Genomic DNA, 72,089 nt, shown 5'->3' with positions numbered 1-72,089 from the left:
CCTGTTGAAGCCACTGGTGTGTAATCGTTTCACTTCCTCGGTTCCTCGGCCTCGTCCGGTCCGAGTGGGCAATCGTGAGGAGTATGAGGTGAGCAATATCCTGGACTCACGCCTGGTCCGCGGCCGGGTGCAGTTTTTGGTTCATTGGCGTGGTTATGGTCCAGAGGAGCGTTCCTGGGTTCCCTCCGCAGATGTCCATGCTCCTGCCTTGCTCCGAGCCTTCCACGCACGTTTCCCTCAGAAACCGTTCTTTACTCCGCGGAGGAGGGGCCCTTGAGGGGGAGGTACTGTCATGGTCTTACCTTCTTGCTGTTCTCCTTCGTTTGACATGTGCTGGCGGCCATCTTGGTTTCTGGGTTTCTTGTAGCCTCCCACCCTGCGGCTCCTCCTTCCCACTGGGAGGAGCTGGATGCCTAGCTCATATATATAGGAGGTCTGTGGTTTCAGTTCCCTGCTTGGTCCTCCTGTGTTCACATGCTTCTAGACTGCTGCTGCTTCTGGTTCCTGTTCCTGGCTTCGTCTGACTACCCTGCTGGTTCCTGATCCTGGCTTCGTCTGACTACCCTGCTGGTTCCTGATCCTGGCTTCGTCTAACTACCCTGCTGGTTCCTGACCCCTGGCTTCGCTAAAGACTCTGCATCAGTTTCGCCATCCGTTTGGACTTTTGCTTTACAGCTTGTTTTTCAATAAAGCTTTCTATTTTCACTTATCTGTTGTTGTACGTCTGGTTCATGGTTCCGTGACACCGTCCCATCATATATGAGCATGTGACGCTATCTTGCCAAAGCCTCTCCAACAGAGCGGCGACTTGTCAGGGAACATTGTATGTTGGAGTATTATACCATCAAGCTAGAACTTTATAGTTCTTTTCTTCCATTATAGAAGATATAGAGAAGACACGAGAGAGTAGAAGTACAGTATCTTTTTTATCTTCTAATATTTACTCATGTAAATCTATTTCTAAATGTGAAAGGAAGCTAGGGTAGGATGAGTCCTAATTGCAAAAGAGATTTATTAAATTGAGATATGCTCCTAATTGGAAGCTCAAGAGATGCCAGAATATGTTCAGTAGTGTTCAGCTCTTTCATGGTATGTTTCAGCTTTGATCAAATTATTTGAAAGGCCCAGGCTATGGTATAGCTAGTAGTGTTACATTCAGTTGGACTTATTCTGTAATGCTGAAGTAATTTTTCTTCATAGGTGGGGCATTCATCTCTTTTCAGAACAATGGAATGAGAGATTTAGCAGTGTTCAATAAGTAGGGGGTAATGGACCATTTGTATCGACATGCTGGTTCATCTCTACAATGAAGCAAGGTAGTCCAGAGGTAGACATTAACCCTAAAACCCTAATTTCTGTGATCAATTTGAACACTTACCACCAAAAGGAATGAGTGATTGGACAGTCCCACCATATATGTGCATGTGACAGTATCTTGTCAAAGCCTCTCCAACAAAGCAGTGACATGTCAGGGAACATTGTATGTTGGGGTATTATGCCATCAAGCTAGAAGTTTATAGTTAATTTCTTCAATTATAGAACATATGGAGAAGACATGAGAGAGTAGAAGTACAGTATCTTTTTTATATTCTAATATTTGCTCATGTAAATCTATTTTTAAATGTAAAAATGAATCTAGGGTAGGATGAGTCCTAATTGCAAAAGAGAGTTATTAAATTGAGATACGCTCTTAATTGGAAGCTCAAGAGATGCCAGAATATGTTCAGTAGTGTTCAGCTCTTTCATGGTATGTATCAGCTTTGATCAAATTATTTGAAAGGCCCAGGCTATGGTATAGCTAGTAGTGTTACATTCAGTTGGACTTATTCTGTAATGCTGAAGTAATTTTACTTCATAGGTGGGACATTCGTCTCTTTTCAAAACAATGGAATGAGAGATTTATCAGTGTTCAATAAGTAGGGGGGACCATTTGTATCAACCTTCTGGTTCATCTCTACAATGGAGCAAGGTAGTCCAGAGGTTGTCATCATTAACCCTAAAGCCCTAAGTTTCTTTGATCAATTTGAACAATTATTACCAAAAGTAATGAATGATTGGACAGTTCCATCATATATAAGAATGTGACGCTATCTTGCCAAAGCCTCTCCAACAGAGGTGACGTGTCAGGGAACATTGTATGTTGGAGTATTATACCCTCAAGCTAGAACTTTATAGTTCTTTTCTTCAATTATAGAACACATGGAGAAGACATGAGAGAGTAGAAGTACAGTATCTTTTTTATCTTCTAATATTTGCTCATGTAAATCTATTTCTAAATGTAAAAATGAATCTAGGGTAGGATGAGTCCTAATTGCAAAAGAGAGTTATTAAATTGAGATACGCTCTTAATTGGAAGCTCAAGAGATACCAGAATATGTTCAGTAGTGTTCAGCTCTTTCATGGTATGTATCAGCTTTGATCAAATTATTTGAAAGGCCCAGGCTATGGTATAGCTAGTAGTGTTACATTCAGTTGGACTTATTCTGTAATGCTGAAGTAATTTTTCTTCATAGGTGGGGCATTCATCTCTTTTCAGAACAATGGAATGAGAGATTTAGAAGTGTTCAATAAGTAGGGGGTAATGGACCATTTGTATCGACATGCTGGTTCATCTCTACAATGAAGCAAGGTAGTCCAGAGGTAGACATTAACCATAAAGCCCTAATTTCTTTGATCAATTTGAACACTTACCACCAAAAGGAATGAATGATTGGACAGTGCCGCCATATATGTGCATGTGACAGTATCTTGTCAAAGCCTCTCCAACAGAGCAGCGACGTGTCAGGGAACATTGTATGTTGGGATATTATGCCATCAAGCTAGAAGTGTATAGTTCTTTTCTTCCATTATAGAACATATGGAGAAGACATGAGAGAGTAGAAGTAAAGTATCTTTTTCATCTTCTGATATATGCTCATGTAAATCTATTCTAATTATGAAAGGAAGCTAGGGTAGGATGAGTCTTAATTGCAAATGAGATTTATTAAATTGAGATACGCTCCTAATTAGAAGTTCAAGAGATGCCAGAATACGTTCCATAGTGTTCAGCTCTTTCATGGTATGTATCAGCTTTGATCATATGAATTGAAATAGCTGAGCATATCCTCATTTATCCACTGCTGATATTAGAGAAGGATTCCTCAGTTCCTCTTGGTTTTAATCACTGAATTTCCAACCATGTGGTGTAGAAGAAGAGGATTGTCTGGTGAACAAGTGTGAAACTGACGGTCCATAAGGCCTGGAAGGCACGCTCGATCAGTAGCAGTAAGGATGAATTATAATACCATTTATTCTAGGCTTGAAGTGCATCCCATATTGCCAGAGATGAAGTGGTCAGTGGTGAAGTATGGGGTGATTGGGGGATCCAAGGCAGATTATGAAGAGTAGCTTAACTCAAGACATAATCTAGGTTAACCCACAACGTGGAGTGGTTGGCATGCTTTCAGTTCTAGTCAAAACTACCACTTAGAGACAACTCTTAAAGTCAGCCAGAGCTAGACCACCCAGCTGTCAAGGTCTCCATAATATAGTATAAAAGTTCCTTGTTTTCTTTCAGCCCCATAATTATTTAGCGGTCAAGGAGTGTAATCATTTGAAACAAAGATAGCAGCCTTTGGGGAGGATGTTCATTTTGCCTCACTGAAGATCTCATCAGATTCGATTTAGTAGTAGTAAATAATTAGTTTGGAACAAATCTGTTATGCAAGGGGTAAGGTACTGTATATCCTTAATTACTTCATGTTTTGAGGTTTCAAGTTATAAGAAACCTATGGACCTCAGACCTGGAAAGCATAAGGTTAAGAGTTTCTTACATAAGTTGTTGGGTCTGGTGTCTCTATTCTTCCTCTTGACGATACCCTACAGATTCTATATGGGGTCTCGATCAGGCGAGTTTGCTGGACAATCAAGCACAGTGATACCATGATCATTTTGGCAGTGTGGCCAGGTGCTAAGTTCAGCTGGAAAGTGAAATCAGAATCTCCATAAAGCTGGTCAGCAGAGGGAAGCATGAAGTGCTCTAGAATTTCCTGGTAGAGGGCTGCGCTGGCTTTGGACTTGCTGAAACACAGAGGACTAACACCAGCAGATGACATGGCTCCCCAAGTCATCACTGACTATGGAAACCTCACACTGGACCTCATGCAACGTGGATTCTGTGCCTCTCCACTCTTCCTCCAGACTCTGGGACCTGGATTTCCAAATTAAATGCAACATTTGATTGGGAGAGCCATGTCATCTGAACACCATCCTGAAAGTCAAGCACGGAGGTGGAAATATCATGCTTTGGGGCTGTTTCTCTGCTAAAGAGAAAGAAAATACCTATGCTCAAATCACAATAGCTTGTACATGTATTTAAACTATCAGGTGCTAAAGAGGTGTGACCACATATTAACACTACAAATTCTAGATGGACCCTCTGCACACTGCTAAACCCTTTCCAGCAAACTATGCAATGAAAAAAAGGGATATTTAGTTCACACATATTGCAATACATGTTTAAGCTGACCAACTGCGTCAAAGTAATCCCTCTTCTGGCCAGTCCTACACTGCCTTGCCACTGTAAAGGCTACGGTGGACACCATGCCAACATGGGACATAAAGACGCATGGTGGAAGAGAGCTACTACGTTCAGATCTAGTCACTGAGCTACGTTACAACAGAGAAAAGATATACCTGTGCTCAAATCCCATTAGCTTGTTCATGTATTTAAACTATTAGGTGCTAAAGGGGTGTGACCACATATTACCACTACAAATTCTGGATGGACCCTCTGCACACTGCTACATCCTTTCCAGTAAACTATGCACTGAAAAACTGGGATATTTAGTTCACACATATTGCAATACATGTTTAGGCTGACCAACCAGTCCTACACTGCCTTGCCACTGTAAACGCAACGATGGACACCATGCCAACATGGGGCATAAAGACCCAAGGTGGGGAGAGAAACTAGGTTTAGATCTGGTCACTTACCTGCAAACTAAATATCCATGTAAACTAAATATCCTTGTTTTTCATTACATAGTTTGCTGGAAAGGGTGTAGCAGTATGCAGAGGGACCATCCAGAGTTTGTAGTTTTCTCTTCTAAAGGTACAGACCGACTTTACCGCATTCAGGGGATACTTTGCAGGGAAAAAAAATCTTTAACTTCCCCGCTGACAGGACAGGGCTTTGCCTTGTTTACATGTCCTGTGTAAATTCTGGATGTTTGGTGGGTACCGGCGGCAATCCACTGGCTGGCTCCTGCTGATCAACATCTGCTGTGTTTAATTACAGCAAGGCCGGGTCGTGTGCGCCCCCTATCCAGAAGTGCTAGATCATGTACCTAGTACGTATTCTGGCGCAGCAGAGCTGCCTTGCCGCCGTATCTCTATGTATGTTATATGGTTGTCAAGCCATTAAAGTATATCCAAAGCCAAAACTTGAAAAAAAAAAGTATTTTGGGTACAGTGTTGCCAGTTAAAAGTAGCGCAATGCCAAATAGCAAAAAATGGTCTGGTCATAAAGGGGGTAAAACCTTCCAGAGGTAACACATTGAGCACAATATTAAAAAAATATTCCCCATGAAACTATTTGGTAAAATTCTTACCCCAGCGCTTGCAGTTTACAACTTTCAATGCAGCTGGCTCCTGTTCTCTGAGATTCCAGTCTTCACAGTGGTCAAATAACAGTGGACAGTACAGTCTGAAGCTTGGAAGAGGGAGTGGGGAGGAGAAGAGAGGAGCAGAGGAGTGCCTCACCGTTCTAGGTTGGGCTGCGTGTTTCGATTGATACACACAGTGTAGGGAAAAACGACTTCACTCCTTGCATGTGAGGGTGGCTTCATAGGATGCTTTAACTGTAAAGAACCACCCTGAAACAGGAAACCTGGGGCAGAGATCCTGGCACCAGCCTAAACTGGAACATAGGCAAGGATTAAAAGAAGCTTCATACTCAGTAAGTGATTAAGTCAATGTAAATGTGGTTCCTACCTGTCCAACCTGGCAGTAGGCATGTTCTGTTTATTTCATTCTGAATCAAAATTCGGACAAATTTTTCATTAATCGGAAATTCGGATGTATCCAAATTTCCAAATTACAATAGTAACAAATTTAAATGAATCCGAAATAACGAAACTAAATTTGGCCGAAATTCAATTTGAATTTGAAACAAGTATAGAAGGAAATAGAATAGAAAATACAGGGGGAAAAAAAGACAAGAATAGAATAGAAAAGAATAGAACAGCATAGATTAAAACAAAACAAAATTGAATAGAAAGTAAAATAGAATCGAAATTAAATTAATATAATAAAATAGAATAGAAAAGAAAGGAAAAGAAAATAACAGAATAGAAAAAAACAATAGTATAGAATAGAATAAATTAAAAGAATATAACCGAATTTGAATAGAATTGAATTTGAATTTGGAATAGAATGAATTTAAATTCAAATAGAATAGATTAGAATAGAAAAGAAAAGGACAGAAAATAAAATAAAACATTAGAATAGAAAATAATAGAATAGAATGAAATAAAATAGAAAGAATATAACCGTCTTGCGAAATTTGAATTTCGAAAAGAATTAATTTGAATAGAATGGTTTACAATAAAATAGAAAAGAATTCAATAGAAAAAAAAAACAATAGAATAGAATAGAATAGAAAAAAAATAATATAACCATCTTCCGAATAAATTTGATTTTAAATGCCAATTTCGAAATCAATTCGTCTGAATTTAAAAAAGTATAATCAAATTTGAAAATGAATAAACAAAACGAATTAAACAATTTTAACTAAACTAAATTTTTTAAATAAAAAATCGAATTTTTTTGTTCTACACATGTCTATCTGGGAGTGCAAACTGCAACACTCTACGCATATCTGTGCTATGCATGAACTGGAAGTGCATTAAGCAGACAGTTCCTCCTTTGCCACCCAAATGTTGACAATGGGTGATCATATATGTAGCGCAGTGTTGGGGTAGTTACTCAAAAAATGTAACTAGTTACTTCTGTAAATTGTAACGAGATTACTTTACTAGTTACTGCATTTGAAAAGTAACTTCACTACTTATTACTTTACTGTCCTCTTTCTTAATTGACCGTGTAGAAGAAGATACATGACACTCTTTCTGCATAGAGTTTAATGTATAAACACAGGCTTTGGGAAACATGAGAACAAAAGCTGAAAAAACAGAATAAAACATAAAGTGCAACAAAAAGTCATAAACTTCATTCCTCTCTATTCTTTGAAATAACGATTGTATCGCACGGCTCGGGTAACGCAGGAAAGCGCATTCCTATAGCCTAGTAAAGTAGTGTAGTTACCTCCTATAGCCTAGTAAAGTAGTGTAGTTACCAATATTAGTATTGTAACTAGTTACATTACTTCGTTACCAAAAAAAGTAATGTAGTTACTGTAATCAGTTACTTTGTAACTAGTTACCCCCAACACTGATGTAGCGCTCACCCCCGCAAGGGTCGCTGGATTCCATAGATTCTTTTCCCAAATTAGTGCAGAGGCAGCCAGGCACATCACAACAGTTCACTCTGGCTCAATAATCTGTCTTTTTTTCGATTTCTTGCTGAAACTTGTAACTGGGTGGGACAATGGAGTATGGGATACTCCAAACCATCTAGGCACAAAGTTGCAGTGGACACTTCTCTAGGTAACGGCAGCACAGTCTTTCACTCCCAGCTGTGGACCAGGAGAATATTGGGCACAAAATTAGCAAAGGCCACCTCTCCATTAAGTAGTGGCAGCAGTTTTCCACTCTCAGCTGTAGACCAGGAGAATGGTAGAACATGGGTAGACCATGGAAGTAGACCGGAACAGTCTAAGTTTCCTGCAGCTGACGACCACAAGATAGATTTGAGGAAACTGGAGTAGTCTGGGTTCTTCCAGCTGAAGACCACAAGATAGATTAGCACACTAGAGCAGTTCTTACCATCTGCAGCTGGAGACTACAGATAAACTGTAGCTCAGGAAGTCCCAGTAGAAGCAAGGCCATAGTCTCGATCCAGAGGAGTAGACCCAGCAGCCAGTCAGGAAATCCTCGGGGTTTAGCAGCCCTCCTGAAGCACACGGTCCCCCTTTCCTCCAGGGGAAGAACAGATCTGCCCTGGCCCCCAGCTATTTAACTGCCTCCAACCCACCATCTGGGCACACTTCCCCAGGGATTGGCTGGAGCATGTTAAAAGCCCAATCTGAGCTACATAGTTAGTCTGGCTGAAAAATTCCATCTAGTTCAACCAATAAAAGGGGAGGGGTGAAAAAAGAGAGCTATACTAAATGTTACCGCCCTTTTCATTCATTGGATGTCCATTCTTTCATTCTCAAAGGCTCAGAATTAAGGCCTGGTTCACACCTTTGCATTTTTTAGCACATTTTCTGTTTTGCAGAAACACACTACAGTCCATTTAACATGGGTTCCCATGAATGTAGTTCACGTCTGTGCTATTTATGGAAAGAGCCAAGTACTTTTTTCTGGTTTTTGGTTCCATAGACTTCAATGGATTGAAAAACGCAAAATGCACCTAGGATTATGCAAACTGCAACCTGCATAGGTGTGCATCAGGCCTTAATGTAGATGTTACCCAGCACAACCACCCATCCAGGCATTTTGGAATTTGAATAACTCCCTGCCTTGAGCATCAGGGCTGAGAACTCTTGAGAGGAGTAATGAGGCGCGGTGCTGTGATGTTTTAAGCAAGCTGTCCACAGCACCTTGCCGGCCTCCCCCACCAGCCATGATCTGCCTGCATTGTATAGAGAAGCGCAGAGACCCAATGGTGGCATCACTGGTTCTAAAATAAGCTATGTAATGAAAACGGAATTGTATTATCTTGTTGATGAGTGGGGGGAGGGAAAAGCTAAGGAAGGCAAAAATATAAGCAGATTAACCACTTCTTGACTGGAAGATTTTCCCCCTTAATGACCAGGCCATATTTTGCGATTTGGCACTGCGTTATTTTAACGGACAATTGCGCAGTCATGCAATGCTGTACCCAAATAAAACTGATGTCCTTTATTTCCCCACAAATAGAGCTTTCTTTTGGTGGTATTTGATCACCTGTTCGATTTTTATTTTTTGCGCTATAAACAAAAAAAGAGCGACAATTCTGAAAAAAAAAAAAACAATATTTTTCACATTCTGCTATATAACATTGCAAAAATAAATAAATTTAAAAATCAAAATTTTTTAACATTTTAGGCCAATTTGTTTTCTGCTACATATTTTTGGTAAATAAAATCGCAATAAGCGTATTTTGATTGGTTTGCGCAAAAGTTATCTCGTCTACTAACTACGGGAAAGATTTATGTAATTTTTATTGTTTTTTTTGTTTTTTTTTACTAGTAATGGCGGCGATCTGTGTTTTTTTGCGTGACTGCGACAGACAGATCGGACCCCTGACTGACATTTTTGACACTTTTGGGGGGACCAGTGACATTACTACAGTAATCAGTGCTAAAAATATGCACTTCTACTGTAATAATGACACTGGTAGGGAAGGGGTTAACACTGTGGGTGATCAATGGGTTAAATGTGAGCCTAGGGGAGAGATTCTATCTGTATGGGGGCGGGGCTTATGGAATGACCATAGAGACATGTGAGCCTATATAGAAGGATCACAGTCGCTCTGTGATCATTGCAGAGAGAAGAACGGTTGGCTGTGTTTACAACAGCCGACCATCCTTCTCTCTCAGCTGGGAGCAATCGTGGGTGTCAGGCGGCAATTGGAGCCACCTGCCCCGTGCATCGGAGTCCCCACTGGTGAGTGGGGGTGGGAGTGCGCTGCCGCCAGCGCGCGCTCGCCCCCTAGCTGCCGGCGCACGACCGACATAGCTCTACGTTGGTTCGCGCAGGAGGGCCACCCTGCCGCAGTATATATGCGGTGGGCGGTCCGGAACCGGTTAAGCTTTAAATCGTTTCTTTGTATCTTCCCGGAGTTCTGCTTTGGTGAATTACAGAGTTTAAAAAGTTAATTAGTTCAGCAACTTCACTGTTGATTCAAAATATCTTTATTTTATATTTTATTTTTTATTTCTTATTTTTTTAACATGGATATATACTGTGTATATATATATATATATATATATATATATATATATATATATATATATATATATATCTATCTATATATCTATATATCTATAGATATATATATATATATATATATATATATATTTATATATAGATAGATATATTTATGTATACTGTATATTATTATTATTATTATTATTATTATTATTAATAAGGATTTCTATAGCGCCAGCTGTTTACGCAGCGCTTTACAATATTAGAGGGAGACAATACATACTGTATATGTGTTTACAACAGACGACCGTTCTTCTCTCTCAGCAGGGAGCGATTGCGGGTTTCAGGCGGTAATCTGAGCCACTTGCCCCATGCATAGAAGTCCCCACTGGCGAGTGGGGGCGGGAGTGCTCCGGCGGCAGCGCGCGCTCGCCCCCTAGCTGCTGGCGCGTGACCGACGTAGCCCTACGTCGGTTCACGCAGGAGGGCCACCCTGCTGCAGTATATATACTGTGGGCGGTCCGGAACCGGTTAAGCTTTAAATAGTTTCTTTGTATCTTCCCGGAGTTCTGCTTTGGTGAATTATAGAGTTTAAAAAGTTAATTAGTTCAGCAACATCTCTGTTGATTCAAAATATCTTTATTTTATATATATTTTTTTTTTATACATATATCTTTTAACATGGATATGTACTGTGTGTATATATATATATATATATATATATATATATATATATATATATATATATTGTTTGAAATAAATGTTTCGGTTTAATTGATTGTAAATAATATTTTAGCCTTTGCTCTCCTGCTGTGCTTTGCCATAATTTTTTTTATGTCGCGCTTATTGCAAACTATTTGCATAAATATTGCCCTTATTTTTTTACCCACACTGAGCCATTTGAAGATGTACATGAAATAAATGGCCTCTTTTTTTTTTTTTTTTTTTTAATTTTAAAGCATTCAAATGATATTTATAGCAGTCATATTTTTGTACCGCAAACATCCATTAGTCTTTAAATAAATTCTGTGGCCTCCGAAGTACATAATGGTCTGTGTTTTTCGAGGCAAGGGAATGCATTATGTAAATCAGGCGTTTGAAGGGCTCTGTTTACATTTGCAGTCTCTTTAGAACGTAATAACTTCGGTTAGAGAGGGTTCATAAATCCGTGGGGTTTATAGAATGTATATTTGCTTGACAAATAAATATATCACATACATTCATATCATGGAATGAAAAAGATTGTCCTAGATTTCCAGCAGATAGTGCCACTTTGGTGGTAAAGGGATTTGTCTGTCAAATAACATATCCACACACAAATACATTATTATTTGTACCTTTTTTATAGTTGAATATCCATTTTATTACTGTGATTATTATTATTTTTAACCACTTGCCACCCGCTAATAGTACATTTACTGCTAGCAGACGGCACAGGCAGGCACCATAAAGTACTTGTACGTCGCGATGCACTTCCCAATTTTCGGGCGCACGCCCCCTGCTGATCTATGTTGTGATTGGACACAGCACAAGTTTGTCAGCAGGTTGCAGCCAATGGTTTTGGCTGTATACCTGCTGATCAGCTGTGGCCAATCACAACACAGAGATCTGTGTGTTTGTAAACAGAACACAGAAGATCTAGCTCGATTTATCCTGCTTTCAGGTAATTATTCAGAACTGAAAGCAAGGAGAGATCCAGCCAGAGCCTGTGAATAAAAGCTGCACATATACACTTGCATTCACTTGTTAGGCACACAGTTAACCACTTCTGGACCCTAGGGGGTGCTTTCTAACTGTGTGGGGGATGGACTTATTATTTCATGCTGAAGTGACAAGCACAAGCAGTGCAGCACAAGCTTTTGAGGTGGTTAGTGGTAGTAGTGTAATGCAACCGCAATAATTAGATAATTGCAATAATTGGAGCACAGGCCCACAGAGCCCATAGTAGCCGTACAGAGGTGCTTGAAAATCCTAGTCAGTTTGGTTGGGGGGGCTGTGGAACACAGCTTACCTTAGAGTGTTTGGGAAAATTAATGTCTCAATTCCCCATGTCCCTCCTGTAAGCCACCCTGTGTCTATTTGAGGCACAGGGTGACAGAGAAAATGATGGACAGCTACTTAATGGACACTGAGAATGTGGTTTGGATTACTACAAATCGGACAGTAATATTCCCTATGATACATTAATTCCACTGTATCAGAATGATGGAACATTGTATTATTTTTGCCATATAGCCTGTTGTAGACCGTTGCCATGAAGTCTGTGGCTCCTCCTGAATAATCAAGGCATTGCTTAGATGTGGATTCCATGAGTAATTGTTGATTGGTACACCTATTGTCTCCTGCTATTGTCTGTTTAACCACTTAAGCCCCGGAAGATTTTACCCCCTTCCTGAACAGGGCCTATTTACGATTCGGCACTCCGTGACTTTAACGGACAATTGCGCGGTCGTGCGACGCTGTACCTTAACTAATTTGATGTCATTTTTTCCCCACAAACAGAGATTTCTTTTGGTGGTATTTGATCACCTGTGCGATTTTTTGATCATGCGCTATAAACAAAAAAAGAGTGTCAATTTTGCAAAAATAACAATATTTTTCACATTTTTTTATATGAAATCCCCCCCCCCCAAAAAAAATGTAAAAATCAAAATTTTTTAACATTTTAGGCCAATTTGTTTTATGCTACATATGTTTGGTAAAAAAAATTGCAAAAAGCTTATTTTGATTGGTTTGTGCAAAAGTTATTGCGTTTACTAAGGGAAAGATTTTTGTCATTTTTGTTGTTTGTTGTTTTGTAACGAGTAATGGCGGCGATCTGCGATTTTTTTTGCGGGACTGCGACATTGCGGCGGACAGATTGGACCCTTGACTGACATTTTTGACACTTTTGGGGTTACCAGTGACATTACTGCAGTAATCAGTGCTATACATATGCACTGTTACTGTAAAAATGACACTGGCAGTGAAGGAGTTAACTTTATTTGAGAGGGAGGGGTTAAGTGTGTCCCTAGGGGTGTGTTTCTAACTGTGATTACATAGTAGAACCGTGTGATCTCCATTCTTGCACAGGGAAGAATGACAGGCGGCTTTGTTTACATTAGCCGCCTGCCTTTCTTCTGGTTTACCAGACGATCGCGAGTGCCCGGCGGACATGGGGTCCGCCGGGCACACGCGCGGGGTGTCCGCTCCCTAGAGCCTCACAGGCTAGCGACATAGCCCTACGTCGCTTTGCCTGTGAGGGGCTGACTGCCGCAGTAAATAGTCGTGGTTAATAAGGTGTTCTGTGTTTATACGATAATGTGTAATATACTTTGTTTTAGTCTTGTTGTCCTGCCAGTCTGGTCACCCAGGCTGGTTTAAGTGCTGAGTTAATTAGCAAGTTAATTAAATCACATTCAGCTACAGTATTAGTTGCCAGAGGGGGAAGAAGAATTCAGTTTGTGTTGGTTTCTCCTTAGTTATGTTAATTCTATTTCTGTATACAATTTCATCTGCATACGATAATGTAATCAACCTCACCTGACCTGGTGGGGTATATATTCTGTGTGAGTTTGTTCAATAAACAGTTCCAGATCTTATACAAGCTATTGTTGGCTAGTCTTGTATATGGCGGCGATAATATCTGATATCTATGTTCAAGACTGGAGGAAGCAGTATACTGACGGAAGCAAAAAGAATACTGTGGGTCGGTTCCGTCACAAAGGCAAAAACTTTTTTTTTTGTTTTGGATAAATTGGAGAGAGATTAGATCCCTTGTCATTTTTTATTGCTGTCTGTGCCCCCATTAAGGATATTCACTCTCTCTATTTGTCATGTTTATCATTATCATTGAAAGTGAAAATAAAAGAAAATCCCACAGTAAGAGTATTGTCCCTATAGTAGAGCTATTGTCCCCATCTTCCATTTGGGGACAATAGCTCTGGTGTAGTGGGGATCCCGAAGGAATTTCCTTAATTTCCAGGGATTTCCTCTCACTTACAGTTTAGCTATGGGACAGGAAGTGAAGGGAAATCTCCGCAATGGCACAAAAATGGTGGGAAAAAAAAAAAAAACTGGCAGTGGTTATAACCCTCTCTTGCTCTATCCAAAAAGAAAAAAAAAGTTTTGGCTATAGTTCAACTTTAACATGGGCATTACAAAAAGAATGAATTACGATTATATTGGTCCACAGACCTGATTGATTATATGCCTGTTTTCCCTGCAGGAGTGGCCAGGAGATGATATGAGACAATAACGGCAATACTAATTGTTCCTTAAAAAAATTGGCTACAGTGGCACCATGCGACCAAATTGCAGGTGCGTCCCCCAACAATTCGTTACCACCCCACTTAGAAAGGGGTAGGAAGCCCTGTTGCAGAATGAAGACCTACTAGCAGTAAAATGGAAGGACAAATGTGATGTATTCATCCTGTCTTCTATTCACTTAAACACAAAGGTCCAAATTCACACGGCATCTGCTATTACTGAAAAATGGGAAGTGTAGATTTCAACAACCAAATAAAGAAGCCATATTTAGTCTCCCGTAGGTTTAGACACTGGTATAAAAAAGTGTCTATATATTTACTTCAATTGGCTCTATATAATGCGTTTGGTATTTTACAAATCTACTGGAAGAACAGGATCCTTCCTAAAATTTCAAGAAGCGCTTGTCTCAGCCCCTTTGTATTCAGAAGGAGCTGTGACCCAAAGCCCAAATCCAGATGCAGTTAGCCAGCTGCATGAGAGGCATTTTCCAGATGTCCTTCAACCTACCTTAACACAAAGGTCACCCCAAAAAAGATGTTGCGTTTGTGGTAAATGTGGAATAAGGCATGACACCCATTTTTTGTCCCTCCTGTCCCAGCCAATCTGGTCTCTACTTCCGTCGCTACCACATCATGGTGGACTATTAGTCTAAGGTACAGCCTAGCACAGTATAGGGGTCCACACAATTTCAAAGTTGTTAGGTAGTCAGAAAACTGTTTATCACATTTTGAGAGACCCTAAAATCAAAGTCTGGAAAGGTTATTGTTCTGAAAATTTAAGTTACAAAAAAAGTAAAAAAAAAATGTTTTTTTTTTTAATTAAAGTTAAAGTGGTTGTATATGCAGAAGGTTTTTTAGCTTAATGCATTCTATGCATTAGGATAATACAGCTTTGAGTGTGAATCAGCCCCCTTCAGCCCCCCTAATATTTACTTGAACTCCCTCTGATCCAGCGATGATGCACGAGAGACTTGGCTGTCTGGGACTCTCCCTCGCGCCATCGGCTCCCGCTGCTGTCAATCAAAATCATTGATCCAAAGAGGAAAGAAAGGGGGCAGGGACGGGCTGCAGCTCCATATCTGAATGGATACACGGAGCTGTGCCTAGGCTCGGGTGCCCCCGTAGCAAGTTCCTTGCTGTGGGGGCACTCAACAGGAGGGAGGGGCCAGGAGCGCCGAAGGGGGACCCGAGAAGAGGAGGATCGGGGCTGCTCTGTGCAAAACCAACTGCACAGAGAAGGTATGTATGACATGTTTATTATTTTTTAACAAAAGAAAAGAGACTTTAGTATCACTTTAATGTTATATTGTTACTGTGGATTATTGTTAACTGTTGTGGTTTGCTTTGCAGGAATGCCAATCAGATGCAGCACTAATCTGTGTATTCTGAGAGCAGCAGGGTGCTGCTCTCAGAATGCATACATCATTGCCTGCAGCGCCGCAGGGGGAGATGTCCCCATCCGCAGTTAAAAAAAAAAGAAAACATGTATGCCCAGCATTAGCAGTGTGTGGTGATCAGGGGGCAGTAGTCCCCAGGCTTGGCTTATACGTTCTTACTTTTTTTCCTGGCAGAGATCATTGAATGAGACATTATTTGAATGTGAATGGAGGAACCTCCAAGATTAACGAAAAAAATTACATTACATGCATGCTCAACATTAGAATACAAGAGGGATGGTGGGGATAGGCGGGTGGTGATGGAGTTTTCCTTCATGTTTCCCATTAACTCGTTGGGTGCCAAGTTCTGGGTCACATAAGAGGCCTACCCCCCCTCCCGGGGTGGGTTCTTTGGACTACGCCAGGTGGTGTCTGGAGTCACTCATCCTAGCACAGGGGTATTATCTTGCCTGACGGTGCGCTCATCATTGCCTGGGACCAGGCAGGGGCCATGGTCATGTGAAGAATTACATTTTAAGGCAGTCCCCCAACGCAGAGATGAACCACTTGTGTGTATGCAGAGTCCCTCCAGAAGATGTTGTCCCTTGTCCTATAGACTTGTACAGGTATATGTGTTGCATTAGGAGGGGCATGCAAAACCTTTGCCCACTCCATCAGTCAGTGAACCTCTATTACCTCACTCCCAGTAACAGAATGGGGTCATGCCAAGGACTTAGAGCAGACCTCATTCGTGTTCCCACTTAACTCTTGCCTTGCATACCCAGTGACCAGGCCAAAGATCTCTGAAACACTATGCCACTTCTGTAGACCGGGAGAGACAGACAGATAGGGAGGAAGTCAGAATACTAAACCCCCTAACTATTGGAGGACCCGTCACCCAACCAGGTTCCATGCCAATGACTGGTGGCTATTTCCTCCTGTGGTTACCCACGTCAAATTAAGCTCTTCCCTTCCAACCTAGGCATCCAGATGGCCTAAACTTAATGAAACTTGGCAACCTGTCTACAAGAAGAGTGGGTGGAGGTGTGACGGAAGCTTCTAATGTTGGGCATACACTTTTTCTGGCAGAGATTTCATCATCTACATCGATTGACGTGAATGAAGGAATCTGTTCTTTTTTTTTCGTACAGCCCACAGGCTGCATGAAACAAAAACATTACATATATGCCCAACATTAGAAGAGTAGGAGGATGTGTGACGGAAGTTGTCTCTTTCATGAGATATTTCTCACACATGCTGTGGGAATATGTGTAATCACACCCACAAAAACAAATTTTGCTACTTCTCCCAAGTATGGGGATACCGCATGTATGAGACTTTTTGGAAGACTAGTCATGTACAGGCCCCCTAAAATCCAATGTGCGACCTTAGGGTTTCAAGTGTCTTTAATTACGCATTGGATTTCCTGACTACCTATCATATTTTAGGAGGTCCTAGGAGGGTGAAAGAGGGGGGGGTAAGAGAGAGGGGGGGGGGTGAGAGAGGAAGAGAGAGATGGTGGAGTGAGAGGATGGAGTGAGAGAAAGGGGGGTGAGAGAGAGAGGCAAAAGAGAGAGAGAGGGGTGGCGAAAGTGGGGGTGAGAGAGGGAGAGAAGGGGGGTGAAAGGGTGGTTAGAGAGAGAAGGGGGTGAGAGAGAGAGAGGGGGTGAAAGAAAGAGGGATGTGAACGAGAGATGGGGATGAAAGAGAGAGGGGTGAGAGAGATGGGGAGTTCAGTATACTTTCAGTCACCAGTTATGGCCCCAGGCTGCACTACCCCTAGCTCAGAAATCCAGGATCTAGAGTTGCTATGTGCTCTATTTAAACCTGCCGTGTCTATTGCGGGCCCTTTCACTGCTGTGTGTGCTGCTCAGGGGGGTGAAGTGTGGGGCGGGGCAGACACAGCAGGGATAGAATGGGATGCAGAGTAGATTCAGCCTCCTCTGTCCTGTTCATATAGCAGACTGTGCTGGGCACTGCCAATCCTGTGTCTCAATATCTCACTCATAGGATCCCTGTGGGTGAGATATTACAGAATCCGCACAGTACAGTGCACTCACCCCCAGCTCACAAGCAGAAATGTCCTGGCCAGCAAGGGAGATGATGCAGTAGATCCAGCGCTGCTGATAAAATGCAATTGATTACTCGAAGTGTGTGACAGGGCACAGTGCCCCCCCCCCTTACCTTGGGGCCCGTGTTCTCCGCACACTTCTGCACACTGGATGATATACCACTGATCCCAAACAACATTGTACCAAAAGAAGACAAAAGGAAAGGGATTTTTTTTTTAACCGTAAATTTTTTTTGAAAAAAAGAAAAATAGTACAATACAGTACATTCATTATACATGTATTGATGCAACGATAGTACAATTTAAGCATCTGGAGTGCACAGTAGGTACAAGAAAGAAATGTAATAAATTGAAACACATGAACTTCCCCTTAGGGTGTTGGTGTTTGACCCCCTTACAGAGGTTGGGCCAGTCACCCCAAATGGGCGCATTCTGTGATCAAGCTCTTGCTTCTCATAAATCAGAGGCTTAGTGAAGCATACAAAGTAATCACTAGTGGAACATAACAAGCATATTAATAAGTAATACTGGATACTATACTGATGATTTCCTATTCTGTTCCATAGCTTTATGTCAATATACCAATAAACTTAAAACTTATTTATATATGTGATGAGGCCTGAGAAAAGTTTCTCCATTTGTCCCAGGAAAAGGATTTTTTTAAAAATTATAACCAGAATTTTATAAAAACATTAAAAAGTTTAAAAAACCATAAACAATATCTATTGTCTTCTAACTAAATTGGCACTAATCAGTCAACGTATTTCCCGAAACTTCCACTTCTTTGGGACCTTGAGTGCCAAGAAAGCATCTGTAAAGAAAACAAAAAATGTAAAGAATTCGATCTGAATTCAAAGTATACAACATTCTTGTGAAGAAAAAAAACACAAAAAATAAACCAAAACAACCAAACCAAATGAACCAATGTGTTTGCTTTTAAATAATTTTGTCCCTACCTCACCCTGTAGCAAGAGCATGTTCTATGTATTTAGTCCCTCCCTTCTTTTCATGCTCAGTCCCTGTTTAGCGTGTAGCGCTGATCAAAAAGGCAAAGATGCAAGTCCATATAAAGGGGAAAAGTCCCCAAGGTGATAATGTCCACTCCACACAAACATGTGCAAGGGTTAAAAGATCCAAGACCACCACCAGGCTGAAGGACACACTGCCTCTTACCAGATGACATGGACCCTCGTTACAAAGGTCATGTCCCGCATATCACATGTATAGTCACATCAGCACTCCTCCAGGATGACAGGTACGATGCCCTCCAAGTGTGCCCAAGTGAAACAAAGCAAGAGTATTCTCATAGCGTATTATCTAAAAAATGTTTTAATATCATGTAAGAAAATAAAACTGCTTACATGGTAGTCGAGTCAATATAGCAGAGTAGACATTTCCCATGTATTACAGTCCACGTCTGTGTCCCGCCAACAAGATGGCCGCCACGTCTCCTTGTGGTGGCTAGCGTCGCCGTAGACTCCTTTGGACGCGTTTCGTCATAGGCTGACGTCGTCAAGGGGTGTATATATATATATATATATATATATATATATATATATATTGTACTGTATATATAGAACAAAACCAGAGAAATTCCCAGCTCACCTCACCGACTAGTTTGCTTACCAACCAAATGAACCTGTTTAACAGTATGCGGTAAAAACAGGGGTTTAGTTAGCACAAGTTTGCAAATGCATGCAAAGGCTCCACAGATGAACCACATGCCTTCTAACGTCTAACGGATAGATAAATCTGTGGCCCCAAAGTCACTCAGTGATCCACAACCACAAATACAGCAGGCATGCTTACCGGAGCCAATGTACTCATATACCCTAAGTATTGAATAGAATAGGCTGTTGTGACTTCAAATCACTCTTTCCTGGTTATCTACGAACTGGAGGTAATTATTGTTCAATTTGGTGCATTAATAGGTCTACTAAAAGTGGCGCTATTAAGAACTACCTGAATCTGCTGTATGTGTTGGTAAAGTAACTGGAAGAAACAGTAGAGACTTTTTAAATAGAGACTTTTTAATTTGGTGCACAAACATGCAAAAAATTACTCAATTGGTAAAATATAAAAGATGAGGTTGAACCGAGTAAATACATACCCAGCATGTCAAACTTAAATTTGCGTGCACACATAAAATGGTGACAAACTTTATTACGCTATATTTTCCATAGGCAACATTTTAAAAGCCCCCTATAGGTCATCGGTTTATCATTCTTTTGGCCTGAGGAAACTGACATGGGGACCCGTAAGTGATGTTTTACATGTTGCTTTCCAGGTCTTCAACAAGAAAAGGAGAGCAGACATGTGTCCACTCTACTCCCTCCTCTTTACCCGGCAGCACCCACTATGCAAAATGGGCAAGTGGAACCTGGGATACATGATGGGGCAGGGTGTCCGTTACTGGGAGTATTAAAGCAATGTGCTGCCACCGGAGGTGCCAGACTGCTTTCATCTGGTAGCCAGAATTTGGCTTGTCTGATCTACACACAATCCCAGTGGCTGCAGCCCCTGGGAGTGTGAGTACCTCCCTCCCCCCCCTTCACTGTCAGGTCCATATGACATGTGGACCTGGCAGCGAAAGGGGGGTCATAGCATATGTTTACTACATGTGCCAACCTATCGCAAATACCCCTGTGGCACTATTTGGGTCCCAACCCATATTTTTTTTAAAAACTCTTCCAGATAAATATTGCCAACAAGCCTTTTAATGAGTAAGAGATATAGCAGAAGGTCTAGTGGGTAAGATATGCCTTTCCTGGTGCCTCCATGGCAGCATACGCTAGTATGCTGCCATGGATAGGCACCAGGAAAGGAAAATTACGGTAAGTATGATACAATTTTCTGTTTTTTTGCAAATGACACAGTGATAACCTTATGATGCTCACTTGAGCAGTGCCAGTTTCTGGTATCTAAAGCGTTTTAGCACAGGGCACCCACTTCCCACTCTGGATGGCCCGCAGAACTGCAGACACTTACTATGTGCCCCCCCCTGGCAACAAAACCCTAGGTTTCTGGCCATGGGACCACTGACCTTTAATTGGCCCCTGAGGGTTTTGGATACTTCTTTTCAACATCCTGGACCTGTTCATGGGGCAAAAAAAAAACAAAAAACAGCTTCTCAATTTTTTTTTTTTTTTAACAAAAAGAAAAAAGAAAGCAGTAAAAAATTTGAAAAATAAAAAAAACTAAGTAGGAATACACACATAAAATGGAACATCAGAATTCTGACTTTGAAACTCAGAATTCTGAATTTTAATCTCAGAATTCAGACTTTGAAATTCACAATCTTGTTTACTAAATTTAGGGTCGGCCCTAGGGCTCTTCTGTAAAGTTCAACCACCCAGACTACTTGGAAAATATTCTAAGCCTGTACGTGTGAATAAAATTGTATTCTTCATTTTCTTTGCTATCTATTATGCTAGACAAGAATTTCTTTTTAAATGGAAATCGCCGTTGCCTCCCACCGTGTCTGGCTGAAAGACTGCAATAAATTGGACCCTTCCTGCTGTATAAAGTGCATTTCCCAGCAGAAACTGCACTGCTGGCATCACTGCGCTGCAAGAAATTTGATACAATTTGAAACACTTGGATAGATGCTCAAGGCCTGACCATTTCTCATTACATATATGTTTTTTGTCTATGCTTTGGTTTATGCTGGAAAACTGCTAGTGGCTAAGCTTGTAAACTGTATAATGTTTCACGGTTTTTGCGCAGCGGTTTTTCAAATGCAATTTAAAAAAAAAAAAAAAAAAAAAACATTTTCACGAATTAAAAAAAAAAAAAACACTTAAGTTAGCCCAATTTTTTTTATATAATGTGAAAGATGATGTTGCGCTGAGTAAATAGATGCCTAACATGTCACGCTTTTAAATTGGGTCTGCCCGTGGAATGGCGGCAAACTACTGTGCTTAACCGCTTAAGCCCCAGCCCTATTTCGGACACTTTTTGTTTACAAGTTAAAACCAGTATTTTTTCCTAGAAAACTACTTAGAACCCCCAAACATTATATATATTTTTTTAGCAAAGACTCTGGAGAATAAAATGGTGGTCATTGCAATATTTTTTGTCACGCGGTATTTGCGCAGCGGTCTTTAAAACGCCATTTTTTTGGGAAAATTTTTGAAAAATCACATTTCACTGCATTTAAAAAATCCTAAACAGTAAAGTTAGCCCATTTTTTTTATATATTGTGAAAGATGATGTCACGCCGAGTAAATAGATACCCAACATGTTATGGTTTAAAATTGCGCGCACCCGTGGGAATGGCGACAAACTATGGTTAATAGAAGTCTCAATAGGCGACGCTTTAAATTTTTTTAACGGCTACCAGTTTAGAGTTAGAGAGTAGCTCTTTTTTTTAATTATTGCCCACGCTCTGGCGATCGCGGAGATACCTCACATGTGTGGTTTGAACAGCGATTTCATTACCGGCTCGACTTCCGTATACGTTTTTTTTGTGTGTGAGCTAACGGTGACGGAGGCGGCTAAATTTTTTTTTTTTTTGTCCTATTTATTTTATTTTTTTTTTAACTTTATTACAGTTTTTAAAAAAAAAAATAAAAATCTGATCACTTTTATTGCTGTCACAAGCAATGTAAACATCCCTTGTGACACCAATATGCAGTGACAGGTACTCTTAATGGAGGGATTGCATACAGCCGTTTTTTAAATTTGCCGCCTTTTGCAGCACAGTAAACCGGAAGTGACGTCATGGACGCCGCCTCCGGGTTACGTCATCGGAGACCCGATCAAAGCCGTTTACGGCTTTGATCGGGACTCCATCCAGCCGGCGGACGTGCCGGCTGGGTGCTCGGGGCTCCCCGTGGGACGGGAGCCCCGTTAAAAGTCACGGAAGGCGGCGGGAGGGGGGGACGTCCCCTCCCGCTCACCAGGGTAACGATCGAGCGGCTCCCGAGCCGCATCGGTCGTCACCAACGGAAAGCCGACCGTTGGCACTAAACCCCGGAAAGTTAACCGATGTATATATACGTCAGTATGCGGTAAGTGGTTAAAATTCTCCAAAGGTGATGCTTTAAACACCTTTACAGGTTGCACAGGGGATGCACAGGAGATCGGGTGCTAGAATTATTGCTCTCACTCTGACATTTACAACAATACCTCACATGTGTGATGCAATCACCTTTTACAGATGTGTTCGGGAGTAACGTATGCGTTCGCATTTGAGCATAAGCAGGGTGGGACGGGGGCACTTTCAATTTTTTTTACAACTATTTTTTATTTCATACAAAAAAACTTTTTTTTACACTTTTTTTTTGGATGAACAACATCCATTGAGACAGGATGGGCCGTGATAGGTCCTCTTTATGGAAAGATCAAGGGGTCTATTAGACCCCAAATCTCTCCATTCAGCTGATCAGACACAGATTGATCCAATCGGCTGCTTTCCTGTCCGCTGTCAGCCAGGTAAACAAAGAGGCAAAACCTAAAGTGACAAACAACTTTTCGCTCCAGGTTTCTGAGGTTACAGAGAGGAATGACATCTCTCTCTGTTCAGTGCAACATTTGCCTCTGGCCGTATCGCTCCGGGGCTCTGCGTTGGGGTGGTAGAGCCTGGGAAAGGCAGCGATGGCGGCCGTGGAAGGAGGGTGGGACCCCCTTCCACCACCCGTAGGAGTGATTGAGTGGCTAATTAGCCACTCAGATCATTCCTGCATTACTGTGTATAGCCGGCTGAAAAGATCCAAACCAGGAGGATGCCCCTAGGGGCAGGCATCATTCCGGTATAACGATTGAAACCCGAGGACATCCATGGATGTCCTACAGGTGGCAAGTAGTTAGTAAAACACTAGTGATATAAAAATAAAAATTATATCTTACCTTCTTTTTACGGGGCGTCAAAGGTCTCTTTGCCTTCTTTTTTTTCACCTGCCTTAAAAAAAAAAAAAATAAAGAAAAAGATTTAACGAAGTATCTTTAAATAATGTTTATGCTATAGTGAATTGTTTTCATTTTTGACCACTTTAGCCCCGGAGGATTTGGCTGCTCAATGACCAGGCCCTATTTTGCGACTTGGCACTGCGTGACTTTAATGGAGAATTGCGCGGTCATGATGTCCTTTTTTCCCCACAAACAGAGCTTTCTTTTGAATGTATTTGATCACCTCTGCGATTTTTATTTTTTGCGCTATAAACAAAAAAAGAGCGACAATTTTGAAAAAATAACAATATTTTTCACATTTTTTAATATGAAATTCTCAAAAAAAATGTGAAAAGCAAAATTATTTAACATTTTAGGTCAATTTGTTTTCTGCTACATATTTTTGGTAAAAAAAAAAATCGCAATAAGCGTATTTTGATTGGTTTGCGCAAAAGTTATTGCGTTTACTAACTACGGGAAGGATTTATGTTATTTTTATTGTTTTTTTTTTAAAACTAGCAATGGCGGCGATCTGCGATTTTTTTTTGCGGGACTGCGACATTGTGGTGGACAGATCGAACCCCTAACTGAAATTTTTGACACTTTTGGGGGGACCAGTGACATTACTACAGTAATCAGTGCTATAAATATGCACTGTTACTGTAAAAATGACACTGGCAGGGAAGGGGTTAACTTTACTGGTGATCAATGGGTTAAGTGTGTCCCTAGGGGTGTGATTATAACTATCAGGGGGCGTGGCTTATGAGATCATCACAGAGACATGCGATCCTATATAGCAGGATCGCATAGCCTCTGTGATAATCTAATGGCGCTTTTCCACTGCATGGAACCGAACGGTTCGGCTCGCTTTTGTGCTTTTCCACTATGGTGTGGTATGGTGTAGGAACGGTACGGTACGGCGGCGCTTTTTCACTGCATGGAACCGAACGGTACGGCTCTCTAAAACAGTACCACCTCGATTGTGGTTCCAAGAGGTACCATACTGGTACCATATCCCACAATCCTTTGCATGCAGTCACTACTAGCCACTGATTGGTCAGAGAATCGTTGTTATCCCACCCACTTATCTTTAGTACTACTTTAGTGGAAAAGCAAACCATACCAAACTGTACCGAACCGTTCCAACACCGTACCATGCGGTACCAGCAGTGGAAAAGCAAACCGGGCCAAGCAGGGCCAAGCAGGGCCGAGTAGAGCCGAGCCGGTAATTGCAATGGAAAAGTGCCATAAGGGAGAATGACAGACGGCTGTGTTTACATCAGCCGTCTGTCTTTCTCCCTCTGCTACGGGAGATCTGCTGCGTTCCCTGGCTCCCTAGGGAACGAGCGGGGGTGGGAGCGCGCCGTCGGCAGTGCTCGCTCGCCCCCCACAGGCGACTGAACCAACGATGTAGGGCTACGTCGCTTTGCCCAGCAGCGGCAGAGTGCCGCAGTAAATGTACGGTGGGCGGGGCTGAAGTGGTTAAGGAGGGTAGTATTTCAAATATTTGCTCTTGCTGAATGTGAAAAATGTGTTCTACTTACTTTTTCACAGGGGGCACTGGCTCTGGCTCTGGCTCTGGCTCAGGCACAGGCTCGGAAGGATCCTGGGTTTCTTGTTGCTGCATAAGATCCAGTTTTCTCAGCTGTTCACCTACCACATCCAAAAGTTTTGTGGTTCTGATGTTGTGCTTTTTAGTTTCATCTTCTAGCTAGATACATATAAAAAAATGAAAACAATCTTACAACGCAATAATGTTATGGACTTAGCATGTATAGTATTGAGGAGGACCTGGTAGCCGTGCCTTGTGTCTTTCTATGCAAATTTTGACCAGAGGTACAAACAAAGGGCAACTGCCCAAACCTATAACCGTCTTCCACTCTTTGGACACTTTTTTTTTCACTAAGTGGACTTTATAATTGCACCTTAATATAAGTTTTTAATTTGTTTTGGTGGAATATCACATTTATACTGTTTTTGTGTGAGCTGTCTCCAAATTGTGGAGGTGGTCAATACTCATTGAGAGGTACAGTGACCCCGACATTGGATAGGACATTGATACTCAGCTCCTTGATGACTTTCGCACAGTATGCACTAAGCACTTTTCTATTCTGTTTACTAACCTATCATTTTAAATGTAATAGGGTGACTTCCGATTCAGGAATAGTATAAGTTTTTATGCATTGGGAGATCTATGTTTCCTATTACACCCCGTTCACACTACGGCGGATCCGACTTCAGGGCGACCTGTGAAGTCGCGTGCAGCGCGACTTCGGTACGACTTGCAGGGACTTCATAAAATGAATGTCTATGCAAGTCGCTCCAGGTCACCCCGAAGTAGTACATGACCCTTTTTCTAAGTCGGAGCGACTTGTGTCGCTCCTATTAGAACCGGTCCTGTACCGCACAATGGGATCGTGACGGACCGCGACTTGTCAGGCTGACAAGTCGCGGTCCAAGTCGGATCAGTGTGAATGGACTCTTATGCGATGATACATATCACATTCGTTTGATGTTTACACTATATGCACCCAGCACTTTTTCAAGTGGTTACACTTTCATTGTTATATAAGTGGGAGGAATCCGACTTCATACATTTTGAGCTCGGCACATATAAGGATTATATAAGTTAGTAACAATATTGTTGTATTGGAGTGCCTGCTGCCTCTTATCTTCTTCCTTAGTAAGCTTGATTGTTTATTCCCACTGATGCTGGGAAATGTTGTACTCCCAATGACCACAGTCCACCCCCCTAAAGTCTGGAGGACAGTAAACTGGCCCTTTGTTTAGAAAGTTTGGAGACCCCTGGTATATATGAACAAATTTGGATTTAACCCCCCTAGCGGTATTCCCGAGTGTGGCTCTGCGTTAATTTTCAATACCCCGGGACCCCGAGCCATACTCGGGATTACCCCAGAATGTTACTCACCTTCCCTGCAATCCCCCGCCTTCCTCCCCGGCATCCTCGCACTCTCTCCCTGGTCTGTGCACGGCCGATTGCCAGCACTTAACTTCCGGTTCCCTTCCCTGCGAGCTTTGCGATGCAAGGGGGTGGAACCGGCGGCAAATTCAAAAATGTAAATACAGAAATGAGATGATAGAGAGCTGTGATCCTAACGGATTACACTGTATCATGCCATTTCACCACAGGATTTCACCTGGTGACTTTTCCAGTGCCCTGCCTGTGCTTTTCCAGTTCTTTGTGCCTGAAAAATAGAGAACGACCATGGCGTCCAAAAAGCGTTCTTTTTGCGCAAAATCGCTTTTAGACGAACTGGAAAACAGCGACAGCGATACAGACTTACTTGAAGAACTGAGCGATAGCGATTCGTGGAAAAATTTGTCATCAGGTTCAGAAAGTGACGACAGCGAAGATTCTGATGTCTCTTTCTGGCACATCGCTTGTGAAATTTGGGAAGTATATCAAATGATTCTTCAGAATTTCCAACGGAGCGATGTGACGGAAAGAGAAATCAGAATCGTCGCTGTCGTCACTTTCCGTACCTGATGACGAATTTTCCCACGAATCGCTATCACTCAGTTCTTCAAGTAACTCCGTTTTGCTGTCGCTGTTTTCCCGTTCGTCTAAAAGCGATTTTGCACAAAAAGAACGCTTTTTGGACGCCATGGTCGTTCTCAATTTTTCAGGCGCAAATAACTGGAAAAGCACAGGCAGGGCACTGGAAAAGTCAGCAGGTGAAATCCTGTGGTGAACTGGGATTATACAGTGTAATCCGTTAGGATCACAGCTTTCTATCATCTCATTTGGTGTATTTACATTTTTGAAATTGCTGACGGTTTCACCCCTCTGCGTCGCAACGCTCGCAGGGAAGGGAACCGGAAGACAGGTGCTGGCATTGGCTGAGCACAGAGCGGGAGGACGGCGGGGGAGGACGGCGGGAGGACCGCTGGGGATCGCAGGGGAAGGTGAGTTTTAAAATATAAAAAAACAGATTTCCATGCAAAACAATGTACCGCTTTTAGCACAGAAATCCTGACATAATCAGACCACCAGGGAGGTTAATGGAGATTTGTTTGATGTAAGCACAGTATAAACAGAATTGTTTGCATTAACTGGATTAGACATACTACACTATAGTATTTTTTTCTTCTGAGATTTTTTCACTGGCGTGAGGGAAATACTACAAAGGAGCTACAATCAGAGGGGACATCATTGAAGTTGCCTGGTTTACGTTGGACTCAGAAGGGCAGTGTTTGAAATCCCTTGGAAGGACATTTTTGGACTGAAATAAATTATAATGAAACAAATTCTTCAAATTCGAATTGGAAAATGAATTTGAAAATGATTTTGAATTCAAATTCAAAAATGATTTTGAATTCTAAAATTAATTTGAATTTGAAATGGAAACATTGCAATAGAGTACAGAGTAAAAGAATAAAAGTTAAAAAGGTGACGATTCCTACTTAGGCTGCTTTAAATAATAGAATAGAATAGAACAGAATATAAAAAAGAATAGAATAGAATAAAACAGAATAGAATGGAAAGGAATATATTAGAATATATATAAAAAAATAGGATAAAATAAAACAGTATAGAAAATAAGCAAATATAATATAATAGAATAGAAGAGAATGAACTAGAAAATAAAAGAATGAAAATTAAGGAATAGAGTAAAATAGAATATATTAGAAAATTTAGAGAGAATTTCGAATTGATTTGAAAATAACGAATATACGAACTTAATATACAAAACGAATTGCAAAAACGAATCATTCTAACATGACAAATATGATTAAATAAAATTATTAACTTTACAAACTAATTTGAAACAAAACAAAAAGATTTTTTCCATTGTGCACATTTCTACTTATTTCCCCCAGAGCTTAGTAAATGAGGTGAAGCTCTGCTGATTTCAATCATCCAATCAGGTGCAAGCAAACATGCTGTTTTTATTATTTTCCTTGCACCTATTCTTTATAAAGTGAAGCTTTACCGCATTTACTAAGCTCTGGGGAAAATTAATGCAAATGCATTTGCAAAGTCTATTTCCCATTTAGTAAATCAAGCCCAATGTGTACTGACCATTGACAATGGTTACAAGGATAAACAGAGGGTTCAATCTCCCCAACAGAGGCACACAGACTGCTATTAAGACCCCGTTCACACTGGGGCGATCCGACTTGCCGGGGCGACCTCACAGGTCGCGGCACGCAGCTTGCACCGCGACCTCGGAGCGGCCGGCACGGACTTCATAACATTGAAGTCAATGCAGGTCGCTCCAGGTCGCCCCAAAGAAGCTCCGGACCCTTTTTCTAAGTCGGAGCGACTTGTGTCGCTCCTATTAGAACGGGTCCACAGCTACTCTATGGCAGGCGACCTACGGTGACCTGTCAGGCGACCAGGTCGCCTGACAGGTCACCCCAGTGTGAACAGGGTCTAAAACTTGTATATGTATAAAAATAACCAGTGCAACCAAAACAAAAGCAAAATTATACTTTTTACAATATTAAGTGCTAGAACACAAAAATGAACTATATGACTGCTGCTCACACTTTTAGAGTGTGTCCACCCACCTCATAAAGCAATGCTATAATAAAACATACAAGTGTAGCGCTGTCAGTATGAAAAATCGTATAAATGAAAAAAAACAATTAATAATAAATAATATGTGTAATAATCAGATAATATAAATTGGAATGTCCCATTTGAAATGGGATTTTGAAATTTATATTGTCTGATTATTACACACAAGATTTATTAATTGGTTTTTGTCATTTATACGTTTTTTCATATTGACAGCGCTACACTTGTATGTTTTATTATAGTATTGCTATTAAAACTTGGCAGAGAGTCTAACCCTTCCCCACTCTATACAAAAAATTAAAAAAATATGTAACATATACACTTTAAGAATAGAGACCAAATCTAATAATGGTATTCTTTACATTATGACTTTCTAAAACATAGAATTAACAATACCTACATAAGGAGAGGAAACACATTCTCAGGTTTGAGGACAAAAAAATGTGAAAAAAATAGAAAATGTCCTGTGACCCCTGTCCTCCGCCCTGCCACCAGTGACCCCTGTCTTCCACCCTACCAGCAGTGAACCCTGTCCTCCATCCTGCCAGCAGTGCCCCCTGTGCTCTGTCCTGCCAGCAGTGACCCCTGTCCTGTGTCCTGCCAGCACCAGCAGTGACACCTGTGCTCCATCCTGCCAGCAGTGACACCTGTGCTCCATCCTGCCAGCAGTGACCCCTGTGCTCCGTCCTGCCAGCAGTGACACCTGTGCTTCACCCTGCCAGCAGTGACCCCTGTCCTCCGCCCTGACAGCAGTGACCCCTGTCCTCCATCCTACCAGCAGTGACTCCTGTCCTGCATCCTGCCAGCAGTAACACCAGTTCTCCGCCTTGCCAGTAGTGACCCTTGTCCGCTGCCCTGCCAGCAGTGACCCCTGTCCTCCATCCTGCCAGCAGTGACCCCTGTCCTGTGTCCTGCCAGCAGTGACCCCTGTCCTCCGTCCTGCCAGCAGTGACCCCTGTCCTCCATCCTTCCAGCAGTGACCCCTGTCCTGTGTCCTGCCAGCACCAGAAACTGACACCTGTCCTCTGCCTTGCCAACAATGACCCCTGTCGTCCGACCTGCCAGCAGTGACTCCTGTCCTGCGTCCTGCCAGCAGTTACACCTGTTATTCGCCTTGCCAGTAGTGACCCCTGTCCTCCGCCTTGCCAGCAGTGACCCCTCTCCTCCGCCCTGCCAGCAGTGACCCCTGTCCTCCACCATGCCAGCAGTGACCACAACCTCCGCCATGCCAGCAGTGACCCCTGTCCACCGCCCTGCCAAGATTGACCCCTCTTCTCTGCCCTGCCAGTAGTGACCCCTGTTCTCCACTCTGCTGACCCCTGTCCTCTGCTCTGTGGACTCCTTTTTTCCACCCAGCAGATCCCATACACTGCCCTTTTGTCTCCTGTCCTCCACCCTGCTAACCCCTGTGCACTGCCCTTCAAACTGCTGACCCTATCATCTCCCCTACTGACTCCCTCCACATTGACTTGCTGACCTACCATCCTCTGCCCTCTGACATTTTTACTGCACCCCCATATCAGACAGGCTAGATCCGGCCCTACGTTTAGGCCATTATGTGCTCAGGAACAAATGCCTGGAATTCATTTGTAATTTCTAGTAAATAGGAAACCATGTAACAGAAGCATAGGGGCCCTTTACAAGTACACTCTAGTAAATAGGAAAATATGTAACATTGTAAGAAGAATTACTTTTAAGGGCCCTTTCCATTTTCACACTGATCAATATTTGATCAGTCTTTCAGTTACAAAAAGCACAAGAAAAATTCATGAAAATTGCATCCGTTGCAAAGTCCTTTGGAACTCTTCACACCGGTCAGTTGTGTTTTTAAAAGTCCTGCTTGTTACAGTTTTGGTGCATGGTTGGTGCTTGTCTAAAACTGCACCAAAACGCAGTTCCCCATTGAAATGCTTTGAAAACTCATCAAAAACGCACCCAAGGTTCTGTTTTTCATGCGTTTTTTTGAGTCACATGTTTCACAGGTGCATGTTAATGTCAGGCAACTAGAATATGCACCACAAATGTGGCAAAAAGTGGCAAAAATGCATCTGCGTTTTTACTGTGTTTTTGCAACAGAGCAGCATGAAAGCCGCCTTAGCATATCAGAAAAATACACATCCACTGAAACTTCGCAAAAGTCTCACCTTTTTCACACTCTGAGTCATCTTTTCATACCCCTACAAGACAAAAAAAATAAAGCTGCTTTGTAATGGCCCCTGAACAGTTTATGCAGACATTCCAAATAAATAAAACAGAGGTCACTGAGCTGTTTACATGGTATGAGAAATCTTCACCATACTACCAAAGATTCTGAACTGGGCATTCCATACCTGAAGGGTTTGTTTCTGTTTAGTTGTCCATGAGCAGGAGGCTGTCACCCCAACACTCAGAGACCGCCCTCTGACCGGAGACCCAAACAAAGCCAGAATCAGCTTTGATCGGGTCTCGGATCTAGTAACCCAGAAACGACGTCATGACATCACTTCTGGTTTACTGAAACCTTAAAGGCGCCAGATTTTTTTTTAAAAAAGTCAGTACACCCTGTCCAAATTATTATGCAAATTCTATTTCAGTATCACAAAGATTAAATATTTTGTTTTTCAGTTTAACTCACAAAAAGAGGAGGGTTGGGACTTTGAGTGAGAGACATGACAAGGCCGACTGGGAAAAATGCACATTCATTGGTACATACAGGTATACAAACATGATATATAAACAGAGTAAAATCATCTCGATGGTGGGAGAGCTGGTAAGTAGTCCCCAGATACATATACATAAAAATCAACAGGGCAAAATTCCAAGTGGTAGTAGAATAGTTGAGCATATTAAAACATCAACAAACACAAGTTACAAGTAGTAGTAGAGTAGTAAAGTATATTATAACATCACAGCCTCAATGGGTTTCCTGGACCCAAATCGCCACTTCATCAGGAGTGGATGTATAATGAGAATTAGGCAGCTCAAATAGTCAGTGGCATGGAAGATGGAGATGGCCCTGAATGTCCCCCACGGGAGCTGGGGACAACACAGGCAGGCGGGCAAGGCAAAGACGCTGTACACATGGTGAGCGTGTGCGAAAGTAAGTGGAGTAGAACCAATAAATGTATCACCATATAATGATGTCAAGGATAAGCCCCAGACTCAGATGCATGGTGCCCCGCATAAGCCCATAGCCGCCCTGCTCTTTGGGCCCAGCGTCACGATGGTGCACAGGTGGAAGCACCACGGTAACTCATGGATGGCATTGTGTCTCAGGGCTCTTTTGATCACTGAAAACAATCTCGGACACCTGTGATAATTAGATTGCCAGGTGAGCCCAATTTACAGTAAGGAAAAACTACTAAAGGAGGGTGTTCCACATTATTAAGCAGAGCACAATTTTCATGCAAAATGGGGAAGAAAAAGGATCTCTCTGCTGCCGAAAAGAGTGAAATAGTTCAATGCCTTGGACGAGGTATGAAAACATTCGATATTTCATGAAAACGTAAGCGTGATCATCGCACTATTAAGAGATTTGTGGCTGCGTCAGAGCACAGACGGATTTGTGCAGAAAAAGGCACATTGAGGAAGATTTCTGCCAGATCCATGCATTGGATCAAGAGAGCAGCTGCAAAAATACTATTACATAGCAGCAAACAGATATTAGAAGCTACTGTTGCCTCTGGAGTCCCACGGACATCAAGGTGTAGAGTCCACCAGAGTCTTGCAACTGTGCATATACCTTCTATTCGGCCACCACTAACCAATGCTGACAAGCAGAAACGGCTGCATTTGCAGAAAAATTCATGGAAGACTAATTTTCAAACAGTCCTGTTCACTGATGAGTGCCGTGCAACCCTGGATGGTCCAGATGGATGGAGTAGTGGATGGTTGGTGGATGGCCACCCTGTTCCAACAAGGCTGTGACGTCAGCAAGGCGGTGGTGGAGTCATGTTTTGGGCCAGAATCATGGGAAGAGAGTTGGTCGGCCCCTTTAGGGTCCCCAAAGGTGTAAAGATGACCTCTGCAAAGTATGTGGAGTTTCCGACTGACCACTTTCCTCCCTGGTACAGAAGGAAGAACTGTCAAAATCATCTTCATGCATGACAATGCACCATCTCATGCTGCAAAGAATACCCCTGCATCAATGGCTGCTATGGGGATAAAAGGAGAGAAAGTCATGGTGTGGCCTCCATCCTCCCCTGACCTCAATCCTATTGAGAACCTTTGGAGCATCCTCAAGCAAAAGATCTATGAGGGTGGGAGGCAGTTTACATCCAAACAGCAGCTCTGGAAGGCTATTCTGACATCTTGCAAACAAATTCAAGCAGAAACTGTCCAAAAACTCACAATTTCAATGGATGCAAGACTTGTGAAGCTGCTATCAAATAAGGGGTCCTATGTTAAAATGTAACGTGACCTGTTAAAATGTTTGAAAAGTTAAAATGTTGTTATAAGTTTGATTGAAAAAGCTTTTGATTTCAGTAAATATGCTGCAAACACAACAAATGACAATTGTCAGTTCTTTACAACCGATAAAGTGTTTTAAAACGTACTGTGCATAATAATTTGGAACAGTGCATTGTAAGTTTTTTTATGTGTAAAAAAATACTGTTATCGTTAGGAGGTTTGTTCAATAAAATTTGAATTGTACTCTTAACCACTTAAGCCCCGGAAGATTTTACCCCCTTCCTGACCAGGGGGTTTTTTGCGATTTTTTACTGCGTGATTTTAACGGACAATTGCGCGGTCGTGTGACGCTGTACCTAAACAAATTTGACGTCCTTTTTTTCCCACAAACAGAGCTTTCTTTTGGTGGTATTTGATCACCTGTGCAATTTTTTGATCATGCACTATAAACAAAAAAAGAGCGTAAATTTTGCAAAAATAACAATATTTTTTCACATTTTCTTATATGAAATTCCCCCCAAAAAAATGTAAACATCAAAATTTTTTTAACATTTTCAGCCAATTTGTTTTATGCTACATATGTTTGGTAAAAAAAATTGCAAAAAGCGTATTTTGATTGGTTTGCGCAAAAGTTATCGTGTTTACTAACAAAGGGAAAGATTTTTGTCATTTTTGGTGTTTTTTTTTTAATGAGTAATGGTGGCGATCTGCGATTTTTTTTGCGGGACTGCGACATTGCAGCGGACAGATCGGACCCTTGACTGACATTTCTGACACTTTTGGGGTTACCAGTGACATTACTACAGTAATCAGTGCTATACATATGCACTGTTACTGTAAAAATGACACTGGCAGGGAAGGGGTTAACTGTAATGGAGAGGGAGGGGTTAAGTGTGTCCTAGGGGCGTGTTTCTAACTGTGATGGGACATGTCTACTATTGTAAAAACAGAGATCAACAGTTCTACATAGTAGAACCGTCTGATCTCCATTTTTACACAGGGGAGAATGACGGGCGGCTTGTTTACATTAGCCGTCTGCCTTTCTCCCTCTCTACCGACGATCGCCGAGTGACCGGCGGACATCGGGTCCGCCGGTCACACGCACTGACTCCTTAGTGAACGACCTGCGGCGGGCGCGCGCCTCAGCGGGCGCGCGCTCGCCCGCTATTGGCTCACAAGTTGGTGACAGGCTAGTGACGTACCGGTACGTCACTTTGCCTGGCCGGGGCTGACCGCCGCAGTATATTTACTTGCGGCGGTCGGCAAGTGGTTAATAGTTGATAACGTGAATTATGCTGACTGTTATTTACATCAATTATTTAGGTAAATGAGAAAAATGTCATTTGTATAATAATTTGGAACAGGGTGTATTCAAAACAGCCAAACTTGGCCAAAAAAATATCTGACACGTGACTATTGATGTCACAAGGGATGTTTACATTCCTTGTGACAGCCATAAAAGTGATAAAAAAATAAAAATAAATCAAAGAGACAGTGTAAAAAAAAAAAAATAAAATAAATAGGAAAAAAAAATTAAAGCATTCCATCCTTCCGTGCTCGCGAGCAGAAGCGAACGCATACATAAGTCGCGAGAGCAATAATTTTAGCACCAGATCTCCTCTGCAAATTTAGCATTGACTATGAAGATTTTTAAGTACCATAGTTTGTCGCCATCCCACGAGTGTGCGCAATTTCTAAGCATGACATGTTAGGTATCTATTTACTCAGCATAACATCATCTTTCATATTATATAGAACAATTGGGCTAACTTTACTGTTTTTTTTTTTTAATTCAAGAAACTCTATTTTCTTTTTTTTTTTTTTTTTTTTTTAATGCATTTAAAAAAGGGCCACAAATACAGTGTGACATAAAATATTGCAATGACCATTGTATTCTCTAGGGTCTCTGCTAAAAAAAAAAAAAAATATATATATATATATAATGTTTGGGGGTTCTAAGTAATTTTCTAGCAAAAAATACAGATTTTTAACTTGTAAGCAAAAATCGTCAGAAAAAGATGTAATGAAATATTTATAAACATGTGAGGGGTGTACTCATTTTTTTAAGATACTGTATGTGGCCTTACCAAAGAAGACCCACGTTAGTGAGGCCGCCTATATGTATACAGGCGACGGGAAGGTGTTAAGAAAACTGTTAAAAGGGACTGAAAATCAGTTTAGCACTTTAACATAAAATGTTGCCAAAGAAGGTGGTACAGCACTCAGGACCATTAGTTATTTTCACATTCCTATAGACTAGATTATATATAGAACATACCTTCTGCATTGACTTTAAGCTCTGAAGAAGAAGAAAATAAAAAGGTTATAAAATGACATGGCAAGAGCATTACTTCTGCAGCCTAGCAAGGGAGCTGAAGAGGGGAGACAGCAGGAAACATTTGTATGTCCTCCCTTTCCCAAGAAGAATTTTCGGGATAGATAAATTGGATAGCTAAACCCAAAAATATTACTGCGCTTAGTGAAATAAGGAGTGCTGCACCCAATTCATAAATCTTCATAAATACTCTAAAAGTGATATGAATCCATTAACAGTGACTCAAATTCATGAACAATATTATAAAAATGAGTGCACTACTCCTTTAAGACTCACAGCTCATACCATTAAAATTCATGAAGTGCAATTCAGTGTAAATTCTTAATTAACCTCTTCAGCCCTGGATGGTTTTACCCCCTTCATGACCAGCCTATTTTTTGCGATACGACACTGCGTTATTTTAACTGACAATTGCGCGGTCGTGTGACACTGTATCCAAAAAAAAAAAAAAAAATTGAGGTCCTTTTTTTTCCGCACAAACAGAGCTTTCTTTTGGTGGTATTTGATCACCTCTGCAGTTTTTATTTTTTGGGCTATAAACAAAAAAAAAAAAAAGCGACAGTTAAAAAAAAAAAAAAACAAATATATATATTTTTTACTTTCTGCTATAAAACACATCCAATAATAAATGTAAAAAATCAAATGCCTTCATAAATCCCAATAAGTGTATATTGATAGGTTTGCGCAAAAGTTATCGCATCTACAACTATAGGAAATTTTTATGGCATTTTTATTTGATTCATTTTTATCAGTAATGGCGGCGATCAGCGATTTTTAGCGGGACTGCGACATTGCAGCGGACAAATTGGACACCTAACTGACACTTTTGACACTTTCATAGGGACCAGTGACAATATTACATTGAACAGTGCTAAAGATATGCACAAAATCTGCAAAATAATAACACTGGCAGGGAAGGGGTTAACATCAGGGGCGATCAAAGGGTTAGATGTGTCCCTAGGGGGTGCGTGCTAACTGTGCGAGCCTGGCTCTGACTGAGGGAAGGCAAAAATCCGTGTTCCTGCTTAGCAGGAATACAAGATCTCTATCTTCTCGCCTGACAGAATGGCGATCAGCCTTGTTTACATAGGCAGGCCTCCATTCTGTCTCTCTCGGGAAGGATCGCGGGTGGCCGGCGGACCTCGGGTCCGCCCATAGGCGTGCGACAGGGTGTGTCGGGTGTGTGCCTGGGCACAACCTAATCACCCTGTGGGGCACACATTCTCTTGTAGATTGACCGGCAGCACAGCCAAGACAAGCGGCGACCCAGTCCATCGGTCAGCTTCTCTTCTGCCTACCTGACCCTCATCCTGGTCCCGATCTGTTTTGTGCTCCCCTAGTCCTGTCATTGGCTTTTCACACAGCTCCGCTCATGCGGCCAATTGCAGCTCTCTCCTGATGGCCACATCAGTTTCGTTAGTGCCATCACCGGCCATGTGCTTTACTGTTACTTGTAAACACAGAAGCCTCAGTTCTGTGTTTACAAGTGACAGCGCAGATCGCATATCTCCTGACGGCTTCCGCAGAATCTCCCAACCACTGCACTCGGAGCGAGGTAGAGACAGTTGCCCCACACTGTGTGTTCAGGGGTAGGAGGCGGGGCATTACTGTACATTCTGAGCTACAGGTGTCCGGATGGTCAGAAGTAAGGTGCAGAATTAAGGAGCTATGTAAGAGGGCTGCAAAGCTTAGCTGTTGGGGGGTTTCAGAGATAAGCTGTACACAAAGTTGCACAGGTGAGTTGGGGACAGGTGGTAGCTATGGCCAGGGGTGCAGAGGTGAGCTGTATAAGGGGGGGGGGGAGTGTAATGAGGTGAGCTGCAGTCATGGAAGGGGGAGGGGAGCAGAGGTGAATTGCAAACACGAGATGCAGATGGAAGTTGTGGAGGGGGGGGGGGGTGCAGAGGTGAGTTATGGACAGGGGGTGCAAAAGGATGGTTGGGGAGCAGAGGTGAGTTGCGGACAGGGAGTGCAGAGTTGGGTTGTGGATGGGTGGGTGTGCAGAGGTGAGTTATGGACAGGGGGTGCAAAAGGATGGTTGGAGAGCAGAGGTGAGTTGTGGATGGGTGGGTGTGCAGAGGTAAGTTACGGACAGTGGGTGCAAAAGGATGGTTGGGGAGCAGAGATGAGTTGCAGAGGTGGGTTGTGGATGGGTGGGTGAGCAGAGGTGAGTTATGGACAGGGGGTGCAGAGGTGGGTTGTGGATGGGTGGGGAGCAGAAGTGAGTTGTGGATTGGTGGAGGGAATCAGTGAGTGGCAGACAGGGGGTGCAGAGGTTATTACAGACAGGGGTTGCAAAGATAGGTTGTGGATGGGTGGGGGACCAGAGGTGTGTTGCGGACAGGGGGTGCAGAGGTGGCTTGTGGATAGATGGGGTGCACCCCAAACTCGCTCATCCACGTCTTTATGGACCTTGCTTTGTGCACTGGTGCGCAGTCATGTTGGAACAGGAAGGGGCCTTCCACAAACTGTTCCCACAAAGTTGGGAGCATGAAATTGTCCAAATGTCTTGCTATGCTGACGCCTTAGGAGCTCCCTTCACTGGAACTAAGGGGCCAAGCCCAACCCCTGAAAAAAAACCCCACACCATAATCCCCCCCCTCCACCAAATGATTTGGACCAGTGCACAAAGCAAGGTCCATAAAGACATGGATGAGTGAGTTTGGGGTGGAGGAACTTGACTGGCCTCAACCTGATTGAACACCTTTGGGATGAATTAGAGTGGAGACTGCGAGCCAGGATTTCTCGTCCAACATCAGTACCTGACCTCACAAATGCGCTTCTGGAAGAATGGTCAAACATTCCCATAGACACACTCCTAAACCTTGTGGACAGCCTTCCCAGAAGAGTTGAAGCTGTTATAGCTGCAAAGGTTGGGCCAACTCCATATTGAACCCTACGGACTAAGACTGGGATGCCATCAAAGTTCATGTGCTTGTAAAGGCAGGTGTCCCAATACTTTTGACAGTGTGTATATATATATATCTATCTATATCTATCTATCTATCTATCTATCTATCTATCTATCTATCTATCTATCTATCTATCTATCTATCTATCTATCTATATATATATATATATATATATATATATATTACACATGCGTTTGAGCTTTGGGGTGCACATCCTAATGCAATAGACTGTGCACACGTAAGGGTCTGCCGTACCGGCTGATTGGCTCCCCCTCTCTCCAATCACCGTGCGATTGTGCCTCAGGCGGCACGTGCACGTCCCCAAGTGGCTATTGCACCAAATTACACACAGGTACGTGATTTCGCACAATAGGGCCAACCTGTCGCAAAAAATGTATGTTAGGCGGTCGGCAAGTGGTTAATAATTCACATAAATTAACTGAAATTTGTGAAATAATGCGACATTACTTCAATTCATAGGTAAATATGCAATCACAGTGTTTCATAAGAAAAAAACAAAAAATATCTTAATCCCCCCCCCTTTTTTTTCTTTTTCACCCCCCCCCCCCCCAATTTACTCCAACTGTTCACTCTTTTGGTGTTCCCCATTCCTGTCATCCTCTCTCTGTACTTCCTTCTCTAAGTTTGTTCCCATGCCTCTGTCCTTTATGCCCACCCCTCCACCCTTTCCTGCTGTTACTCCCCCCCCCCCCTCCCCCGGCCACCTGAACCCTCCTGTGCAGTTTGGTGGTTAAAGTTCCCAATGCCACACTTTATCATGCATTCCATCATGCTGTTACCCAATGCCCTGCCCATTTGCTCTAATATGGCTTTGTCTCTTATCCGTTGGGCCCCCATCACATTAGCTCACAGCTCACTGCATGACGCTACCTCCTCAGTCCATCCTGCCCCCCGCTTTTTCGTTGGGACCTTAGTTTTACATCTGTGTGGATTATATATGGTACTTACATAATTAACCTGAATGTGCTCTTCATTACACAAATTGTAACCGCTCCTAATATGCTGCACTAACCATCTCTTATTGGAACGTGTTTCCATGCATATAGAGCCCCCTCTTCTTCCCCTAATCCTATGTACCTCTTTGCATTTGTGGGAATCGTCTATTGTGGCAGCATGCATCATTACACAATCATTTACCATCTTTATATAGAGCAAAAATTATTTTTTCAGATCCTCAGAGAGTTCTTTGCCATGAGGTGCCATGTTGAACTTCCAGTGACCAGTATGAGAGAGTGAGAGCGATAACACCAAATTTAACACACCTGCTCCCCATTCCCACCTGAGACCTTGTAACACTAACGAGTCACATGACACCGGGTAAGGAAAATGGCTAATTGGGCCTAGTTTGGACATTTCCACTTAGGAGTGTACTCACTTTTGTTTCCAGCGGTTTAGACATTAACGGCTGTGTGTTGAGTTATTTTGAGGGGACAGAAAATTTACACTGTTATACAAGCTGTACACTCACTACTTTACATTGTAGAAAAGTGTCATTTCTTCAGCGTTGTCACATGAAAAGATAGAATAACATATTTACAAAAATGTGAGGGGTGTACTCACTTTTGTGAGATACTGTATGTACCTGTTGTACCACTTTTGTGGGAAAAAAACAAACAAAAACCCCATAGAACAAAGTGCAAAAGATAAATAAAAAATCAAGCCAAAAATTGATCATGTGCAATAAAGTTTAAAATTAAGAAAAATGTTCCCAAAGAGAATTAGTTTCCAGGTGAAACAAAACGTAGATGCAGTGCAGCGGGAAAAGAAGGTGCCAGAAGATCCCTCCACCAAACCAGTTAGGAAGGCTTCTTACCATAAATTCTGATCCCACAGAGAGATCGTAAAGTGCCTTGTTGCAGCACCACACGCTCTGGCCTTAGAAATCCAGCCCCTGAGTCCTAGATAGATGCGCTCAGCAAAAAGGAATTAAAAGCAAAGAAGGGGCCAACATAGTGCAGCAATCTTTATAGTGACACTAAAGTCTTGTTTTTTTTTTCTTAAAAATAATAAACATGTGATACTTACCTGCTCTGTGCAGTGGTTTTGCACAGAGTGGCCTGGATCCTCCTTTTTTCTTGGGTCCTTCTTTGGTACTCCTGGCCCCTCCCTCCTGTTGAGTGCTCCCACAGCAAGCAGCTTCCTATGGGGGCACCTGAGCCGAGCTGCTGCTCCCTCTGTCCATTCAGACACGGAGCCGCGGCCTGGCCCGCCCCCTTTCTCTTCTCATTGGCACACTGACTTTGATTGACAGCAGCGAGAGCCAAAGGCATTGTGCTGCTGTCTCAGCCCAGGCTCTTGTGCAACATCGCTGAATCTAGATGGACCTCGGGTAAGTATTAGGGGGACTGTAGGGGGCTGCTGCACACAGAAGGCTTTTTATCCTAAGGCATAGAATGTATTAAGATAAAAAAAACCTTCTGCCTTTACAACCACTTTAAAACCGCTTCGGTTTAACCACTTGCTGACCAGTCACGTTGACTGTACTGCGGCAAAGTGTCTCGTTCCCGTCCAGTGACGTAGACCTACGTCGCTGGACTCCTCCCCTTGTGGGCGGCGCGCGCGTGCCGCCGGAGGCTCACTCCCGCTGTATTCAGTCACAGCGGTAGTCGGGCCAGGGAAGGAGCAGCGGCGATCACCGCCGCTCTTCCCCGATCGTCGGGGAATCGAGTGTGGAGATCCACCTGCTTGTGTAAACAAAGCGGGCGGATCTCCTAAGTGACAGACAGGGTCAGATTGCAGGGTTCAGCATAGCTAAACCTGCGATCTGTCCCTGTGTCACTCAGTCACCTCCCCCCACACACGTTAGTAAGCACCAGGCATACATTAACCCCTCCCTCTCCAATAAAATGAACGCCTTCCCTGCCAGTGTCATTTTTACAGTAACAGTGCATATTTATAGCACTGATTACTGTAGTAATGTCACTGGTACCCCCAAAAGTGTCAAAAATGTCAGTCAGGGGTCCGATCTGTCCGCCGCAATGTCGCAGTCCCGCAAAAAATATCGCAGATCGCCGCCATTACTTTAAAAAAAAAAACACCAAAAATGACAGAAATCTTTCCCTTAGTTAGTAAACGCAATAACTTTTGCGCAAACCAATCAAAATACGCCCATTGCGATTTTTTTTTACCAAAAATATGTAGCAGAAAACAAATTGGCCTAAAATGTTAAAAAAATTTGATTTTTACATTTTTTGGGGGGGGAATTTCATATAAAAAAATGTGAAAAATATTATTTTTTCAAAATTGACGCTCTTTTTTTGTTTATAGCGCAAAAAGTAAAAATGGCAGAGGTGATCAAATACCACCAAAAGAAAGCTCTGTTTGTGGGAAAAAAAGGACGTCAATTTTATTTCGATACAGCATCGCACGACCGTGCAATTGTCCGTTAAAATCACGCAGTGCCGAATCGCAACATAGGGCCTGGTCTTTGAGCAGCCAAATCCTCCGGGGCTTAAGTGGTTAAAAATAATAAACATGTGATACTTACCTGCTCTGTGCAGTGGTTATGCACAGAGTGGCCTGGATCCTCCTTTTTTCTTGGGTCCTTCTTTGGTGCTCCTGGCCCCTCCCTTCTGTTGAGTGCCCCCACAGCAAGCAGCTTGCTATGGGGGCACCTGAGCCGAGCCGCTGCTCCTTGTGTCCATTCAGACATGGAGCCTGGCCCTCCCCCTTTCTCTTCTCATTGGCTCACCTTGATTGACAGCAGCGGGAGCCAATGGCATTGTGCTGCTGTCTCAGCCGAGTCTCTTGTGCAACATCGCTGAATCTAGATGGACCTCGGGTAAGTATTAGGCGGGCTGAGGGGGGCTGCTGCACACAGAAGGCTTTTTATCCTAAGGCATAGAATGTATTAAGATAAAAAAAAAAACATCTGCCTTTACAACCACTTTAAAACCGCTTTGGTTTAATAGAGCAATGTTAAGTATAATCTGCATTTATGAAGACTTATGAATTTTTAAAGGGACATCTATATATTGGTTTAAATTATATAAATTGGATAAAAGTGCAACAGCAAAGAACACATCTAAAAACTCATATTCCTTACCTCAATCTGTGTAGCGTTTGACATTTCAAATTTGGATGCTTTAGAGCAGCAGGAGAACAGGAGAGCAGGAAGTGTCTTCTCCTAATGTAAAACAATTCCTCTAATTAATGCACACTCTCATTCATTGCACTTATAGCAGTCACTTTATGGCAAACTTTTGGGTTGATTTTCTAACCACTTACGGAATGCCCGCCCACAATGTACTGAAGATGAGTGGCCGCTGTAGGCAAAGCGACGTACCCATACATTGCTGCCTACTTCCATGTTTTGGGCAAGTGCATGTGCGCCCTCCCCCCCGCTGGCAACCTCTGTGTTTTACACAGCTGGAGCCTGTCAGCAAGTCCTGGCCAATGATTCACGGTCGGGATCTGCTGATCAGTTAGTAAAAGCAGCACACATTACACATAGCTAGGCACAAATTTAACCCGTTGAGCGCCCCTAGATGTTAACCCTTTCTCAGCCAGTGTCATTAGTACTAGTATTGTTAGCACTGGTCACTGGATTAGTGTCACTGGTGATGTCAGTGGCAGTTAGTGTCAGATCTCTCGCCGCAGTACCGCAGTCCCACTATAAGTCGCTGATCACCGCCATTATAAGTATAAAAAAAAACAAAAATTCTAGTATATATACCAGTAGTCTCCAAACTGTGGCCTGGGGACCCGATGTGGCCCTTTGCTTTCTTTTATCTGGCCCTTGGGGCACTTTTCAACCAACTGACACAATGATGGGGCACAACTGCCCCTGTTGACACCATCAATGGGACTCTATTCTTCCCACTGACACCAATGATTGGGCACTATTCCTCCCACTGACACCAGCAATGGGGCATTACTCCTCCCACTGACACAATAGATGGGGCACTATCCTCTTACTGACACTAATGATGGGGCACTTCTCCCATTAAAACCAACGATGGAGCACTATTCCACCCACTGACACCAACGATGGGGCACTATTCCTCCCACTAACACCAACGATGGGGCACTATTCCTCCCACTGACACCAATAATGGGGCACTACTCCTCCCACTGACACCAATGATGGGACACTACTCCTTCACTGACACCAATGATGAGGCACTACTTGTCCCACTAACACCAACGATTGGCCACTTCTCCTCCCACTGCCACCAATGAAGGGGCACTATTCTTCCTACTGACATCAATGACAGGGCACTATTCCTCCCACTGACACCAATGATGAGGCACCATTCACCCTACTGCCTCCATCAATAGGGCACTAGTCCAATTGACACCAATGATGGGCACCTTTTCACATACTGACATCATCAATGGGGCACTATTCTTCCATTGATACCAACGATGGGGTACTATTCCTCCCACTGACACCAATCAGGAACAAAGAACACGGAGGACTACTACTACTTACTAAATAAAGGTATTGGCCAGTACATTCCAACAGGGAATAAGTTTAAAAGAGCTAAAATAAACCCTGGGTGGCTAAAATCCAACATAAAAATGCATATATAAACAAAAGAAAAGGCATTCAAAAAAATAAAAGGCTGTGGGGTAATTGTCAGCATTCCAACATTACAAAGAATGCAATAAAAAATGTAGGAGCGCAATCAAGGAGGCTAAGATAGAACATGAAAGGCACATAGTGGAAGAGAGTAAAAAAAAACCCAAGAACTTCTTTAATTAAATAAATAGTAAGAAAGTGAGGCCAGAACATATTGGCCCAATAAAGGATGATAAAGAGAATTTGGCTATAAAGGACAGAGAAAAGGCAAAGGTTCTGAATAAACTCTTCTCCTCAGTCTTCACAAAAGAAACGGGTGGATACAGTAACCTAGACTGTAATGTTAATGTTAGAAAACACATCACAGGAAGCACCCTCATGGTTAACAGTAGACAGACTCAGAATTAGAGTTGAAAAACTTACCATAAATAAGTAACCAGGACCAGATGGCTTACATCCGAGGGTCTTTAAGGAACTCAGTCAGGTGATAGCCAGACCATTGTTCCTAATTTTTATGGACAGTCTAATAACGGAAACGGTACCAGCTGAAGGAGATTGGAGAAAAGCCAATGCGGCACCAATATTTAAAAAGTGACTGAAATATATCCCTGGAAACTGCAGGCCAGTTAGCCTAACATTAATAGCTATTGGAGGCTATTGCAAGGTATTGGAGGGGATGATAAAAAACAGTATCATTAGTAGTAATCAGCATGGAGTCGTGAAAGAATTTATTAACCTTCTATGAAAAAGTGAGCTGCCATCTCGATAAAGGAAGGCCTGTGGATGTGGTGTTTCTGGACTTTGATAGGGCATTTGATACAGTCCCCCACAAAGGTTTACTGTACAAACTAAAGCACCTAGGTATGGACCATAGGATGAGAACCTGGATTAAAAACTGCCTTTAGGAGCAAGTCCAGAGGGTGGTGATAAATGACAAGTACTTGGAATGGTCTGGTGTGGAAAGTGGGGTTCCCCAAGGATCTGTCCTGGGACCAATCCTGTTTAATTTATTCATAGAGGATGGGATAAATAGCTCAATCTCAGTATTTGCGGACAATGCTAAATTAAGCAGGGCAATAACTTCTACGCAGGACATGGAAACCTTACAAGAAGGCCTGAACAAAATAGTGGGGTGGACATCTACATGGCAAATTAGGTTTAATGTTGGAAAATGTAAGGTAATGCATTTGGGTGCCAGAAATATGAACGCAAGTTACTCACTAGGGGGGGAACCTTTGAGGGAATCTAAGATGGAAAAGGACCTGGGGGTCCTAGCAGATGACAAGCTCAGTAATGGCATGCAATGCCAAGCTGATGCAAGCAAAGCCAATAGAATACTGGCGTGTATAAAAAAAGGGGATTCACTCCAGAGATAAAACGATAATTCTCCCACTCTACAAGACTTTGGGGAGGGGAGGAACCAGGGGCAGGAGAATACATATAACATTTAAAGGCATATCCCAAAGCATGTGAAACATGACACTCCCCATTGAAAGCTATGATTTCTATTATTAAAAACTTAAGTCCAAATATAAGCAAATGAAGATTCTTTTCCAGGAACATCTGCAAAACAAAAGGGAAGGGAAAAATAAGGGAAAACAATGCAAACATTAACATAATCCTTGCAGATGCACATCTCGAAGGTCAAGCCTGTGACAAGGAAAATCCCTCTTTGGAAGGGAAGGCAACAACTTGCACCAATCCTTCTTACCTCTCTTGGAATCAAGTTGATGACTTGTGAGACTTGTCTTCCTCTTTGGGCAAAAGAAGTACTAGTTCCTTTATAGGCCTGAAGTAAAGGTGTGCAGAACCTTTTTTCATTACTTTAACTTCTACTTTTCCATTGTTACTTGGCAAAGTCTTTTAAAACAGACCAATAGGCCAATGGTTGCGATCGGAATCTGTCTCTTTCAAGAGAACTATGTCCCCCACTTGTAGGTTGGGCTTGCTAGTTTGCCATTTACTGCGACTTTGAAGGTTAGAAGGTACTCCGTCTTCCAGCGGTTCCAAAACATACTAGCAAGATGTTGAACCAGTTTCCATTGATGCTTGTAAAGGTTAGGGTAATCAAGTTCCTCTGTTGGAATAGTGGCTATCCCAATTTTTTGGGTAAGAAGAGTGGCTGGAGTGAGCAGTCCTGGAGAATCTGGATCGGAGGACACAGAGACCAGTGGCCTGGCATTGATTATAGCAGACACCTCGGCAAGAAGAGTGACTAAGATTTCATGGGTAAGCTGGGAAGTTTTCTGTTCCAGTAGCAAAGAGTCCAGGATTTTTCATGCAACTCCAATCATGCGTTCCCAGAAGGAGAGAGGAATGAGGTGGGTTGAATTCCCATTTACATTTGTTGTCATTCAAGAAGTTCATTATCTTCTCTGCTCCTGTAAAATTAGTCCCACAGTCGGATCTAAGTAACTTTTCAGGTCCTTGCACAGAAACAAACCTTCTGAAGGCATTCTTTTTTTTGGAAAACTGACAATTTTATTAATTTTCAAAAGTAAATACAAAGTAACATAAAAAGAAGGAACAAAAAAATAAAAAAAGGAGATATGAATAGAATGACAAAAAACAAAACATGAATGTTATCAACTTGCATGACATACAGCAATGAGGCTCAAGTGAAGAGAATACCATCAGAGGATAGAACATATGAAGGCATTCTTTAAGGATGCTAGGGTGTAAGAGCGTGGTATCTGAAGGTGTTCTAATGGTTTTAGAGACTGTTTCCAGGATTCCCACCTTTGTTATTTCTCCTTGGGTTAAGGGGTATCTCAGTCTGAGCTTTCAGAAGTAAGTTGTCTCAGCAGTATCTTACCCTGAATGGTGATAGGTGCTATAATACCCAATGGATCATAAATGCTGTTCACTGTAGATAAAACTCCTCGCTTTGTGAAGGGCTTGTCACAGGCTGATGCTTGAAATGTGAATATGTCTTGCTTAACATTCCAAAGCAATCCAAGACTGCGTTGCATAATGGAAAGGTCATATCCTAGTTGGAATTTCTTCACACTGACAGCATAGTCATCAGAAGGAAAGGCTCTCATGACCTTGTCGCTGTAGGAGATGATTTTGTAAGTCTGAGGTTTGCATGTTCTGGGTTCTAGTGAGAAGGTCAATAGCGTCTTCTTCCGTAGGCAGAGATTTGAGTCCGTCGTCTACATAGAAATTCCTTTCGATGAACTGTCGTGCATCAGATCCAAATTCCTTCTCACCCTCTTGAGCTGTTTTCTTCAGTTCATAAATTGCTACTGCAGGAGGACTGTTACCGAAAACACATACATTCACCCGGTAGTCTCTGCCTTCATCATTAACATCATGATTGCGGTACCATCGGAACCTGAGGAAGTTTCTGTAGTCTTCACGTATGATGAAACAGTGGAACATTTGCTGAATGTCAGCCATAACAGCAATTGGCTCTTGTATGAAGCAAAGTAAACACTCTTATAAGACTGTTGTTTAGATTAGGCCCATTGAAAATATTGTCATTGAGGGAGACTGTCAAGGTCTTACCTTGCCCTCCTGTTGGCAGCCTGTTGGACATGTGCAGACTGCTGCCTCTTATAAACTCTGATTGCATAATCACTTGCCTGCTGCCTGGGTGTCGCACAGTGATGATGCTGCACACCTGACTATATCCATCATTTGATGGGTTGCAGTCCTTGCCCTTGCGTTTGTGCTCCAATGTGCATCTTTGCTAGCAGTCTCCTGTTCTCTCTATTCCTCTGTGTATGACCTGGCTTGGCTGACGACTCTCCTGGCTCTTGACCCCGCATCGGCAGACGACCCTGCATCGTTGGACTATCTGCTTCTGGACTCCAGCTTGGATTGGATGACAACCCTCTTCTGGACTTGACCCCGGCTTGTTCCTGCTCTCACTTTCTCACTCTTGCTGTGCATTTATTGTTGTTTACTCCAATAAACTGCTTTATTTTACCTGCATCCCCGTGTTGTCGGGTTTCCTGGCACCCTGACAGAGACACCTTTGAGACAAGCACTTGAGTCGAAGACCACGCTAATCTGATCAGGGTTGTGAGGATAGTAGACACCAAAGCATGGCAGGTACCAACATTCTTCTCCTTCCTTAACCTTCCTGGCGGTATCCCCGAGAGTGACTCGGGGTGGATTTTTTAGACTAGGATCGGTATCCCCGAGTCACGCTCGGGGTAGATGTGCAGAGCGCACAGCGGTGTCTCTTACTTTCTCCTGGCGATCCAGCGATGATCTCTCATTGCTGTGACCGCCAGCCGAGAGTCCCGCCGCTCGTCCGTCGGTGTGATAAGTTCCTAGTTCCGTTCCCTGCAGCAAGCAATGCTGCATGGGAGCGGAACTGGGAGGGAAATTCAAATGTTGCACAAAACACAAACACATAACACATTTATATTATATATATATATATATATATATATATATATAATATATAACACATGAATTATAATCTAATCAATAATATAATTTTATTATATATATTATATATTATATAATAAAATTATATTATTGATTAGATTATAATTCATGTGTTTGTGTTTCAAATTTATCACATCTGGGATGTCTACTAGACTCTTGTTTTGGTCAGGTTTAAGTCAGTAATTACTAAGAATTGTAGGCCTATAATACATAACGCCAAATTTCCATGAAAAAAAGTGTACCGCTTTTGATACATAATTCCTGACATAATCATACCGCCAGGGAGGTTAAGAGGAGGTGCAGGCTCAGCATGATCTCTCTCAAACACCTTCTGAATAAAGTCCACAAAGTGCTTTTTCATCTTAGGCTTCTGGTTGAAACTGCTCTTTAAAAAAACAAACCATGATTCTGCATGTTGTCTGTTGTTTGGTAGTCTCCTTCTTGGGGTATGAAATGGTAGAGGTACTACCCAACTGTTGGAATCATCTTGATAGAACTCTTTACTCATGGTTTTCAAGAATTCTTTGTCTTCCATGGTAGCTGCCAACTCATTGTCTTTAGTGGTTACCTCGAACACTGTGTTGCTGATGTTGTCATCCCAGAAATTAAGAGCTTTCTTATCATCTTGTATGATGTGCCGTTGGGCACCTATATCAAAGTCTTTCTTTCACATTATATTGATGCGGTCATTGTGCAGAACAAGTAGTTCGTCCGTTAGACAGAACGTGTGTTTTAAAGGAAGAGACTAAGTAAGACCTTCTGCCTTTGTCCCGGCAGACATTGCCTATGATGACCTAGCCCAGATCCAGAACTTTGTGCACCCTTAAGATATCTCGGCTGAGTAACAGCAGGATATCAGCTGGTATTTGGTCGACTATGTCCTTCAAGTGAGGATGGGGAAAGGCAGCTTCGGGAGTAGGGGTCTCCTCTTTGTTGCTCAGAATCTGGTTGAACTCAGTGATAGTAGGCAAGGATATTTCCACAATGTCTTTCAGAGGAGCAACTATAAGTCCACTGGCTCTTACCTGATACTTCTGTAGTGCCTGCACAATTGCCTAGGCTATAAGGTAGAGCATTTCCTGTTATGTTCAACAGTTCAAAAACTGTGTTCTTGCAAAAGATATATTACTCTGATCATCCAGAATAGTATATAGTCTTATGGCCTTTTCAGGTCTACCTTTGGGGTATACACGAACCAAGCATATCTTTGCACAGGATTTGTCACAGAATCCTTCTCCACATGTAGAGAACATTGAGGTGGGAGGTGCTGTTTGATCTGTGTGCTCCCCACCTTGCTTTGCCTCAGGACTGTCACACTCTATACCAGTGGTTCTTAACCTGGGTTCGATCGAACCCCAGGGGTTCGGTGGGTCAGTCTCGAGGGTTCGGCACACCCTCCGCTAGTACCACTTTGCTGTCAGGGACTATTTCTCCAGTTTCAGGCATGTCCTTCTGCTCCCGCTCCGCGCCGTCATCATGGAAATACATAACATCCTGTGGCGTAGCGTGGGGGGTGCAGGGGGGCCGGCAGCACCATCTGGTGGGGGGGGGGGCGCATCCACTCCGCAGTATCATGTCACTCACTCTGTCATGATAGGCTGGCCGCCGCCGCCCGCTGAGTCTGCTCGCACTCGCAGCCCTCTCTGCCCCTGGCTCATTCTCACTGCTGGCTGTGCAGCTCGTCTCCCTGCCGAATCCGATCCAGCCGGAGCCGCCATCACCAACTGTGGAGTGGTGCGGGGGGGGGACTAACCCATGCAGCGGCCACCCAGCGCAGAGCGGGAGAGAACCACCAGGCCAGGCAGCCACAGCAGCAGAAGAAGCCAGCTGGTGAGAGGCCAGAGAGCCAGTGGTGACAGTGGTGCTGCAGCCTGCAGGAGGAAAACCTAGCCTGTAAACGGGAGTCTGGACACAGGTGAAAAAAAGCTAGGACTGGAGTAGTACTGGCTGTACTAGTCTAGTGACTGACTGTCTGACTGACTGTGTGAGAACACTGAGAAGACTATGTAAAGGGGATCTATTTTATGGGGTCCCCCATATAGATCCCCCCTTACTGCGGGCCAGGGTGAGGTGAGGTCCCGTCCCCCATATAGACCCCCCCTTACAGCAGGACAGGGTGAGGTGAGGTCCCGTCCCCCATATAGATCCCCCCTTACAGCAGGACAGGGGGAGGTGACATATGACATGATAATGACATGAGAGTGGCACTTGCCAAGATAATGCCGCACATTTCTGAACTGGTCTGAAAGACAACAGCAGAAGTCACACTAATTTGCAGTAAATATTCATTATTATGTTTTTGTTTTTGTGTGAAAATCATGTTTTCATGGTTTTGTTCTTTGTTCTTAATGGTTTTGTTCATTTTGTGCACCTATGTATAAATATATACCTAAAATAATATATACCTATGTTTTGAATTTGAAAAAATCATATTTTATTTTTCCAATTAAGAAGGGTTCGGTGAATGCGCATATGAAACTGGTGGGGTTCAGTACCTCCAACAAGGTTAAGAACCACTGCTCTATACATTTGATGATAGCTTTACAGTCCTTTGCAGAGTGTTCTGTGGAGGCACAGCATTTGTAGCAAACCCCAAATTTCTTCAAAATTTCCTTACGTTCTTGTAGGGTTTTCTTTGTGAATCCGATACATTTCTTAAGTGGTTTATTATGTATCGGACATTGGCGATTTGGGTTCTCAATTTTCTTGTTTTGATCAGTCTTTTCAAGAACTGTAGTAGGCACAGGTAGAACACTAGTCTTTTTCACTGACACTGGACCTCTATGGTCTCTGTGTATCATACGTGTGTTCTTATGTCTTGGAGTGGGTGAACTGTGAGGGTTACAGTCACCATAAGAGAAACTTGGGTCATTCTTGGAGTCTGCAATTCTTTTGATGAACTCCCAGAAGTAGGAAAAAGGAGGAAAGGCAAATTGATGTTTTCCTTATACTTTGATCCAAGCGCTGCCCATTTTTCTTGAATGCCATATGGTAGCTTGAGAACAATAGGGTTGATGCCATGAGGGATGTCAAGGTAACTGAGACAAGGTAAGTTGATGTCAGCCTTATCAAGTTGAAGCTCTAACAGAACAGAACAGAACATTGCTGAGTGCTTGAAACTTTAGATTGTCTCTGGAGGAAATCTTTGGGAAGCTTTGCAACCTTTTGAATAAGGCATATTCAATGGCCTTGCTCTGGGCTGCCAAAGGTACGTTCAAGTCTGTCCCAACCAGCGTTAAGGCCTGCAGCAGGGTTGTCAATATAAAATGCATTGAGCCTCTTGATGCGTTAAGTAGACTGGGGACCAAGCCATCTGATGAGCAGATCTAATTCCTCTGCGGCATTGATGTCTAGGTCACTCATTGTGACCTTAAAAGTGGATTTCCAGCATCTGTAATTTTTAGGCTTGTCATCAAACTTGGTGAGGCCTGTTTTAGTGCTCTCTGCATTTAGCAAACTGTGACATATCTGTGTTTTCAGACTTTGGGTGCATGACAGCAGGTGGAACAGAGTTAGTTGTGATGGCTGGTGGATTGAAGTTGAGTGACTTGGGAACATATGTTGGTGCTAAGGCATTCAATGCTGGAACTGGCTTAAAGTTCACTGACATGTTGATTTGTATCTGTGGTGGACAGTCTATTATATGCATACCAGTGTCTGCTGCATGCTGAGATACTGTAGCCGGATGTACTGGAAGATATAAAGGCTAATTGTCTTGAGCAACAGTAGGGGCAGAGAAGAGACTTTGATTGATTGCTTTGGCTGTTGTGACAGGGAGTTGACATTCTCATTCTGGAGAGGTATGCGAAAAATTTGAGGCATAAGGAATGCAACTGTTTATGCAACTGTTGTTTCTTTCACTTTCACTAGTGGCTTGTTCTAAGGCCCCTAAACTTGCCATGGCTGTGGCACGCTCACATTGTTTTTCCAAAACTTCCATTTCTGCTTTCTGGCATGCAGCTTCAGCTTCCATTTCTGCTTTTTGGTGTGCAGCTTCAGCTTCCTTCTCTGCTTTCTGGCTTGCAGCTTCAGCTTTCATATCTGCTTTCTTTTGGGCAAAAGCTGTCTGAATTTTAGAAGCTTCAGCATCATCACAGGCTTTTATGAGTTGCTGACTGAGTGTAGAAGATCTTGATTGTAGGGATTTGGAAGATCTTGTGGAGCATCTGGTAGATGTAGAACGATAAGATCTGGATTCATGGAGCTGTGTTTTTCTCACTTCTGCCTTTGTCTTTGTTTGCACCATTAAATTGTCTCTTTCAAGATTGAGCTTCTCAAATCCCTTTAATTCTTCCAATGACTCTTTGGTGTTGTACCGCTTTAATAGATCAGTATATTTAAAAGACAGTCTTTGATAACTCTTGTAAGCAACATTCAATTGCTTGATAGCGCCCTCTAGTTGTAATGGCTCATGAGATTGTTGGGAGAGAGCAGACATGCATTTAACAGTATTACACCATAAATCATTAACCTGCCTAGCGGTAACCCCGAGCTTGACTCGGGGTAGAATTTTCCTGCTGTTATCGGTATCCCCGAGTCACGCTCGGGGTGAATGTGCAGAGCGAGCAGCGGTGTGTCTTACCTTCTCCTGGCGATCCAGCGATGATTTCTCATTGCTGTATCCGCCGGCCGAGATCCCCGCCGCTCGTCTGTCGGTCTGATGACTTCCTGGTTCCGTTCTCTGCAGCAGCAATGCTGCATGGGAGCGGAACTAGGGAGGGAAATTCAAATGTTGCACGAACACAAACATATAAAAAGGAGGTGATACAGTGTAATCTGAGAGCATTACACTGTATTACTTTGGTAAAAGACACAGTGCCCTTTCAGTGCCCCTTGCCATTGTCATTTGTGAGAAATAAAATCATTTGAAAATGGCATAAAAAAAGCGCTGTCCTACATATGCGCTTTTGGATGAGATGAGCGACTGCGACAGCGACATCGGCAGCGACACGGAGCTGCTCGCAGAAGAGAGTGACAGTGAGTCGTGGGGAGATTTGTCATCTGACTCTGACACCGACACTGATCCAGAAAGTGACGCCGATGATCCCGCACCTGACCTAAGTGATGTGCGCACTTGGTGCCCTTTAGACAGCGATGCGGACCAGGCAGCGCCCCCTAGATTCCGATTCACTGGATCTCCTGGGATGAAGGTTGATGTGGAGAGTGACAACCCTCTGGCGTACCTGAAGTTATTTCTAACTGAGGAGGTAATTCTAAAAATAGTCACTGAAACCAACCGCTACCATGAGCAGCAATCCGCTACGCTGCGTGCCAGATTTTCCCGATCCAGAAAATGGGAACCGGTCAGTAAAGAGGACATCTGGCAGTTTCTGGGACTCATCATCCTTCAGGGGGTGGTAGGGAAACCGCTCCAGAAATGGTATTGGACCACCAATAAGATGCTGGCCACTCCATTTTTTGGCACAGTGATGTCCGAATATCGGTTTTCACTGATCATGAAAAATTTGCATTTCGCCAACAACGAAAAGTTTGATGAGGCCACGCATCCTGCGCCCAAACTCAAAAAAAATCTGGGAGGTGTGCCAAATGATTGTCACCAACTTCCAGCGGACCTATGTGCCAGACAGGGATGTCAGTGTGGACGAAAGTCTGATGGCCTACAAGGGACGCCTGAGCTGGATCCAATTTATTGCATCCAAAAGAGCGCGGTTCGGGATCAAATTTTATATGCTCTGTGAGTCGTCCACAGGATATATATGGAATGCTATCATTTACACCGGGAAAGGTACAAAGTTCAATCCCAGGTACAGCGGCTATGGGATGGCCACATCATCTGTCCTTTCACTGCTGGACCCATTGCTGAACCAGGGATATTGCGTGACAACGGACAATTTTTAGACCTCTCCGGAACTTTATGAAGTTTTGCTCCTAAACAAAACTGATGGGTATGGTACTGTTAGGCCAAACCGGCGTGACATGCCATCAATGTTTAGCAGGAAAAAGCTAAAAAAAGGAGAGATGGTTGCCTTTCAAAAGGGTAAAATGATGGCAATGCGGTGGCGAAACAAAAAGGATGTGTGTCTCATGAGCACCGTGCACAGCACCTCCACTGCCATGGTCTGCACAAAACACGGAACAGATTTGCTGAAGCCGCAAGTCGGGATCGACTACAATCACACAATGGGAGGTGTCGACCGAGCCGATCAGGCAATGACATTTTACCCGGCGATGCGGAAGCAACAAAAAAAATACTACAAAAAGATTTTCAGGCATCTCCTTGAACAGTAAAGAAAAAAGAGAGGGGTATCTGTAAGTGTAATGGAGGCAGAGGGCTTCCAAAACCTATTCACAGACCCAAAAGTTGATCAAATATAGATCCCAATAATGGCACTAAAATTGCTGAGTAAAGTGGAAATTATAAAATATATATTTTATTGAAGCACTTATGCCTGGTGGATGAACAAAAAACACATATGGACACAATACATGATAAAACAATAAAACCAAGTACATACAGTGGATAGCATCACAAACAGACCATAATGACAATTGAATATGAATGCTGTCGGAAAAAATCAATCAAAAATATAGAGCCACATCCATGTGGTAGAAAAACCAGTGCCTGCAATGTTCCTAAATAGGAATACCATATATATGGGTATAGCTGTGACTTGATTAGGCACAATGAGCAGCAAACCCCCTACAATTGGATATGAACAGCAAATGAAGGCTGCAGAGAGAAAAAGAAAATCTCCTGAAATGAATGTGGGTCCAAAAATTGGGATGAAAATGATATTCCAATTGCTGCTAAGGTAGGAAAAAGGTGCTGGCTGAGCGATGAGGACTCCAAATAATGATGATGTCCGTCAGAATATGAACAGACCCAAATAAAGGTTGTAGCAATCTTCTCCAATTAAGAATGAACATACACAAGACAATTCCCAAACGACCGTTTCAGTGATGAGGTTGCCTGTCTCGCATGTATGAGGGGGACAGGTGGGAGAGTCTTTAAGTGCTGGCAGATAGGAGAGATAGTGAACCTTGAGGTCGTGCAATAGATATGTAAGGTTTTTACCTCCGTGTGTGAATCGGCGGTGACCCAGCGGCTTTTTGCAATCTCACAGCGGCGTAGTCCCATTCAGCGCTTGCTCCATCCGAGTCTCTGGTCCTACTTTTTTCCGGGCCCGTTTGATGGTATTGTGGGAATAACCACGTTCTCTAAACCGTCTGTGGAGATCTCTGGCTTCCATTTGGTAGTCGGCCTCCTCTGTACAGTTCTTCTTTGTATAATAATATTTTTATAATATTTTAAATAGCAGATCAACATGGCGTGGCTATGCTCGGCCATGCTAAGTAGTCTTTAGCACTCGGTTTGGCCCAGTATCAGTTGCCGTGGAGATATGCACTGTACAAGCAAAGTTTTATGAAGCTATGTTGGTTTCCCTTTGTATGTATAAACAGTATACTGACACCTAGAGGCCCAATGGTACTATAACATACTGAAGGCCTCTGGTTAATTCCCACTCACCTGAATGGGATTAATTAATTAATGTTGGCTATAAAAGGGAATCCACTGCTCCTCTTGAATCAGCTCCGATGAAACCGACATAGTCGGTGAAACGCGTCAGCCTTGCCAGTGTGACTACATCACTAAGACCAACCTCCTGGACGTGTGTCGGTGACCCCTCCAACTCTGTGTCGGCTACGGATTCCCCGCATCAGCTGCTCGCCGTTACCGGATGTGACGCGAGACTGGCCGTCACGGACCTGTCCGTCACTGTCCAGAGACTCGGATGGAGCAAGCGCTGAATGGGACTACGCCGCTGTGAGATTGCAAAAGCCGCTGGGTCACCGCCGATTCACACACGGAGGTAAAAACCTTACATATCTATTGCACGACCTCAAGGTTCACTATCTCTCCTATCTGCCAGCACTTAAAGACTCTCCCACCTGTCCCCCTCATACATGCGAGACAGGCAACCTCATCACTGAAACGGTCGTTTGGGAATTGTCTTGTGTATGTTCATTCTTAATTGGAGAAGATTGCTACAACCTTTATTTGGGTCTGTTCATATTCTGACGGACATCATCATTATTTGGAGTCCTCATCGCTCAGCCAGCACCTTTTTCCTACCTTAGCAGCAATTGGAATATCATTTTCATCCCAATTTTTGGACCCACATTCATTTCAGGAGATTTTCTTTTTCTCTCTGCAGCCTTCATTTGCTGTTCATATCGAATTGTAGGGGGTTTGCTGCTCATTGTGCCTAATCAAGTCACAGCTATACCCATATATATGGTATTCCTATTTAGGAACATTGCAGGCACTGGTTTTTCTACCACATGGATGTGGCTCTATATTTTTGATTGATTTTTTCCGACAGCATTCATATTCAATTGTCATTATGGTCTGTTTGTGATGCTATCCACTGTATGTACTTGGTTTTATTGTTTTATCATGTATTGTGTCCATATGTGTTTTTTGTTCATCCACCAGGCATAAGTGCTTCAATAAAATATATATTTTATAATTTCCACTTTACTCAGCAATTTTAGTGCCATTATTGGGATCTATATTTGATCAACTTTTGGGTCTGTGAATAGGTTTTGGAAGCCCTCTGCCTCCATTACACTTACAGATACCCCTCTCTTTTTTCTTTATATGCCTACCATTGATCAATAGGTACCTAACTAGACACGTTTCAGCTGTGTGGCCAATCCCTCCTCTCTAAATTGGATTCAGAGGCCTTCACATGAACCCTTTTTGCTTTTTCTATCTCCTTGAACAGTGCCTTTGGAACGCCTATATCCTTTACAAAGCCAACACTACCATACCCCTTGTTCATTCGGACTTTATCTGGAAGGTGGCTGAGCAGATTTTCGTCAACCACCCAACGCCATCAGTATCTGCTCACAGGCCCGGACGACGCGCTGTTGACGTTGGCAATCCAGAACGCCTGACAGGCTGTCATTTTGTAGACTTTGTACCGCCCACCCCAAAAAAGTTGGTGCCTACCAGGATGTGCGTCGTCTGCTGTTCTAAGAAGGATGGCAATGGAAGAAAAGTCCGAAAGGAAACAAGGTACTATTGTCCAGATTGCAACGTCAGACTTTGTCTAGTTCCATGCTTCAAACTGTTTCACACTCAGGATGTGTATTGAATTTCTTTGACAAATTTCATTATTTTTCATTGCATTATTGAATAAAATTATATTATTGATTAGATTATAATTCATGTGTTTGTGTTTCAAATTTATCACATCTGGGATGTCTACTAGAGTCTTGTTTTGGTAAGTTTTAAGTCAGTAATTACTAAGAATTGTAGGCTTGTAATACATAACATAACGCCAAATTTCCATGAAAAAAATTGTACCGCTTTTGGTACATAATTCCTGACACAATCATACCGCCAGGGAGGTTAATATTAGACAGCAGTTCTTCTTGGTCAGTTTTAAGATTTTCTTGCACTTTCCAGGTTGGTTTTGTTAAGCGTTTTTCTCTTTTGTTTGGTTCAGGGTTTAATTCTTGATCTGGAAGGATTCTGATTCTAGTTGTGTATTAGTTTCCCTAGATTGTATATTGCTTTGAATCATTGTGGCTAACAAGGAAAGGGTTAATAGTAAAGTTCTTCCAGCAGCAGAGAAATGAATGAATTTCTGTGCCTGAGCTCAGGTTTCCTGGGCAGCAGTTGCAGAAAGCTTTACTTTGACTTTCTTATAAGATTTCACAGATGAAAAGCCATGCGCTAATGCATACCGAGGCCGTGTATAATCTGTTTGTATGGCACAGTTGTATGAACATTCACAGCAGTAATATTGTCCTGACACTGATGGGTGTTATGCTGAGATTTGCTTGCAGGCACATACAGGCTTGTGTAGTAATGGCTGCACTGTCTGTCAGATGCTTTTTTCCAGTGTCCACATAACATCTCACTGTGTATCCAGAGCTAGCAAGGATCCTATGAAAGACATTTCACTGATCTTTCTAATGATCTTTTGACTGTTCTGCCTCTCCAGTCTAAACATTGAAAGTGTGATCTCTGTAACTTATGGTTGTGATGAGATAGCGATAACCCACAATCTTAGCTGAATTAACAGACAGTGACTCGATCCAAGCAACACCTTGAAGATCTTGTGAAGTTTAATCCATAAACTGTGAGGATCTTACAACAATGAACATCGGATAGGTCAAAAGATCATAATGTGATCCACTCCATGAGACATGAGGATGAGATGCATTACTAGGAAAAATGAACAAAGCGGTGGAGCTATCTATACAGGATAAACTGAGCTGGGGGGGGGGGGGGAGCCAGGGGCAGGAGAATACATATAATATTTATAGGCATATCACAAAGCACGTGAAACATGGCAGGCAGGCACTATTCCACCAAATGACACCAATGATAGGGTAGCATTCCCCCTACTGACACCATCAATGGGGCACTATTCCACCAAATGACACCAATGGTGGGGGCACCATTCTTCCATTGATACCAACAATGGGGCATGATTTCTCTAAAATCAATGATGGGGCACTGATGTTGGGGCATTTTCTACTCCCACTGGCCACAGTCCGGCCCCCCTAAAGCCTAAAGGACAGTAAACTGCAAACAGTTTGCTTAGAAAGTTTGAAGACTCCTGATATATACTATAGTTTGTAGACGCTATAACTTTCACACAAACCAATCAATATACACTTATTGGGATTTTTTTATCAAAAACATGTAGCAGAATACATTTTGGCCAAATTTCTTTTTTTTTCTTTATTGGATATGTTTTATAACAGAAAGTAAAACATATTGGGGGTGATTTACTAAAGGCAAATAAACTGTGCACTTTGCAAGTGCAGTTCCTCCAGAGCTTAGTAAATGAGCAGAAGCTCTACTGACTTCCACCACCCAATCATGTGCAAGCAAAAATGCAGTTTTTTTTTTTTTTCTTGCATGTGATTGGATATTCTTTGCAAAGTGAAGCTTTACCTCATTTACTAAACTCTGGAGCAACTGCAGAGTGCACAGTCTATTTGCCTTTAGTACTTCAACTCCTGTGTGTCTATTTGAAAGGGCGACTTCACTTAGCAAATAAAAATATTTCATATTCAACCGCAGCACAGGTCATATTGTCATTTATTGTTATTAAAAATCACCTTTCCATTTCAATCTGCAGCATTATAATTGTAAAATGCAATATGGCAACCTGGAGGCGTTCTGTACACAGATGGTATACAGAAGAACGCCTGTAGAAATGTAATTTCCTGCTTGTGTGATTGGCTTACTAATTTTCCCAGAAAAGTCAGATTTGTGGCTTCCACTGCAACAAAAATGTAATTTTTGGCGAGATAATCCCAAAAGGAGATACAGACCCTGCCACTTTCCTCATTATAACACTGCAAGTGCAGCAGCTAATTGGTAATTATAAATTCACTCCAAAGTAACTATAGACCTATTATTTTAATCGCAGCAGAGTTTGTGTCCATGGGCTGAGATCCTTTCTGGTTCATACAGGCTTACATCTACCATGGGTCTGGGGAGTGTCCATTCTGGAGGGGGTGGGACGACTTGATGGTGGAGGCTTATTTGGTGTCTTAGGATCTTCTGCACATTCAACTTTACACATGTCTGTGATCTGCACTTCAATTGGACTGTGTTAGTTGCCCTTTATTTGGGACTTTTCACGTATACATGCGATTACCTTCCTATGGACATTATAATCTATTACATGTATGTCATTTTTACATATGGATTTTGTTGACACACCTATGTCAAAGTATTTTTAGCGCTGCTAGTGTTTTAGATTTATTATTTGTTTATTATCAGTAGATCTATCACACCTTTTATTGATTATTCTACTTATAGCAGCTGCTTTTGACCTATATGGTCTTTTGAGGTCTATTCATTTAATTAGCGCTGGGTGAGTAGGAATTTTGACCAACATATATTTTGGTGGTTTTCTTGCTCTTTATTTTTTACTGTTAGTTTAACAGTTGGGAAGAGTTTATTCTAGGGGGAGTACAACTGGGGGGATCAATGGTGGAGAAGGATCTGGGTGTTCTGGTAGATCATAAGCTTTATAATAGCATGCAATGCCAAGCTGAGGTTGCCAAAGCCAGCAAAGTCCTTTCTTGTACAAATAAGGAAAGTTTTCTTCACAGTAAGAGCAGTGGGAATGTGGAACGAACTCCCTCCAGGGGTGGTTCTGGTCAGCTCAGTAAATTACTTTAAAAAGTCCTGGATTTCTTCCTAGGTGTACATAATATAACTGGGTACTAAAATGTATAGGTAAAGTTTATTCACAGAATATCCAATTGCCTCTCGGGGGATCAGGAAGGAATTTTTTTCCTAGCTGGAGCAAATTGGATCATGCTTTGCTGGGTTTTTTCCGCCTTCCTCTGGATCAACTGTGGGTATAGGATTGTGTATTTAGGATTGTATGGTTGTATTCATTTATTTTTATTTTTTTATTGGTTGAACTAAATATCTCAATGGGGATCTCAGCATAGAAAAAAAGCTATTCAGTCGAAAGGATTGCATGAGGACTCGAGGGCATACAATGTGATTAGAAACCTCAGGCAATGCAGGGGGTTCTTTACTGTTAGGGCTACAAGATTGTGGAATACTCTACCACAAGAGGTGGTTTCTGCGGGAAGTATGGTTGCTTTCAAAAGACTCTTAGACGTACATCTCAAGGATCAGAACATTCAGGGGTATGAGAAATGATTATGGCCACACACACCTACACAGGTTGAACTGGATGTACTATTGTCTTTATTCAACCTCAACTACTATGTAACTATGTAACTAGATAGACTCACCAAAAGTGGAGTTACGCTTTAAAATGATTGTAAAGTCTCATTTTTTTTTTTAACTAACAAACATGTTATACTTACCTCCTCTGTGCAGTTGGTTTTGCACAGAGCAGCCCGGATCCTCCTCTTCTCAGGTCCCTCTTCACTGCTTCTAGCCCCTCCCTTCTGTCCAGTGCCCCCACTGCAAGCACCTTGCTATGGGAGCTGCAGCTCCGTGTGTCCATTCAGACATAGAGCTGTGGTTCGGCCCCGCCCCCTCGCTCTCCTGATTGGCTAACTGACTTTGATTGACAGCCTTGGGAGTCAATGGAGCCGCTGCTATGTCTCAGCAAATCAGGAGGGATAGTCCATGACGGCCAAGGGCTCATGGACATTGCTTGACAGAGATGGGGCTCAGGTAAGTATTAGGAGGGCTGAGGGGGGGGGGGGGGGGGGGCTGCTGCACACAGAAGGATTTTTATGTTAATGCATAGAATGCATTAAGATAAAAAAAAAAAAAACCTTCCTGCCTTTACAACTCCTTTAAGGCCCCAGGGTTGGAGCCCATAGCTTAGAGGGTATGGCCCCTCTCTTTAAGGGCCATTCTCATAGGGGCCAAAGAAGACGCTGGCTGATAGAGCCATACCTGCAATAAAGTTACACTGAAATCTCTTGCTTTGTAGGCATACTGTATGTCCACCAGAAGAAGTTCTGCACGATGCTCCTGAATGCTGTGCCCACTCAGCAACTGCTAGCAAAGAAGCTGTAGGACCCCTGTGTGAGTTTTGGTTGTTCCATTTCCTTCGACCTCCTGTCCTACCTACTAAGTTCAAGTAGAGATAAAAAAAAAAATCTGTATTCAAATCTGGACCTGCATTTCTTCATAGACACAATGGTATGTAAGTGATTGAGCTTTCTAGGTGAAGGCACTAAAGATTCACAATCTCAGAATCTCAGAGACACTGCTCTAAACTCCCAGTTAGCAGAGGCTGGGATCCCCTGTTTGACCAGGTACTGCTACATCATTGCAGTTGCAGCAACAGTTGTTTTCCTTTTGGGATAAAGGTGTAACATGAATAAATAAAATCTGATGGTTTTTCTCAACACTCTAACCGATTCATCTACAGGACAGCTTGTTCTGTTGAAAAACAACAGACTTACTGGCTGGATCACCAGATGAAAAAAAACAAAAAGGAAAGAAAGCCTAAAATAGAAAACAAATGCAACTAGCACATCTAAGAATTGGTAAGCTGCAATATAATAAATGTTTGCTTTTGGGGTTTAATACCGCTTCAACTGACTTTTGTCTAACATTGGCTCAATTTAGCCTTCCTCAATCTTTTCAACACAGAGGAACCCTTAAATTAACATTCAGGTCTCAGAGAACCCATGCTAAAAATGACTATATCTACAACTCATGATACATTGGTGTGATGGTCAGCGTGAAGAATGCTCCTTACACTTGTGGTCACTGGAAAGATTTACCCTCTTAGGCCCCTTTTACATCGGGCGGAATCTGTATAGGGGTGGTTGGATGGAAACGACATGGAGAAATGGACATGGAGATCAAAAATGGTAATTTTGACCAAAAAAAATGGCACTTCAAACCCTTAAAGACAAATAATGGTAATTTTGACCAAAAACGGTAGTCACCAACGCTCAGTGAACAAAAACTGTACCTTTAACTAAAAATGGCATTCCCGGCCCTTGGAGACCAAAAATGGTAATTTTGCCCAAAAATGGTTCTCCGGACCCTGGGAGATCAAAAATGGCAATGTTGACCAAAAAACGGCACTTCAGAACTTTGGAGACCAAAAATGGTGATTTTGACCAAAAACGGCACTCCCGACCCTTGGTGACCAAAAATAGTCATTTTGATGTCCATTACAATCTGATTGTCATCCGTTCCGCCAGATGGATGGCGAACGTATCCCCATCCATCTGCTCTTAGCGGACCCGATTGGATGCCCGTGAGTGAAAGCGGACACATAATGATACATTTACCACAGCACTGTCACTTTAAGAGCATGAATGGTAATCTTGAACTGCTAGCTGTTCATCAAATAACCAAACCAGAAACTTTAGGTAATTGTTTGAACTGTAAATCAGTATTCACAGTGCTGTCCTTATCATGCTATCAATAACACAGTGTTACTGCCATAATCATCCTTATTACATATGCATTTATGTGAAAAACAGCATACAAAATAAAAAGTCCCAATTAATTTCAGAGAATGTTCCTTGCCAAGTGCTCCATGCCCTGAAAACGCCTAAATGGCTGGCAAAACGCGTTGGGCGGGACTACCCATTGACACCATTTCCGGTTAGTGCAACGCTGCGGCAGCGTTTCCTGGTTTTACTGCTTATTTTTATTTCTGAACAAGTGAGTGCAAAATATTTCTTGTAATGCTTTATTAAAAAAAAACAAAAAAATAAAATTTTATTATGCTATGCGAGACCCTCTTCTGTTCCTATACGTGGTGGATGTGGCATGAGGAGTTGATGTAAAAGAACTGGAGGAGATTACTGGTGGAGTGGAGAAGAGAGGCACCGTGGACTATCGTGTAAAGACCTGAGAGGGGAATATCCATGAGCCTTGGAGACTTTGATGCAATGCATGCAGAAGTGGGAGGCAAGATTAGCAGCACTGAACCACTTTTTATGTTTGGAGCACCTTATAATGACTTTTTTTATCCACTTGCTTACTGGGCACTTTTACCCCCTTCCTGCCCAGGCTAATTTTCAGCTTTCAGCGCTCACACATTTTGAATGACAATTGCGCGGTCATGCAACACTGTACCCATATGAAAGTTTTATCATTTTTTCACACAAATAGAGCTTTCTTTTGGTGATATTTAATCACCGCTGAAAATTTTGAAAAAACAAAAAGTTTTTCATATTTTGTTATAAAATCTTGCACTGATGGGTGGCACTGATGGGCACTGATGAGGCAGCACTAATGGACACTGATAGGTGGCCCTGCTGGGCACTGATAAGGGGGCACTAGTGGGCACTGATGAGGCTGCACTGATGGGTGGCACTAATGGGCACTGAAAGGTGGCACTTGGAGGTGGCACTGATAGCGGCACTGATGGGCAATGATAGGCAGCACTGATGGGTACTGATAGGTGGTACTGGTGGGCACTGATCAGGAGGCACTGATGGGCACTGATTGGCAGTACTGTTGGGCACTGATAGGTGGTACTGGTGGGCACTTATTAGCAGTACTGATGGGCTCTGATAGATGGCACTGGTTGGCACTTTTAAGCAGCACTGGAGGGCACTGATTAGCAGCACTGATGGGCACTAAGGGGACCGATATCTTTCTAACAGAAGACGGTTAACCGGCTTCTGTTTGCTTCTGTGATTATCTGTCATTGGCTGACCGCTGATCACGTGGCAAAGGGCCCACTGTGATTGGCCGTTTACCCTGCTTTATAAACAGCTGAGTCCCAAGGACTCTGCGATCACAGAGTGCTCAGAGAACGGCGCGCGGGCAGTGCCAGAACGGGCGGACGTCCCGGCATTTTAAGCCCATGCTGTAGACAGTGCTGTGAATAATAATTTACACGACAGTGGACACATGTCCGCTAACATCCGCCGCCCCATAAGGAACAATGCATGGTCCGATCGGGTCCGCCTGAAAAAAGAACAGTCGGACCCGATCAGTCTGTTGGTGTGGTCGTGCTAAAGAGATCATTGGTGTCAGTGGGAACTTATCGGAAAGGCAGAAATTGCTCATTGCTCAAGGAACCCCTAGAAACCTCTGGAGGAACCCTAAGGTTCAATGGAACCCTGGTTTAGAAACACTGCTGTAGTATGATAATCTACTGAGCTCCTCACCATCTGCCCCAACAACAGACAAAAGCAATTTGAGTTCCGGGGGAGAAAAGCACTATACAATATATAATAAATTATTAAAAATAATTTCAGATTGACTACATTTAAAAATTAGATTTTATGATTCAATACATAACTCTATTCACTTGTGTTATTTTTTTGTTTGCTGGGAACTCAGGTTTAACCACTTGACCACCTGAAGGTTTTCATGATTAACTAGTAATTGCTCGGTCATGCAATGATGTAGGCAAATTACATTTCTGTCATTTTATTTTCACACAAATAGAGCTTTCTTTTGGTGGTATTTAAGTTTTTTTTTAATTTTGTATTATATAAAAGAACAAACATTTTGAAATATATATATATATATATATATATATATATATATATACTTTGTATATTTTTTACCTTATGCTATAAAGTTTTTCCAATAAAAAAAATTAAAAAAATCTAATTTCTTCATAAATTTAGGCCAAAAATGTATTCTACTACATGTCTTTGATATAAAAAAAAAAATCCCAGTAAGTGTATATTGATTGGTTTGCGTGAAAGTTTTAACATCTACAAACAATAGTATATGCACTGGAATTTATATTTATTTATTTTTTTTATACTAGTAATGGCGGTGATTAGCGACCTCATAGTGGGCCTTTGCAGTGGCCAATCTGACACTAACTGACACTGAGGGGAAACTGAATAACTGACACTGACATCACCAGTGACAGTAATACAGTGATAAGTGCTACTGTACCAATGACATTGACTGGAACAGGGTTAACATCTAGGGTGATCAAAGGGTTAACTGTGTGCCTAATAAGTGTAATGTGTGCAATATGATCTGCTTTTACTAGTAGATGTGGCTGAGTTTTCTCCCTGCTTTGCAGGGAGAAAGAATCAGCCACATCTCTGCTCCGTGTAAACTGTACTATGATTTGCAAAGCCGATCAGCAGGTTCCCAGGCCATAAATTATTAGCCGGGACCAGCTGACTGACTTGTGCTGTATTGAATCACAACACAGATGGAGCATCGGGCACACGCATGCCCCATACCTGGAAATGTCGGATCATATACATGTACATTAACTGGCACCCTGTCGCAGTATATGTGCATGGGGCAGTCCACAAGTAGCTACAGTATACGAAGTAAAAGATGGTGTTATTTTGCAGATTCTTGAAAGTGCATTGTGACGGACTCCGGACACCCCGACTGGGTATCTCCGCCAAGAAGCTGCTTCCTAAGCTCTGGAACACGAGACCTGTGAATCTGGCTATAGTTACCCCAAGAACTAGAGAGTACCAGAAATATTACTGTCCCAAGTGAAAGAGGACCTTCACTCTTTCAACACAATCCATACATATAGAACCCAGGATAACCGGGGTAACACAAAATGCTGAGTCTGGTGTGGTTGTACAGTGAGTCTGATTAGTGCAGACCCAACTGGGATTCTTGGTCACCCTGTGCCCCTAATAGACACAGGGTGACTTACACAAACCATACATATAGAACCCAGGATAATCGGGGTAACACAAAATGCTGAGTCCCGTATGGTTGTACAGCGAGTCTGATTAGTGCAGACCCCGGGGGTTCTTGGTCACCCTGTGCCCCTAATAGACACAGGGTGACTTACACATAAGAGGGGCCGGGGAAGCTGGACAAGGAGTTTCCTGACCTCTCTAAAGTAATCTGGGTTCCACAATCCCCCCCCCCCCCCAGCCAAAGTGACTCCTGTCACATTCATAAAGAAAGAGATCATTTCTTGTGAGAGGGGATTAAAAAAAAAAAGCCAAAACATATATCATCAGCACACCATTGATCTTCAAAATAGTGCCCAAAAATGTATTAAAGGGATCATATAGCAGGAGTAAATTACGACTCTTCTGGGCCATGCAGGACCTTTTCATGAGGCATGGTGGATAAATGGGGCCCAGTGTGACATTTTTGGGCACTTTTTTGAATATCTATAATAAAGATGATGATATACTGTATGTCTTGACTTGTGTTGATACTGGCTTGATATAGGAAAATTCTATGGATGGAAGGGATGGAAAACTAAGATGGTAAATGTCTTCTTACCTCAGATGGAGAGCCTCCTGTTGCTTCTCTACTTTTGTTCTCTTCGAATATCTCCTCTAGACTTTTTACTTTCTATTAAGTAGCAAAAGGAATAACGTCAAGTTAGCATGCATTATTGGAAAATGGAGTCCATAAAGAAAACTTCTGGCTGCTATAGACTTTAAGGCCCCTATCACCCTGGTATGCTTTTACTGCGCTAGAAAGGATCTTTCCAGCGCAACAAAAGCCCATCAAAGTTCCCCTTTAAATACAATGTGACCATTTACATCGCTGTGCTGCGTTTGCACTGCGGTCTGAAAAGTCCTGCATGCTGCATCTTTGGTGCGCTTTTCAAAAGCACATCAAAAACACACCTTCCATTGTAAGTCAATAGAAACGCATCCAAAATGCACCCAGGGTGAGGTCTATTGTGTGCTTTTGGGGTACATGTGACGACTAAAAAAAAAAAAATGATGGTTGTTAGGGAGCGGCACCTGCTGGCATCCTTAACAACCAGCAGATAGCTACACATACAATACCCCACATCCCTTGGACCTCTTTGGTGCACCCCCCCAGCTCCTCTCTGCTTAGTCTCTTCATGTGGAGGAGTCAGTTCAGCCACCCCCTTCTTCCCTCACATTCACAGAGCTGCTGAAGCAGTTCATGGCTGTCTCTGTCACCCAGACTTTCTACAGTGTCCGCTGATAGCGATGTCTCCTGCACAAGAGACTGAGCAGAGAGGAACTGGAGTGACCACCACGGAGGTACAGAGGAGGGCATTGTATGTGTAGTTATCGCTAGTTGTTAAAGCGGAACTTCAGCTTTATACCGCCCCCCCCCTCTTCAATTTTGGTACTTTTTTTTTTGGGGGGGGGGGGGAGCAGGTACCTGGTTTTGACAGGTATATACCCCAATTTCTGGTTGGGTTGCCATGCCAGAACCACCTGAAGCTCTCCTCCCCCCCTTCCTGCCCCAACCTTGTGGGATGCCTCGCAGATCCCAGAAGCCTGCGGGACCATTCACAAAGAGCAACGAGATTTGCACATGCGCTGTTGTAAGTTGTATGTGAAGCCACAAGGAGTCACAGCTGGCTGCCAACAGTAAACATGCTGGTGCAGGGGACCCGAAGACCGGCAAATAACTGGTTTGGATGAGGATGGTGCTAGATCCCTGGATAGGTGAGTGCTCTTTTATTAAAAGTCAGCAGCTACAATATGTGTAGCTGCTGACTTTAAAATTTTTTCAAACATGGCGAAGAACTACTTTAAGGATGCTAACGGGCACTGGCTACTTAACAACCAGTGAATAGCACAACCGGCATCCACTGGTGTCCTTAGCAACCAGTGAATAGCACAGCCGGCATCCTCTGGTGTCCTTAGCAACCATTGAATAGCACAGCCGGCATCCTCTGGCATCCTTAACAACCAGTGAATAGCACAGCTGGCATCTGCAGGCATCCTTAACAACCAGTGAATAGCACAGCTGGCACCCGTTGGCGTCCTTAACAGCCAGTGCATAGAACAGCTGGCATCGGCTGGCATCCTTAACAGCCAGTGAATAGCACAGCAGGCATCCGCTGGCATCCTTAACAACGTGTGAATAGCACAGCTGGAATCCTCTTGCATCCTTAACAACCAGTGAATAGCACAGCCGGCATCCTCTGGCATCTTTGAAGTGTTACTAAACCCACAACAGTAAAATCTGTCTGTAGATGCAGAATAGCATGCTTGCTATACTCACTGTGTAACTTAAGTGATTAATCCTCTGGATTGTGTAAAAAGGCTGTTTGATCCTAGAAACATAGAAACATAGAATGTGTCGGCAGATAAGAACCATTTGGCCCATCTAGTCTGCCCAATATATCTGAATCCTATGAATAGTCCTTGGCCCTATCTTATATGAAGGATAGCCTTATGCCTATCCCATGCATGCTTAAACTCCTTCACTGTATTTGCAGCTACCACTTCTGCAGGAAGGTTATTCCATGCATCCACTACTCTCTCAGTAAAGTAATACTTCCTCATATTACTTTTAAACCTTTGCCCCTCTAGTTTAAAACGGTGTCCTCTTGTGGTAGTATTTCTTCCTGTATGCACAGATCCTCCCCCTCCTGCATGTTCACTCTGGACAAGTCCAGATAAGCACAGTAAGTGTAGTTCAGCTGCACATGCTCAGTTTGGTCTCTATTGCTCAGAGAACACTTCCTGGTTTTAGCTGAGCTATTCAGGTCACATGGTATTAACATCACACATGTGGGCTTGTATACAGATCCTAAATGACAGCCCAGTCCCTCCCTCCTCCTCCATGCTCAGTAACTGAAAAACAACACAGTGGGTGGGATGTCACATCTTGATTGATGGAGGATTTTTTTTTTCTTGGGAGGGTACATGTGATCAGCACAGGGCCAATCAGCACTGTCCAGACATGTTCAGACAGAGAATTAACGGTCTTGAAGCCTGATAGGACAATCATGGGAGAAATAAAAACTCCTTCTATAAACTACCAGCACTCACTGATACAGGTCAGAAGATTGCTCTAATTGCTAAATACAGCTGATGAGAGCAGGTATTTATCAGTTTATATTTACTAAAATAATTGAATTTCCATGTTCTGTGTACTATAAGAGACCAGATATAGTGAATGCTGGGTTTGGTAACACTTTAGCAACCAGTGAATAGCACAGCCGGCATTCGCTGGCGTCCTTAACAACCAGTGAATAGCACAGCAAGCATCCGCTGGCGTCCTTAACAACCAGTGAATAGCACAGCCGGCATCCGCTGGCGTCCTTAACAACCAGTGAATAGCACAGCCAGCAACCGCTGGCGTCCTTAACAACCAGTGAATAGCACAGCCGGCATCCTTTGGCGTCCTTAACAACCAGTGAATAGCACAGCCAGCATCCGCTGGCGTCCTTAACAACCAGTGAATCGCACAGCCAGCATCCGTTGGCGTCCTTAACAACCAGTGAATAGCACAGCCAGCATCCGTTGGCGTCCTTAACAACCAGTGAATAGCTGGTTCCTAAGGAGCTGGCTTCTGCATATGCACTGTGCTAAATTTTAATACAACACATTTAAAAAGTGCTAAGCATTTTTTAAACAGCATAGCCCTTTTTAGGAACACTGCAGTGTAAAAGGGCCCTTAAGGCTTTGTAGCCTTTGTTTCTGAATAAAGCCCCTAAACATACAGCTAATGGTGGGAACACGTGTAAGAAAATGTTTTCCTCATGGAGCCGTACCATTTACAAGCGTAAAAGCAAAGTTCAAAGCAATGATTCAAACCTCGTTGATTTTTTCATCTTAAGTGTTTTAAGACCCATGTTTTCCCACCAACTGTGTACCATCAGCAGCATGAAAAAAACATGAAATGTATTGCAGAGAATGGGCTGTCATTTTTGAGTGACCTTTATAAAGCGTTTAAAGAAGTTTTACCTCTGGTAAGTTCTTGAAAATTTCTTCCATTTGCTTCTCCTCTGCCATTTTTTGCTTTTTTTGAGTTATAACCCTGAATCATTGAATAAAAACATTATATATGCATACATTTCATATTTATAAACAGCACCATACATTTTAAGATGTTGCATGCACAAATTGAGATAATTTCTAAAGCCTCGTACACACACGCGTCGAAAATCGTCAGGGAATTTTCATCCGACGACCGATCCGCCGATTTTCGGCTTGTTAGTATGATGCTTCCGACAACCGACTCCGACTTTTCGGCCGAAAAAAATCTGGTGTGCAGGATATAAAATTTTTGTCCGCCGTCAAAACACGTCCGATTTTCGTGCAGTCAGTACAGATTTCGACAGGGAAAAATCTAATGAGCAAGTCTGGGCATGCTCAGAGATGAAATAACACAAAGAAAGCAATCCAACACATGACATCACTTCTGAAGTAGAATTTTGTCGGGCGAGAAAATTCGTGTGCAGTCTAGGCACATTCCAACCAACAAAACACCACTCTGGACAAAAGACGGACGATCGGTCGGCTGATAATCGTTGCGTGTGTATGGGGCTTTAGTCTAAAGGAAAAAATCTAAAGAAAATTGGATAGTGTGTGTTCAGCTTAAGCTAGCGTCTATTTTGTATAGCTTCCACATTATATGTTTTTACATCCATGAGTGTTGAAGAAGAGGAATCATCTTTTATAAGCTTTAGCTAAAAAGTGTCACAATATTTTTCTCTTTAACAGCTTCCACTCTTCTGGGAAGGCTATCAACAAGGTTTAGGAGTGTGCCTATGGGAATGTTTGATTATTCCTCCAGAAGCGCATTTGTGAGGTCACACACTAATGGTGGATGAGAAGGCCTGGCTCACAGTCTCTGCCCTAATTCATCCCAAAGGTGTTCTATCGGGTTGAGGTCAGGACTCTGTGCAGGTCAGTCAAGTTCCTCCACCCCAAACTCCCTCATCCGTCTTTATGGCCATTGCTTTGTGCACTGCTGCGCAGTCATGTTTGAACAAGAAGGGGTCATCTCCAAACTGTTCCCATAAAGTTGGGAACATGAAGATGTCCAAAATGTCTTGGTATGCTGACACCTTAATGCCTCGTACACACGCGTCGATAGTTGGCCGTGAATTTTCGACCAACGTCCGATCGGCCGATTTTCGGCTTATTAGTATGATGCTTCCGACAACCGACTCCGACTTTTCGGCCAAAAAAAATCTGGTGTGCAGGCTATAAAATTTTTGTTGGCCGCCAACACAACGGCCGATTTTCCCGTC

At 42.7% G+C, this 72,089-nt stretch overlaps 1 protein-coding gene across 1 annotated transcript; it reads right to left on the bottom strand.

Annotated features, from left to right (window-relative positions):
* Window positions 1–18,461: 18,461 nt before the first annotated feature.
* On the bottom strand, window positions 18,462–70,852 carry LOC309556579 (uncharacterized protein; the record flags this gene model as incomplete). The annotated part of the gene is made up of 6 exons (XM_082259021.1): window positions 70,798–70,852; window positions 67,388–67,459; window positions 42,847–42,927; window positions 25,144–25,310; window positions 23,561–23,612; window positions 18,462–18,521 (listed from the first exon to the last, which is right to left on the bottom strand). Exons 1-6 carry the CDS (start codon window positions 70,843–70,845, stop codon window positions 18,462–18,464), a joined length of 480 nt encoding a protein of 159 aa, XP_082115147.1. The 5' UTR covers window positions 70,846–70,852.
* Window positions 70,853–72,089: the final 1,237 nt, after the last annotated feature.

This window comes from Pelophylax lessonae, assembly GCF_965119305.1.
Source record: "Pelophylax lessonae genome assembly, chromosome: 5".
Classification (NCBI taxonomy): domain Eukaryota; kingdom Metazoa; phylum Chordata; class Amphibia; order Anura; family Ranidae; genus Pelophylax; species Pelophylax lessonae.
The sequence above is the reverse complement of the archived record's forward strand: the minus strand, read 5'-3'. Positions and strand labels throughout refer to the sequence as shown.